This window comes from Humulus lupulus, chromosome 1 (genome assembly GCF_963169125.1).
Source record: "Humulus lupulus chromosome 1, drHumLupu1.1, whole genome shotgun sequence".
NCBI classification, from domain to species: Eukaryota; Viridiplantae; Streptophyta; class Magnoliopsida; order Rosales; family Cannabaceae; genus Humulus; species Humulus lupulus.
The window spans coordinates 91,979,554-92,051,642 of record NC_084793.1 but is presented as its reverse complement, the minus strand read 5'-3'; the positions used below and the strand labels follow the sequence as shown (position 1 = coordinate 92,051,642).

Sequence of the window (72,089 nt, the reverse complement as noted above, 5' to 3'; positions counted from 1 at the left end):
TCGGGGCTGATGATAAGCGCACTGGACGTAACTCGGCCAATGTGAGCCACGGTCAGCTAAATAATTAGAGGACTCGGCCTAAGCGAGCCAGGGTTAGTTAAATAATCAGAGGACTCGGCCTAAGCGAGCCGGGGTCAGCTGAATAAATATAGGGCTCGGCCTAAGGGCGCCGACATCTAATCACTTATATTACTGATTGAGATTATATGTTTGTCGTTGTTTAGTTTAATGCTTGTACTCTGTTGAATAATTGGACTGGTTGGGTCAAGGATGATTAAATGCTATTGTTGCTCTTTTATTGGGATTGTTGCCTATAATCTATTGTTTGTTGAATCTGGTGAATTATGTTTACTGTCTTTATACTATTACTAAGTTGTGCATGTTGTTTTAAGTTTTCTTGCTAGGCCTTGGCTCAAGGGTGCTACGTGGTGCAGGTAAGGGAGTTGATAGCTGAGCCAACCATGAATTGTAGAGCTTCAGAGGCGGTGTGTACATATGTGTTGACGGTAAGAACTCGTCAACGATTGATGGTTAGAAAACTTCAATCTCTATACTATAGGAAGCTTTGAATCAGATAGAAAGAACTCTAATCAACAGGAGAAAACTCAGGCAACCATGAAAACCAGAAACATATATTTCTTAAGTCCCATTCATACACTCAGTTTTCCAACCCCTTAGCCTGAGGGGTTGGGGCCTATTTATAGGGGGGCTCTATAGGCCCTGAATACAAATAAGTCTCAAACGACAGGGACGTACACAGGTACTCTGATAGTGTAGTGGCTCAGGGCGTAGTGGTGTCTACCCTGATGGTGTCAGAGTTGTGGCCTAGGACATAGTACTGTCGGTTCTGGCGTATGGTCGAGGGTGTCCAAGTGTTACCACCACTCTTCGTACAGGTCCGTACCGCCACTACTCCTTAGATGCAGATCACAGGGCCGTGCCTCTGTTCTTCACAACCGTACGCCCCGTGTCAGCGCACGTGTTCCGTACTCGGTCGTCCTCATCAATCCCCGTTCAATGCCCCATGTTCGTTTGGCATATCAATAAGGTTCCTCCAAGTGGTCCCCGTGCCTATGTCAAGGAGGCTTCAACCTATGCGTGTCCTGGGAAGCCAAGGCGCCAGGGGTCAGGGCCGACTTATGCAGGTCACATGGACACGAGGCTCGCAGCATGGGCGTCGTATCAAGGCCACACCCTCGCATAGCGAGGGTACCTCACGTAGCGAGGCTGGCCCTTTTCCCTCGGGTGTAGGCATGGCTCGGGGTACGGGCGCCGCAACAAGGCAGCACCCTCGCATAGCGAGGTTGTCTCTCCTCTCTCCGAGTGCAGACGTCGCGAGGCTAGGGGCACGGATGCCACAACAAAGCCTTACCCTCGCGTAGCGAGGCTGACCTTCTTCTCCCGAGTGCAGGCGAGGCTCGATGCCTGATGGAACGGGGCGCACGCGGACGACCAGCTGGGGACCCTCGCATAGTGAGGGTGACGTTTGGATTGGCAAGCGGCCGAAGGCCCTTGCCTAGTGAGGGTGACTCTCTTATCCCAACTCCCTCACCATCATGTGACGCCCTTTTAGGATGTCTCGTAGTATAGAGCTTCACCCGTGAATAGAATTCACAAGGAAAAATTTCCACATTTACAATATGCAGCCTGCTCGATCGCCATGGATGGGGTAGCTTGGGAGGAACTAGGGTTAAAACATGTTTTTGCCACATAGGACAGCTAAATTGTATCTGTTTATCTTTAACCAATCTACAAACTGATTTTTTTTGGGATCTCGTCTACGAGCTTAATATTTTAGTGAAAAATAATCATTTTGTTGACCAAATCTTTTATTACTTGACCTTGACTTAGTCTTTAATTACACATTTAAGTTCAAACAACTTGCTTAGCAGGTTAAGCACTATTTTGAACACACAGTGTAACGGTCTTGGTTATCCAGGCATTACATAAGGGCTCAACACTTGTATAAATTAACATGTTTCCTGATTTGTTCCTATTGGTGACCGAGCACCAGTTAAGAAGGTTCGAGCTTAAGCATTAAGCTCGAAAAGGGTGGATATTCTCCGAAGTATTTGAGGGCAATTCAAACCTTCATTGCAACCTCGAAAAGGTTGATCTCCGAGGGTTAAGCTCGATGATATTGCTGGCTAAGGGTGAGGCTAACCAGAATAACGAGCTCGTGATGTTGGCTGATCTCGAAAGTGTGTAAACTGTTTGTTTGAGGTCAATAACCCAATTGGGACGCAGTGGCTGTTAAGAAATCCCTATTCCTTGGGAATTTGTTGATATCTGATAATAAATCTTGATTATCATGGGATATTACATGATTAATATATTTAATTATATGTATTTCAAATTTGAATTGTAACTTCCCGAATTAAAATGGAAGATATTTTTTTAACCAATCTATAAATAAACTGGAGAATTTCATTTGTAGACACGCACAATTTGGTACTGAGAATACTTTCTGAAATTGCTTTGTAAAAGCTTAAAGAAAATACCACCACTCAATATTGACTCGTAGACTAGACAGATTTTAACTACTGAAAATCCCGATTGTTCTGATTTATTTTCTTAATTCTGTGTTTAGTACTCTTCAGATTTAAGTTGACGAAAAACAGCGTCAACAAAATTTATTTAATTAAATTATAAATAAAAATATAATAATAAAACGCCATTTTTTCTCATTTTTTACTCTACTTGTTTAATTTATGGCTATTAATTAATTAAGGGGAAAACCCAATCTATTTTCTCTTTTTTATTTTAACAATAATTATAATAATTTTCAATAAAAAAATATCTACATATAATAATAACAAAAGCACGGGTTCCAAATGTTAGTTTTTAACAATAAATGGCACAAACGGTTAATCAACCAAAATACATGTGGTTCAAATAATCTATCTATATATTCTTGTTTCTAACCTTTTGATAAAACACAAGGTCCACAAGTTAATTTCAAAAAATAAAGGGTCCAAGCGGGTAATCGACTAAAATACAATGTTCAAAATGGTGTGGACCCTTATAGAAAATATAAACTATATATATAATTTAATTTTTTTAAATAATTTTTAACCTTTTGAATATAAATACATGGTCCAAAGGTTAATTTTAAAAAATAAGGAATTGAAACGGGAACTCGGCCAAAATATAGTATTAAAATAACTGATCTATTTATTCCATTTTTAACTTCTTTACAAAACTTATGGTCCACAAGTTAATTATCAAAAATAAAGGGTCCCAATGGGTTATCAGCTAAAATAAAAGGTTCAAGATGATGTGAACCCTTACAGAAAACATAAATTATTTTAATATATATATAATTTACTTTTTATAAAGAATTTTAACATTTTGAATAAATACATAATCCCATGGCTAACCCTTACAGAAAATAATCTACTTATAATAATAATAATAAATAATATATTTATTTATATTTTAACATTTTGATAAAGCACGTGGTCCAAATGTTAATTTTTAACAATAAATGGCCCAAACGGGTAATCAACCAAAATACACGTGGTTCAAATAATCTATCTATATATTCTCATTTTTAACATTTTGACAAAACACAAGGTCCACAAGTTAATTTTAAAAAATAAAAGGTCCAAGTTGGTAATTAGCTAAAATATAATGTTCAAAATGGTGTGAATTCTTATAGAAAATATAACTATATAAATATATATAATTTACTTTTTTATAAATAATTTTCAATCTTTTGAATATAAATACATGGTCAAAAGGTTAATAATTAAAAATAAAAGATAGAAACGGGCAATCGGCCAAAATATACTGTTCAAAAAATTGATCTATATATTCCAATTTTTAACATTTTGACAAAACTTGTGGTCCACAAGTTAATTTTTTAAAATAAATGGTCTCAATGGGTAATCGGCTAAAATACAAGGTTCAAGATAGCGTGAATCCTTATAGAAAATATAAATTATTTTAATAAATATAATTGACTTTTTATAAAGAATTTTTAACATTTTGAATAAATACATAATCCAAAAGTTAATTTTTAAAAATAAAGGGGCAAAAGGAGTAATCAGCCAAAATACACTATTCAAATAATCGATTTATCTAATCTTATTTTTAACCTTTTAACAAAATACGAGGTCTAAAAGTTCATTTTTAAATATAAAGGATTCAAACAGGTAATCGGGCAAAATAACCCTTACACAAAACATAAATTTTCTTTTAGATCAATCCATGCCAAGAATTACATCAAATTGTCCCATAGGTAACACTATTAGATTTCCTGACAACTTATTCCCTTCAAACACAATACAAACTGATTTACAAATGGTTGATACTTCACTATGCCCTCTCATAGGTACACTCAACTTAAATCCAACATGCTAGCAAACATTAATGATATAAAAAGAATTTGATGCATATGTATCAAATAATACATGAGCCCAAGAGTGTGAGATAAGAACCATACCATCCACAACTCCTTGGCCTGTTCCCCCTTGCACATCATCACCACCAAGAGCATAGGCTTGATCAGAGGATTTTCCTTTTTCCTTGACCAGGATGGCTTGTGCTCACACCAGAACCTCCTCCCTAATTGAACCCTCTCTGACTCCCAACAGAAATAGGAGTTTGGAAACTTTGTGAGTACCCCTGGTTGAATCCTAAACCTTGGGGTCTGAACTAATGTTGATACTGGGATTGTTGCCCTGGTGCGGGTGTGAAACTGTAGGATGAAGACTAAGATGGGTTACTCCTAGGTTTTCCTGTGAAAGGAGTAGACCCAACATAACTCCCTGTGGGTCCTCCATGTGATGGTTCAAACCTCTATTGTCGTTGTGGGCAATCTTTCTTTTTATGACCTTGTTGGCCACAACTGAAACACTCATATGGCCCAAATCAAGTCTTTCGTGAAGAACTGACACTATTGCTACCCGCACTATGTTGTTGTCCTTGCCATAACCATCGCCCTTGGTTCTTATTCATTTTTCTATTATTTCCCCTTTCTCGGGCTAGATTCTTTTTCTCAATTCCTTCTTGGTGAGCCTCAGTCCGTAAGGCTGCTGTCACATAATCATTCAAATTTCCAAAGGTCATAAGGGCAAGTGGACCAAGTATTGAAGGATTTAAGCGATGCAAGAACTGCTTAATCAAAAGAGGCTGATCGACTATATTGGCATAAGCATAGGAAGAAAACTCTACAAACTTCATGTAGAATTCATTTACTATCATATCTCCCTGTCTTAAGCTATCAAATGACCCAATTAAAGTCCATCGATGAAATGGGCTAAAATATTGCTCCCAAAAGACCCTTTCAAAGTCTCCCCAAGTCATCCCTCCAGTGTCGATGGTCATACTCAAAGTCTCCTGCCAATCCACTATTGGGAATTGTGCCCCGAATGCATATGTAATAGACATTGTTTTAAAAAATAAATAAATAAATTGAATTTGTTATGCATATATATTTTATGGACTATATTATTTTGTGAAAATATTAAGTAAATATCGAAAAAATACCTAAGTTCATATATGTGATCTCAATCACGTATTGGTACGGGAGGATTGTATTTGAGATAAATGAACTTGAATAGTTCGCAGTAAAATAAAGTTATGAAATATTTTGATTAATTACTGCAAGTACGATCCACTAGTATTATGAATACATGTGATCTAGATCTGGATTACTAGTGTAGTAGGACACTTTAGTGGATGTGCTTTATATATTAGAGAATATATAGAACTGGACTAGATATGTTTATTAATACTTAGTTCAATTCCATTTCGAAGTATTAATTAAATATATCAACTGATGATCGTATACAAATAGATCTTAATCCCGAAGTTACTATGAGCTCTTGTTTATGTTATATGAATTCTTTTGATTCACTCGTTAGGGTTTGTAAGAATGATCTAGCTAGAAACTCATTAATGTAAATGGCTAGGGACATAGTATACAGATAAGGAATCTATACCTTCTCGTAAGAGATTGAATAATGGTTCTCTTAAGGGTTGACTTTTGGGACTAAAAGGTTATTGAGCTCAAATTCATAATTTGGTTATGAATTAACCTTCACTAGTAAAGTCGATGGTTAATTAAAATGGTAAAACAGTAATTTTATTCTCGGTTAATTATGAACCATTATTAGAGGATTAATTTGTATGTAATGATTATATCAATGGAGGCTTTATTATTATAAAGTACTTAGTAAATGAATGTCTATAATTACAAGAGTGCAGTCTCATATTTATAGTGCAGTAATCATGAGATTAATAAATTAAGGTTATTTAATTAAAGAGTTTAATTAATAATAACAAATTTATTGAAGCTTGGAATTATAGATCCATAGGTCCCCACGATAGCTCTATCCACAATATTCAATGCAAGAGTTGATATAAAGGGTAAAATGGTAAAAATACATATTTACGAAGAATTTTGATCTTTGGGCCAAATATGCAATTATGTGATAATATTGATTAATTAATTAAATAAAATTTAATTGTAATTATCAAAATTAATTAATAATTAATTATTGTGTAATTTTTTAAATTATATAAATAGTTAATTTATTATAATTTTCAAAATTATAATAAAAGAAATATTAAATTTTTGAAATTAATATTTAATTAAAATTGATTTTAATTAATTAGTAGAATTAATTAAATATCTTTATTTGAGTGGGAGATAATAATCTGACATGTTCAAATTGGATTTGAATTTAAAAGATTAATATTTATTCAAATAATTAATTATATGTGATAATTAAATAAAAAGATAATATATTCAAATTTGAATTAATTATGAAGTTGTTGGATTTTATCTGATAAGGTAGTTTGAATAAATAATTAAATAAATTGTGGAAAAAATCTTGGGCCCTATTTTGTAAGGAGCTACACGCACCAAGGAGTCCCAAGGACTCACTTGGGCGTGTAGCACAGTAAAGAATCAAGATTTGATTTTTCACTTCTATTTAATTTATTAATTAATTAATGGATAAGTCAAAAGCTAGTTTTGATGTTTACATTATTAAAATAATTAAATAATAGTTGAGAAAATAAATCCCCCTATTTTATGGGGTACTGCACGACATACACAGTCCCTGGACTGTGTGTGGCGTGCAGCTATAGTAATCAGGGAGTGGATTTTTCACTTTTATTTATTTAATTAATTAATTAATGAAAAATTCAAAAATATAGTTTTCATATTTTCATTAATAAGATAATTAATTAATTAAAAGATAAATTGTAATTGGTTACATATTTATTTTTTCAATTTAAATATTTTCTAAATAAGTTAGACTAATTAGAAAATAACAAGATACTCAATTATTCACTCTAAAAAAGGAACGATACGTCCCATCATTCCCTGAAAAAGATACAGAACCAATCTCAAGCCTATTCTCTTGATCTCATGTGTTGAGTACATCAAGTTGAATAAGAAATATACCATCCTTTATTCTCTAAGTGCCCACACACTTCTTGAGGTGTAGAGAATGATGTGAAAGATCTTGATGTGAGTACCTAGGAGCAGCTTGGATAGGAAGATTATTTATTTTACGAAAAGATAGCAATGACACTTGATAGGCATCAAGAGGTATGCTCTTTATTATTTTCTTGTTTATGATTAATGTATGTATATTAACGGATCCGCATATTTAAAAGTAGTTTAAATATGTTACAAATTTTTTGTTGTACACTGGGCCAACCTATCACACAATTTCGTTGTGTATTAGGAAACTCGTTCCAAACATCCACTTCACTACCCTCTAACTTGGATACAGCAAAAGTCACATGATACTCTTCAGATGTTCCCATGGTGTTGAAATTTTTCTTAATCTGCCTCAACCATCTTTCAGCAATCATAGGGTATTGTCTACCCTCAAACCCAGGTATTTGAATAATTCGGTGGAAGATCTAGAGGTGATGACTCTGTCGAGCAGCTGGATCCATCTGTTTGGCAGGTAGGCCTCTTAAAGCCTTAAGAATGGCATTCATTGGGAATGCAGTTGGCTGAGGGGGAACCTCAGCCTCGGGGACTTTAGCTGTAGGCCTTCTCCTTGTTTCCCTTCCTCTCAGAGCCATTGATGGACCCAAAACAGGTATGTTTTAAAAATTTATACTCGCAAGCGCACGAATCGTATATGGAATATAGTGTTCGTGTAAGCACGAGATCGAACCCAAAGGAGTTGTCTAAAATCGAAAAGGAAACTATTTTAAACCAAAATTAATAAATTCTAACCTAGCCCCAAAGATTGACGAGAGTTTGTGACAATAAAATAAAATAAAAGATAATAAAAAAGATATTAAAGACAATATATATAACTAAATTAAAAGTAGAAATTAAGATGGTAAAATAATATTATTAAGGATTAGAATCCACAAAATATAAGTTCAATAATATTTATAAGTATATTGATTCCCAAGTTTTAGTGATAGCTAAAATAAATCAAACTATCATTTTCCAAATAGATTTATAATTTTAAGCCCAAATTACTTATAAAAAGATAAGATTTTTCTTCACTTTTCAAAATTATAATTTCAAAGCATTTAGTGTAAATCAATCTAATGAAATAACAAATAAATCAATGAACATTATTTATAAGGCAAAACATAATATTTTTGTTCTAAGCATGGATGTATACAATTTAATGACACATCTTACACAAAGAATATTATGTTTTTGCACTAATGAAGAACAAAGTGTAAATATGTGCTAACAATCCAAAATACATAATATTTAAGATGAAAGAAGATATTTGAACAAGAAAAATCCATAAACTTTGTTGCACAAAATGGGAAATCAATATACAAAATAAACACTATCTAGTTACATATTGTTTCATCATCACCTTAATAATCTTAAAAAGATTAGAAAATCATAACTAGAATAGAAAATACACACTAAAAATTACAAACATAAATAGGAAAATTTGGAGGAGAAACCCCCAAATTTTTCCTCTAAAAATACATAGAAAAAAATAAAAAGAAGAAGAAGATGAAGAGAATAGAGAGGTTTTGAAATGTGTAGAATTTTTGGTATGGTAACCTCCTCTCAAATTATGGACACCAAACTCCCTTATTTATAGCCAAAAAATGAGAATTAAAATAATCAATTTAAATTAATTAAATTGATTAAATTAATTTAATTAATTATAATATGGAAAATAGGGGTAAATTATAGGGTGTAATAATGATGTTTTGGGGTAAAATGTGTAGAAAGTGGGGTAAAAATGTTGTATTTTTAACAAATGGGATAGAGGGACAAATTGCGTTGTTGGGCTCAAAAATAAAAATGGCAGCATTGTGGCTTTTGGTGGCTGGCAGATGATGCTGGGCGTGAAGCGTGGGAGGCAGGCAGGAGCTGCTGGGAGGAGTTAGTAGTCTTGGGGCTGCATTGTGTTGGAGAGTGAACGTGGCTGATGGCATAAGGCAATGGCTGGAGAGCTGATGGGCTTCCTTGGGCCTTGCTGAAGGTAGCTTGTTGAGAGATTGGGCCTTGTGCTGATGGTGTTTCAAAAATGCCATCTTTCACTTCTTTTTCAGTTTTTTATCATTTTTTCCAAACACAAAAATATAATAAAATCCCTACAAAATAAACATAAAATAAATCATAATAAAATATTTTCAACTATAAAATAAATCAAGCTCACTCTTTGAAAATATTAATTATAACTTAATTTATATTTAACACTTAAGCTCAATAATACAACATATTTTTACCACAAATTAAACTACAATAATTCAAATAATTAACTACAACATTTCACAACAAAATAACTATAAAAACACACAAAAATATATAAAATCAAAATAAATCCCATAAATTAAAAATTACTTTAAAATGTAATAAATCAATTAAAATCTCAAGAATTAAGCAACAATTAGCACACAAAAAGTGGTAAAATAACTCTATTTTGTAGAGTTATCAGCCATTATCTTAGGTCTGAGAATTGCAAGATAAATAGTTAGTGAGGAATAGATACTTTCTGCATACATATACCTTTATATATAAAAATATTTTACTTTAAAAATAAATTTATTCTATTTGGTGACACACTCCGAGGTATTTAAACCCCGTGCTCTGATACCATTTTTCTGTCACAACCCGAGCCTTAGGCTGTGGCAGATATGTAATATCCCTAACTTGGGTGGTCAATGGTCAAAATTTAACCCTTTTTCGAAAATAACCATTATAAATGATCCTTTAGTTTATTAAAAATAGTAGCATAATTATAAGTAAAAAATAATGGATTAACTCCTATAATTATATATAAAAATATTAGTAATAAAAGATGGATCATCTATCATTATACATAGAACAATATATATTCCCACAATTATGTAGTCACTTAATAGTTAAATTTAATAAGCCATAAAACACCAAAATAATAATTAGCATCCATCATTCCTTATTCCTAACTTTTAGATAGTTAATTTAGAGATACAGACCATAAGGTTCCAAATCAAATACATATATAATGTTCAAAAGATGGGACTATGACACTAAATAGAACTAGACTAAACACATTGGCTCCATCAATGTAATGACCCGCTAATCTAGACTATTTGGACCATTAACGAAACTATACATAAAACTTACAATTTTGCGGAAATACCATAATTTTATTGAGTAACTTGTAAAAATAAGAGTTACTTACAAAATAGAATACTAAGAAGGATATGGGATCCCATTGTCTTTAAAAACAAAAAACATGATTTAAATGAAAAAAATTACATAAGAAATGCGGAAAATACATATAAAACCATAAAGAGGTAAAATGAGACTACATCCTCGAATCGAATAACGCTCGGCCCCTTGACTCCATTCACCATCGATACACATCCTCTAAGCGTCACGAATCTTACCGCCTCTAAAGCTTATTTTCCTACACATAAAACAGAAAGGAATGAGCCTAATGCCCAGCAAGGAAAATCTAACACATAGTCATAAACATAAATTTCATAATAAACGTAAAGACATATCATAACACTTAATACATACACTTATTATAATGGCCATTATTACTTGGGGTCCCATAGACTAAACAAGCTTATGCCCATGAGATTAGTGGGGTCCTACTAGCTAAGTAGGCATATGCCCATAATCTTTTTGGGGTCTTGTTAGTCAAATAGGGCATAAGCCCAAGCCTACAAACATACACATTCATAACATATTCATAACATATCATTTTTCATAACATAACACATAAGATAACATAAGCAATACACATATAGATTCTATCCTATTTTCCTTACCAAAGTTACCGGGATATGATGGACTGAGTTGGGACTTTTGGAACACTCCTAAAACCATATGAGAAAGAGTGAGTCTTAAGAAGAAGAAATGAAAATGAATAGGAAGACTAAACCATTGGGAAATATGCTTACCACAACTTATGTGCTTAAGAACTTGGATTCCCTAACCAAAATAAGAATGAGGTTAGGGGACTGAGTAGAAGGCTTTGAGAAAGAAAATAACATGAAACAAATGAAATAGAGTTTCGGGTTTACCTCAAAGACTTGCAAGACCAATCTAACCACAACCGAAATACTAACGAACCTCACTTCCCAAAGTGTTTGATAAGCTTATGATGTTTAAGCTTATGACTTTCCCACCCAAGTGTTTAACTCTCACACTCTCCTAGCACTTGCAGCTTCTGAACTTAGAGTAAAAGGTGAATAAATGGCTGGGTACTAGGTCCTATTTATAGAGTTTGGGAATGAAAGTATCTTGATTTTACTTGAATAAAAATAATGGCTTTTTAGGTGAAAAATATTTGAATAATCGCTCAGCAGAGGCTGAAGACTCGTTCAAAAGATGCTGGACTTATGAAGGAGTTTGAATGGCTGAAAGGAAAAGAATTCAAAAGTGTTTGAATTTATGCTGGAGGAGGCGACCGTGCATCGATTCGTGTTTTCCGTATCTACGTGCTGCGATATATCGCCCCCTATAGCTGCGATATATCGGCACACGCTGAATATTTAAACACGAAATTACACATTTTTAGCTAAGTTTGAATGGAGTAAACAGCCTTGACTAAGCCCTCAACGTATTCAAAGCTGCTGACTGACCCTATAACATTCAAACTTTACTCCTTATTGAATTTAATCCTCAAAAATACTTAATCCTTAATCACCATTCATAACATGTGCTTAAAATCCTATTGGTTGATATCTAAACCTTATAGTATAATAAATATAATCCTTAATATCAGTCACATTAATCAAACCTTAGATTAAACTTAATATTCTTAACTATAGGTTAAACTTAGAAAATCTATAAATACTACTATGAGTGTCCAAATAATTCCCGGTCTGAACCAAAAATCCACAGTTACAAAGATAATACTATACATACTATAATACTACTAAATAATTAGCTAAGTAAAGTTCTTGGACTCTACAATCAATAATTCACCTTCCACATTCGCATCACTGGGTTCTTGGAATGGGAGAGATATAAGGGTTGAGCTTATGAAGCCCAGTAGGAAAGAAAGTAATATCATAGGACCCAAAAAGTTTAATAAAACCCGTACATGTATAGCTTTATAAACAAAACATACATCATCATGTATAAACAAAAATAGAGAAAAACCACAAATAATCACAAGAGTGTAGCTACATGTGCACATCACACCGTCCACTAAATCCCTAGTTCTTGCTACCCACTATAGAAAAATCGACATCCTAAACCGAGTAGCCGGACCTGATAACCACCACAAGTGGGAGGCTCAAAACACTTCTTGTATACAGATGCTAGGTGTTTACACCTACAGGTGAGTGGACACCTGATCTACCTATGATGATGCAGAGACTAGGTCATGAAACAACAACATGCACAAATCATGATCACTATGGCTCTCATCACTACACCAAACACCCATTACCGTAACACATCATTATATTAGTATTTAAAAAGAGTTATTGTATATGTGAAAAGTTTCAGGCGGCAAGGTAAAATAAAATACCGCCAAATGACTAAGTTTTTTCTACCTTTCCCGTGTACCCATTTCCTCTATACCCATTTCTTCAATCTTTCTTCAATCTTTCTCTTCCTGGTCTCTCTCGGTCTATCTCTCTCATAGACCTATCTCTCTCGGTCTTTCCCGTAGACCTATCTCTCTCGGTCTCTCACTCCCCTTCACGAAAGACAAATCCGGAGAAGGGCTACACCACATTCGAAGGCGATATACCCATTTCCCGTGTCTCCTATACGAAGACTTTGGTTTAAAATCAGGTAATGTTCTCGTCACCATCACCAAATGCTTTTCCCTTGCTCTCTCTCTAGCTCCCTTTCTTCTCTCTCTTCTTCATTCTCGTTTCTCCATTTTTGTGAAATGAGATTGACAAGTTTTAGATTCTAGTTCCTTGAATTTTATTCAAAACTATTTTATTTTTTTGGTACAGATTGCTCATCAGCCAAGCATATATGTACTGGACACTCCAAGTGTACTGGTTCCAAGTATCCCAGATATAGAGACAGGACTAAAGCTTGCTCTTGCAGGTCAGCCCTCTTCGATTAGTTCTTTTTTGTTTTGTTTTTGTTATTGCAGTGTGGGTTTTGTGTAGATTGTTGCTCTGCTTTATCGAACATTTGTGTAATATGCTTAAATTATATTCCAGGTAAGGGTTTCTTTGATTCAAGACGAAATTACTACAGTTGGATCTGATTTAGAAGCACTGAAGGTATTGAGCAAGACTCTTACTGATAGTTTTCTTGTTCTTGGTAATTATGAGAAGATTAAGAATTCTTTTCCGTATTTAAGACTTATTTTTTCTATATTTCTTCTGTTGAATCTCAACGTTTGAAATTTCTTGTTTCAATCCACGAAGAACAACGAAGGAGCTTTACGATACAGTCTCTGATTCTAATTATTCAATTAATTTTTCTCAAATTTGATTTTAATATTTATTAAAAAATCTACAATTTCTTTTGTGGATTGATCATGCAGAGATAAGTTTATAAGCCAGATGTTTGAGCTGAATGCAAAGATAAGGTTGCCTTTTTGTTAAGTTTTGTTTTGTGCACATGCTTAACAGTCATATAACTCGAATTTCTATGACAAAAATTGTATTGTGAGTTCAAATTTTCTGATACTTTGGTTTTCAATTAATGCAGGAAGTGCCAAGAGACATTTGCCAGAAATTTTCATAAAGAGGGCTCCCTTGGAACTGTTGCTGGTACTAGCTTGGTTTTACTATTCTACTTTCTACAACTGCTAAGTTTTTTGCTGTTTTCTTTGTAACTTCAGCATTTTTCTTGGACGGTAAATTATATAACACTTTAGAAAATTTGTTCATATATTATAGAAAAATAAAATGTATAGTTTGTATAGCTCAAGAATGAAATACCCTTTTCCAAACCAGATATTATATTTTGGGTTTAAAAGAAGCATAATTCCTCATATACGTACACTTTCACCTACTCCCGTTCCTGTTCTATGAGCTTCTTCTTTTTGTTTTAGGCTTACCATGTAGGCTGATAGAACAATTTTAGAGAATAGAATTTTTCTATCAACACAGTAACACCAAGAATGAAATCCCTCACAGAAAACCTCTTTATTACTATGGTGAGAAAAGAAATACAGTCTAGCTTTCGAGATGCTAGTATCTCCAATTACAACCTTTTGAGAGGGCTGCTCTCTCCAATTAAAATCTTACTTACAGTCTGTTAGTAAGATTTTGTATTTTCTTTTTCTTATCTGTGAATTGTATCCAGGTTTATTCGTAGAAGGCATGAGGCTGGAGTGATTTGATCTTTTTTGTCTTTTTAGATAAGTTTTAGATATGTGTTTCAATGATTCTATTATGTTGAGCCAGCAAGAACACTTCTTTTCGCTTTCCTTTAGGTGGTTTTTTCTTCTTTTTATCTTTTTCCCTTTTATTCATTTGAGGAAGTTGAAATTTAATGGTGCTATATTAGTCTTTAGTTTTTTCAACTGTTTTGGTACTGAAAACTAACATGTTTTATTGTTTGAGGTTTCAAATGCTCTGATTTGAATTTGAACAGAAATTACCATTAAAAGCTAAAAAAAAATAGGAACTGCAAATGGAGGAAAATGATAAGAACGTGTTTATGAAAAATAGGAAAACACTTCTGCTGTTAATTGTTGTTCTTGCAATGTTGTATTGGATCACAAATTGACGTCGAAGTCATTGAATTGTAAACCGTGAGACTAAGAATAATTATTGTTTTAATATGTGTTTTGAGTCATCCAATATGTCTAATTTTCTCTGGAGCAGTAGCAATTTCATATTGAATTTTACAATTAGTTAAGAAAGTTGGTTAGTGGTTATGCAGAAGGGTGTATAAATTGATTTTGAAGTCTTAATCTTTGCTCCAGCTGTAAATATTTTTTGTTAAAATTTTTCTCTATACATATTCTATTTAAGACTTTGATTTATGCAGTGTCTTAAATATTTAAACAAAACTCAAGTTTTGATATTTTCCCACTTTGAATTTGAACCCTTCTTGTGTTCTTTTTTGTGTGCATGAACTTGACAGTTCTGGCCCATTTCTAAATAGGTCCATTATTTCAATACATGAACTTGACAGAGTTGGTTAATTTTTCATTATAACTTTGGTCAATAAACTATACTTTTTTTAGTTATGTGGTTTGTTTATGCTTTATTCCAATTTTAGTTAAAGCCAAAATCTTTCAGGGTTGCTTGAGGAAGTACTAGCTATATTGTTTGTGGGCATTCTTGCTTGGGCATATCAAGCAATCTGACCTCCTCCCAATATAGTGCTAAGCATAAACTTGTCTTTGTCCCTGGATTTGATCGTTGCAAGCATGACACATTCTTGTGATCTTAAGCTCTCATCAACATCGGCATGGATAGGTACTTCTACAACTTCATTTTTTCCCTCTTCATCCATATTTTCCCCCAATTATAAACCTAATCCTCACTCTAAGTTTTTACTGTAATTTCATTTTTGGCTTTTTCATCATTGATTTAATTATTCATCAATCATATTTTCTCTTTGTTAATCAATTTATATATGTTAAACTCATATATATATATTCGTTTTTTGGTGTGTTTTCGGATAAGAAAAAATGTTTACATATAAGTTAAACTCATATATATATAGAAAGAGAGAGAAAGAGTGAATATAGGACTTATCTGGACTTGCTTGCTGTTTTAAAGTATATATTACTAAGCTTTAAATAATGCATTAAAGGTGTTTGACAGAATGCTTCAATGAGATATATGAATAATTGCTTGTAAATGAGTAAATGGGATACTTGGCCTTGAATCCTTTCTTAATTCGACTTTGTATGCTTCTTAATTTGGCATTGAATTGTGAGATATACGACACTTGTTTTTGTTAAAAATGATGTTTAAATACATGGTTAAGGACACTTGTTTCTTCCATGAAGGGTCTTCTAGTACTGTTATAGCCAACAAAACCCATGAAAATAACTAGTAGCTGCTCTGTCCATAAGTATAATGTCTCTGAATAACCCAACACTATATTTACAACACTGCTCTGTTTACTATTCCCTATGTCTTGTTTGGTCAGTAGATAAAAGGACCCCATATATTTCTTGTTTTGCAATGAAGAGAAGAAAAGTAATTTGTGTGCTGCGGTATGAGAAACTAGTACACAGATAATTACACATATACACACACATACACGCTTTAAGCAGGCATGTAAGTGAGTTTATTCCCCACAATAATTCTGGTGGATGAGTTGGCACATTGATTATAATATTTTCATTAACCTATAAACTATTTTTCTTTCAAGATAACAAATGAAAGTGGTGGCAATAACTTTTACTCTGTTATGGGATAGATTTAGTACCAAAACCAATATAAATGTATGCTTCTATGTTGGTTTTCTGCTAGCATGAACTGAAGTCTTTATAAAGCATATGCAGGGATTTGAATATGCAGGGATTTGACAATTGTTATTTAACATTTGAAATTGCAGACAACCTGCTGGCTGGGTTTGAATATGTAGGGATTTGACTATAATGTAAAGAAATATTGATGAATCTCACAGCCAAGTAAAGAAATTTGTATGGATTCTCAGTTTTCATATCCACCAGGACATCATTTTCTCTGCTCTTTTAACTGTTAACTGAAATATATTCAATAGGACCCTATTAATAATCACTATTCTCTGCTATGATTATTTGTGTGTGTGGTGCACAATGTTTTAGTACTGTTGTAAAAGCAGCCAAGAACAGATGACACTGCATCTGTTTTTGTTTCGTTTTGGCAAAGTTTGCTTAATCACTCTAAATGCATAATGAGTTTCTTAATGTTTGACAATTCAGCCCTTGAAAAAATCAAGTCCTTAAGTTCTATAAATAGTAGCAATTAGTTCCTTATTATTTATTTTTTCACAAATTTCATAATTTATTAAGAAAAAAATTATTTAATCCTAAACTTTAGAGATCATAAAAGACAAGGCTGATGGCTGCATATATAAGAATATATAATCATCTTTGTTATATTAGTTAATTAAGTCTCCTTAAAATGTTATTGGAATGAAAATAAGAAAATTCACTTGTACCATTTTCAATTACTTTGCAAAGTTGTCTGATATCAATGTTGGCTTTTGACTGGGTAAAATGTTTGACAATTATTAAGATGTGAACTTTCTTTCTAATTATGATTCAATGGATGAATAATAAATACCTCAGTAAAGTATTGTGATGCTTTTTGGGTGAAGATGTTAATAATACTTTATTTATTTAATGACTTGGTGCAAGATTTAAATAGATTTATTGATGAGAAGAGTGAAAGCAGAGGAGAAAAAATTTAGCAGGTATCCCTCTATTTTTTCTCTTATTTTTCTTTTCTCTTTATTTTTTCATTTTATCAAACAACTTATTTTCTTTCTGTTTATTTTTATGCATCGATTTCTTCAGTAATTTATCAACAAACAATGAGTACATTGACAGAATAGATTTTGAACTTGTAGTAACATAATCTTGAGAAATTTCTCTTGCCAAATTCCTATTTAAATAAAAATAAACCATTATGATTGATAATCTGAAATGATTGCTATTGAAACTGAAAGTTGAAACAACCTTAAATCATGTTGCCAATAGTAAAAACATAGGAGAAACTGTAATTGAAACCAGCTTTAATCATGTTGCCAACAGTAAAATCATAAAAGAAATCATATTAAACAGATTTAAAACTTGTTACACAACAGTGAACACTAAATTTGAACAACTGTGAAACTTGCCTGACACTAAATTTACTTCAGGCTTTCCTGAAAGAGTTCATAAATAAAATTAGCAAGTTAATTTGCTGAAAACAAGCATTCAGATTTAAAGTTTATAAATAATGTTTTATAAGTTTTTATAAAGCATTCTGTCAGCGAAGCTCTTCTTAGAAGGTACTAAAAACACAAAAGGCAAACCATCAAAGATAGAACAAGCCAGAATAACATAATATTCTACATTACCTTATCTCACTTCAAGCTAAATCTCAAAGACAAAAAACACAATCAAAGGCCAAAAACTGACCTTGAACATGCCAAATACTGCTTCAGTCCAACTTGTTCTAAGGAACTTCTGGTAGCTAAAAACTACCAACTAGTGTAGTGTTGGATAAGGAAAACAACAACTGCTTTAATGGACTCCTCTAGAATGTATTGGTATTGTGAATATTGAGATAAATCAATCTTTTAGTCTGTGATGGTGTTTACCACTGACCGTTTTGCCTGATTGCAATGTATCTCTAATTACAATATTTTAGGGCTAATAACTCATTATAATTAAGTATTATATATTTTAACTTCCAATGCCCACATGCTGTAGAAATTAAGATCAGTTAGGTTGTCCATTTATTTTTTGTATGGCTTAGTATTATAAAAAACTAAATAAAGTATGACTTAGTCTTCCTCTTCTCTCATTAGCATAGTAATAATATTATTTGTCCGTTTCAATCAACCAAATTAAAATATTTAAAAACACTAGAAGAGAGATAATCAACATCATCCACATGGACATAGACATGTATATGATATATATATATATATAGAAATACTTGTTGTATTGACAAAAAAGCTTGTCTTTTTTATTACTACTATTGCCAAATTCATCTTTGTCTCTTTGCTTGCATTATTCATTTTACTTTCATACCATGTTCCTTGAGAGTTTTTCTAGTAATGTCAATACAAACTGTGACTTTAATTTTCAATTAATGCATGTAAATAATAGAACAATTTGTTGGATCAATGATAGAACAATTTTAGAGAATAGAATTTTTCTATCAACACAGTAACACCAAGAATGAAATCCCTCAAAGAAAACCTCTTTATTAATGGTGAGAAAAATTACAATCTAGCTTTCGAGATGCTAGTATCTCCAATTACAACCATTTGAGAGGGCTGCTCTCTCCTAAGTCTAGATCTCTCTATCACAAGCTGCCTTGTAAATGAGACCCCTGCCTTATTTATAGGCTTTGGTCCTTTTACAATATAACAATCTAATGCCAGCTAGGAAAAATAAAGAACAATACAACAATTACAACTCAGCCCTAAAACAACCAACTAGATTAACTAATAAAACTAAATAAAACTAAATAAAACAGGGTACAATTAATCACCATAAAAACCTAATTATTTCCTGGCCTCCTAGTGTACACGGCCTGGATTGGAGGCTTATCATAGGCATGTACCAACTTCATGAAAACTTCTTTATGCACATTTTAACTTTTTTCTTTTTTTGTATTTTTTCGTTAAATATTATTATTATTACTTTTACTGCTACTACTATCTTAATGCGATTATTTTAAGTGTATGCTCCATGCACGTTTTGTTTTTTAGTACTCTCCACCAATCAACTTATGTATATATGTGACTCTCTATTGCTTTAGTTCTTGGACCGCACATGCACACTCAAAGTGTAAAAAATCTGTAGTCTGACATTAACTTCTTCTTCCTCAGCTACCTCTTCTCATCTCTTCAGAGCCAAATAATACATGCCTAAAGGAATCAAACTAAGGTGACCCTTTGTGTTGTATTTATTATGACCTGAACTAATAACTCGTTTTCAGCTTCTACTCTAACCAGTTTCATGTAAGAGACTGATTTGTTGGTATCATACATGTCTTTTTTGTAATCTCTGTTAGTTTATCATACATGCTTGTTTAATATCTATTGACAAATTTTAATTTTGTATTAATCTTTTAAGTATTGATTATATTCTTTAGGTTGGGGATCGAATTGGCAAGGAGGATTGCAAAGGTAATTTGCAAGAGGTACGGAATTTGTTCTTTTAACTCTTATTATTAATATCTTAAAAATGTTAGAGGAGTTTGAATATCTTAAATATTCATCCATAGAGAAGTAGGTTCTGAGATTAAAATTGTGTGCTGTGGTGATAACGGAAGGTTGAAAACTTGTGTGTATTAGAGAAGTAGGTTCTGGAAAAAAAATTTGTGTGCTGCGGTGATATAAGGAAGAAAACTTATTGTGTGTTGTTTGAATTTTTTGACTTGGTATTGATAGATGGTTAGGTAAGCTTTTATATGTATAGATTAGATTTTTCATTATATGTATAGATTAAAATTTTCATTTAGTCATACTGTTTTCATTATTTCCATAGGTATAGATTAGATTTAATTGCCACAACCCAAACTAAAATCTTGTCTTTGATCCAAACCCAATTAGTTAGTGGCTACCATTTTAGAATCTTATTTTTAAATTAAAAACAACACTAGAATCTCTTGAACTAGAGACTATTAAATGGATAGAAAATAAACCAGCAGAATTAACAAAAAATGGTGGTCAAGACTTGTGTTTAGATAAGCCTCCAATAAGATAACTAGGTAAGCATTTAGATAAGCTTCCAATAACTAGAGAAGCATTTAGACCAAGCTTTCGAGTCCTTAGTTATCTATCTCTGTGAAAGAAACTTTACTACAATTAGAAATTACCTAAACATTCACTACCCTAACAAAAGTACAACTTAGTAATAGCATATATTGTAGAAGATGAACAAGAGAAGTAGTTTACTTGTTTCAGACCAAATAATCAGGTCGTACATCCAAGGCAGCAGAGTCAACAAGGTCCCTATATAGTCATTCAATCAAACACCACACCTACCTCTCTTTAGTAAACATCTTCTAGACTAATGATCTAACCTGCAATAGACAATGCATACAACCAAGAAAGCAAAACTGACAGCACTTGTTCAAACCAGAAATTCGAACAATAAGTAACAAATATTAATTGAACTAAAGAATATTAGAACAATAATAGAATGTGAACACCAAGATATATATAGAGCTGGGTAGTACAAAACAATGGTGTCACCCTCTTCTATAATATTCTCACTTCCCTGTACAAAGAAATCCCAGAACTCACAACAATCTAATCTCTCTTGTCTTCACACACCACACTCCAAGTTTTCTTGCTTTTGATTACAAAATGATTTCAACAAGCTTCCTTCAAAGGAAAGAAAAAAAAAATACTTACTAAAGAGGTTGAGAAGAACTTTTTTGTTTTGTTTTTAGACTTAAAATACTATCAATTTGATTATAATAAAAATGCAAAAAATGTCATCAACCATGAAAAATACTAAGGTTTTTTCCACTCTAAATTAGATGGCTAATTGTATTGATGCAATTAAACCCTCCCAAAGAAAGCTACACTATATATAATATAACATGTTTTGTAAAACTGATACAGTATATATATCAGTAAAGATGACAGCACTTGTTCAAACCAGAAATGATAGTTAATTGCAGGCATTAATAACTACCAATAGTCATGTAGGAAATTTAGATTGAAGAACAAGCTAATCTCTTTTACGAACATGAAATAATAATCACTTTGTTAAACAACGATAATAGGGATATAAGTTCAACAACATTGCCAATTTAACTTTTATGTAATTGAAAAATACAATTCTCAAATTCAGTTCACTACTCTACCTTGTTATTAATCATTTCACAATAAACTAAACTTCAACAGTTGCTAACTATTTAAACCAATTTTAAATAAGATAGCAAAAACAAGATAAATAAAATAAAAATTCAGTACTTACAGTCTTTCAAGTTTGGTCCAACTCCCAATAAGTCCAGGTATGCTTCCTGATATTCTGTTCCTATCTATCCTACTGCAAACCATAAATAATGATGAGAAATATCTGTTCCCTTCTCAAGTTTATGAAGTGTTGCAATGTAATCGATGTAGTACAAATAGGGGCTTGTCTCCTTGTCATAACCAGCCATAAGAATGTTCACAGTGTAGGGATTCTGAAAGAAAATAAAATAAAATGCAGTTAAACGAGTTATCTATTGGTTTCACTGGCCAAATTCAAAATGCAGCTAGATGAAACCAATTAGCATATTAAGCTTCAATCTTGCTATTGAAGAGTTATCCCTTCCAATTTGGGTGGCTAGATGTTGAACTTATGATCCTATGACCATTAAAATCCAAGAATTTTATAAAAATAAAAAATTGATCGTTCTCTTTTACAGCTCAGCAAGCCAGAATATTCTCAGAAACAAACTTAATGAATCAATACACAGAACAAACTAAGAGCACCATAAGGCATTTAAACGAGCTCAAAAGAGGGTAAACTTGCTTAAAATTTCTTAGGGGTAATCAGGGAATCCGCATCTTAATAACTTCAGTATATTTTCCCTTCTTATATATATTTCCTTTTATTCTAGGTTGTATTTATCAAGAGAGGCCGCCTTATCAATAATCAAAACATAGCAAATGTAACTCTCTTATTTGGACAAGTTTCAAAGTTAGACTGAAACCAAATAAATTTAGGATGTTTATAACTAAGTTAGAGGTAACAAATAACACCACTAACTAGATGAATCAAATTCAAAGGCGAGTAGGGAAACAAGAGGCACAAGCCTCACTTCTTTTTTATAAACACATTACCGGTTGTATATGTTTTTTAATGCATTCACTTCTTTTACATTCTACAACATTTCCTTTAAGCACTACAATAGAGGCAATGCCACTTGACAAATTTTAAACAAACCCTAGGTGCCTAAACCAACACTAAGAAGAAACAGAAGAAAGGTTAGTCATAATATACCACAGATAGTACCTAGTCTCAATAGCACCATAAACTAGCAACCTGTCTTTCCAGACTTGTATAAGAATCCCAAAACACAACACTCAGCACAAACACTCAACATTTTGCTACTTTTCCGAGATCCCCATCCAACTAGGAATCTACTTTTCCAATTATTCCATTTGTCTTGATCATTGAGAAACAATTACATCAAGAGAAAATTGCATTAAGAAACAATTGCAATTGAGAAGTACTGTAAATTGATTGGTAAAAAATTCAAGACAAGGCACATAACAAACAGGTGTATTTTCGTGGTTCTTGTTTAAAGAACTAATAAAATATAGAGGATAACTCCAAAAAAATTATAATTTTAATCTCATATAATGGCATGGAAGCCAGCTACTAAATGAGCCACGTATAGCTTGCAATCAGTGCTGACATGATGAGTTTTCTGATTCTTTTAGCAATCAGTATTTAGCATACAATACTAGCTAACTTGACTTTATTTATTTGCTATAATTTTTCTTGAATATATTACACATTTTTATTTTTATATATAGGACTAAGTTAAATGTACTCGATTAAGATTTATAGAGGATTTTCAACTCAAAACTAATTCACAATAAACAGAGTAATATATAGTCTAACATTTATTTGATGTAAGACACTTTGTTTATAGTTTTATCTAGCATAAAGTTTTGTTGTATGCTTTGTTGATATTTTTCATTTGCATAAGCTTTAAAATTAATTATACCAACCACCCAATGAGGGATGAAAACTTTTGGGTGATAATCATGGACAAGTTTAAGATAGTTCACTCAAAGTGGAAGGAACTGTAGTGATATATTGATATGCATGATCTAATTTGAAGAGATTAAAAACAAAATCTCCTTGTTGTTTTCTAACAATTTCTCTTTCAACAATTCCACCCGAATAAACCTAGAAAGATGCACCAAAAATCAATTAGGGACAGAAAATATTTCTTACAAAAGCACCATTAAAAAAAAAAATACAAGGTTAACACTGTGAATCAAGTCCAATAGATAAAGCTTTAAACTTCAATAACCCAAATATACTGTAGTCTCTATTTTATAATCTCTATTGATGTATTGTGTAGAAGAAAGAAAATGAGGATGGTAAAATATCTAGAATCGATGCTTTTCGGAGAACCCATACCAAGAAGAATGGTGAACCTGTAAACCCAACGACATCTGATATTTTTGTGAGTATTAGTCATTTAATTTTTGTGAATTTTTACTTATTTTGCATAATGCATACATTAGTTATACTAATTTATATGCAGGGTTCATTGAATGAGATTCTCCTTGAAGACCCAAAATCTGGAACTATAGACAACGCTGATGAGGATGCCTTGACAAAATTGTTTGGTAACCCAAAATCTGGTCGTTTAATCGGACAAGGAAGAGGCGTAACAAGGTCAAAGCTAACTATTGTTAATATGTGTAATAGCAAGATCTCCAAGTTAGAAGAAGAGCAACATAATATGAAGCTCAAAATGACTGAAATGATGAATCTACTTAAAGAACACTTGGTGGTATTTCTATCTTGCACTTATAAATCTTAGTTTTCTTTTCTTCCAATGAAACTTATCTTGGTTTTATAGTTAGGTTGGTGGTAAAGTGACACCAAGCGAAGGACAGTCTCGCAATGTACCGCAGTCAAACAATATTCAGTCCCCTAAGGTAAATTATAAAAGTTGTTATTGTTTTAAATTTTCATTTTAGAAGAACAATTACAGAAACTAATATATTGTCTTTAAAATAAATTTGGTAGAGTATTGCACTAGAAAAAAGACATAACTTTATAGAAGGGAAGAATGCTTGCTACTTGCTTGATTGGGCAGATGCAATTTTTGCTGAAGGTCGTTGGGATTCTAGTGATCCAAAGATAACTGTACATGGAAAGCCTCTTGGACCAGACTTTATGCGAGTATGGGTTGATGTTGCTATTGTACCAGAATCTTACTTATTTCGTCCTAATCATGCGATGCTTACAATACAAGAAGCAGTTGGTTCCACAGTTGCATGGCCTTCTAAAAAAGTTATTCCAAGAGGTAGATTTTCATACTCAAAAAATAACTAATGTCTTATAATTTAGTGTTTGGTTTCTTTGTTTGCTTTGGTGTAGTTGTGAATCCATTATTTTGTATGTGGTGTCCTTTCTTGGATATAATTTCCATAGCATTTTTCTTGAAGTAATTTGTGATGCTAGATAATAACAATAAAATATTTCTTTGTTTATTTTGCAGATATGACAAGCGAAGTATGAAAGGATACTTAACACTCCTTGAAAGTAGTAACTTTGTTTATTTCTTTGTGTTGAAAGTAGTAACTTTTAGACTCCTTGAATACTTAAAGAATATTTTGTTGTTGATGGCAGTGTTGAATGTTTTAAACTAAATTGTGGATTGTTAATTCAATGTAGAATGTTCTTACTTTTTGTTATTTGAAAATCAAGTTCATTTGATGATGCTAGTATATATTAGAAAGCTAATTTTAATTATATAAAAAAAATTAAAATATAATAGAATAAATAAGTGTTATATAAATAAAATATATAATGAGAATTTAAATATATCTAAATATAACAATAATACAAAAATTGAGTTATAATATATATTACAATAACACTTTTTATGCAAAGAATTATGTTATGCAAACTTCATTATATAACACAAATAATGTGTTATACTAAAGTGTAGCATAACACAAAAAATGTGTTATACTAAAGTGTAGTATAACACAAAAAAAAAGTGTTATACTAAAGTGTAGTATAACACAAAAAAAGTGTTATATAATCGACTATTAATAACATAATTCAACACTTATCTATATATTAAAATAACACAGAAATTGTGTTATCGTTGACAGTACAATAACACATCTGTATAACACTGATAAAGTGTTATGTAAAGTACCTTGACCTACGATAACATAGTCGGTCTTAACACATCAGAAAGTGTTATCGTATGTTTTGATAACACATTTTCGGTGTTATTAAAAGCATTTTTTCTTGTAGTGCATCAATATAACCAAATGCAGGTAAACATGAAAAGTAAGAAACATATTATCTTTATATTTTAGAAAATTGGGCAGCATAATGACTGCATTTTAATAAATCCCAAAAATCATAACATGCATGAATAAGTTAACAAAAATATATTTGACACTCAGTGCCCTCACAACAAATCAGAAAACATGCAAATTAAGTTTTCAATATTTCAATCATTTTATAAATATCAAAATTGGAATATGTTAATGCAATTCAATACGAGTAAAATAAGTCAAATAGTCAAGTTGAGTCCCTACCTCCTTAGAATTGTCAATTCGAGTCCAAAGCAATCCTCCTAAGCTTAACGATGATCCTATAGTGATTTAGTCCAATTTTTATATCATACTTCTCCTATGTGAAACAAATGGGCAATTGATTATCATCATTGCATTCCTTATTCAAAATCGTGTCAAACGACATATAATATGACTATATTTAAAATTTCATGTTTCAAAACTCACCCGGGTCATGAATAGTGCCGACAGTGAGAGATGCATCGAAAATGTCAACGAAGGTAGGCATGGAATATATAAAAAGACCACATCAGAGAGTAGAACACGTTTCTGCCAACCATCGGTCAAAAAATTTCTCGGACTCACCGGATAGTGGCGAAGATACCCAAAATCTTGCCGGAGAAAAAGACGAGTTGAACGGAATGGTTTAGTGAGTTTTGTTCCCCTGTCCATGCTTGCTACAAAGGTACCAACCACTAGTCGAGAGGTAGTTGAAGTTGTCCAGAAAACGTAGTCAAAGTTGATGGACCAAAACTTTGGCTGGAGATTCTGAACAGTTGGCGGCGAGTTGTATGGCACCGCTTGGTGGTTGAGGTCATCGGAGCAAGGAAAATCCAATGAGCTGCCGCGTGTTGAAAACGAAGGATGTCGGTGGTTGGGTCTTTGTGGTGGTGTGTTGATGTGGAGAGAAGAGAAAGAAAGAGGGAAATAATAGAAAGAGAAAATGAAGAGAGAGAGAGAGAGAGAGAGAGAGAGAGAGAATAGTCAGGGGAAGGGACGAAGGAAAGAAAAATAGTCTTTAACTCTTTGACTTGGTCGGTCGCACCTATATTAATTAAAAATATTATTTAATTTATATAATAAAAACAAACAAGTCTTTACATTGTTCCCTCCTTAGAGAAATTTCATCCCGAAATTTTCGAAGTACATCCTCAAGCTGAAAATTAAACAAATGAGGATACTTCTCATACATCTCCAAATCTAACTCCCAAGTAGCCTTATCTTCTCTATGGTTGCACCATAAGACCTTGAATACTGGAATCTCTCTGTTGCTTAGCACCTTTATCTCTCTTGCTAGGATTTTGATAGGTTGTTCTTCATATGTCATGTCCTCTTGAAGAGGAATAGCCTCATACTCAATGATGTGTGATGGGTCTGGAGTATACTTCCTCAGAATCGACACATGGAACATATTGTGAATATGCCACAACCGTGTTGGTAAGTTCAATCGATAAGTGACCTCCCCAACCCTCTTGATAACCTCGAAAGGTCCAATATACCTCGGGGCTAACTTACCCTTCACTCCAAATCTCGTCACACCACACATAGGAGTAACCTTTAAGAAGACATAGTCACCAGCCTCAAACTCAACTTTTCGTCGATGGAGATCGGCTTAACTCTTCTGATGACTTTGAACAACCTTAAGTCTCTATTGGATGTCTTTGATCTTCCCAGTGGTATTAGCAATAATTTGGTGTCCAATAGTGACATGCTCATTCGGTTCTGCCAAACACAAAGGTTATCTGCATGGTCTCCCATAAAAGGCCTCATAAGGAGCCATGCCTATACTGGCTTGGTAACTATTGTTATAAGTGAATTCCACCAATGACAAGTGTTCTCCCCAGCTAATTCCAAAATCCAAAATATAAGAACAAAGCATGTCCTCCAAAGTTTGGATGGTCCTCTCAGATTTTCCGTCTATCTGAGGGTGGTGAGCAGTGCTCAAGTTTAGTTCAGTTCCAAAAGATTTTTGCAATGCTCGCCAAAACCTTGATGCAAATCGAGGATCTCTATCATAAAAAATGCTTGAAGGCAACCCATGCAGTCGAAGTATATTATCCACATAAAGTCGAGCTAGTCTAGACACCTTATAATCCTTCCTAATTGGAATGAAATGATAAGATTTTGTCAAACGATCAACAATCACCCAGAAAGTATCATGCTTTAATGGTGTTAATGGTAATCTCGTCACAAAGTCCATCGTGTTCTTGTCCCACTTCTATTCTGGTATAGGTAAAGGTTGAAGCAACCCTAAGGATCTCTTCATACCTTCCCACCAGTATTGTCTTTCAAGTTTTGGTACTTCTTTGTGCTTCCAGGATGTATAGAAAATTTAGACCTATGGGCATCGATCATAAAAGACTCTCTAAGATTAGGGATATTTGCAACGACCAATCTCCCTTATGGTATAAGAACCATTCGGCACTTACTGTCCATCCATCTAACTGCTCACCGTTTTGGATTCTATTCCAAATAAGTCTCAATTTCTCATCTTGCCACTGACATTTCTTAACTTGCTGAAGTAGCACTGGTGTAGCCACCACATTAGAAACACAGGCAATTTATTTTCGTTCATAGTACTCCAAATCATAATCACCCAACGTGGTCGTTCTTTTCCAATTCTCAAGAGCCAAACAAGCCAAAGTGCCATGAGGTTTTCTACTTAATGCATCAGCGACCGCATTTGCTTTTCCAGGATGTTATTGCATAGTGAAATCGTAATCTTCCATGTACTCGACCCATCTTCTTTACCTCGAATTCGAGTCTCTTTCAGTAAAAAGATACTTTAAACTCTTATGCTCAGAATATAATTCAAACTTTTCCCCATATAAGTAACATCTCCAAATTTTCAAGGCAAAAAACACTGCTTCAAGTTCCAAGTCATGTGTGGGGTAGTTCTTCTCATGTGGCTTCAATTGGCGTGAAGCATAGGAAACAATCTTGCCATTTTTCATGACAACTCCTCCTAAACCAGTACCAGAAGCATCAGTGAATACCACATGCAGTTCATCACTATTAGGCACAGTGAGAATAGGCGTCGTAGTCAATCTTTGCTTAACTTCTCCGAAAGCTTCTTCACAACTGTCATCCCACACGAACTTTAAATCATTTCTTGTTAGCTTTGTCAAAGGCATAGCAATTCGAGAATACTTATCCACAAACCAACAATAGTAACATGATAACCCAAGAAAACTTCAAAACTCAACAACAATCTTTGGTCTTTCCACTGCAAGATAGAATCTATCTTTGCAAGATCCACAATGATGCCTTCTTGAAATATTACATGCCCTAAGAATTTGACCTCGGTCATCCAGAAGTCACATTTTTCTTTCTTAGCATGTAATTGATGATCTCTCAAAGTTTTCAACACAATTTTTAAGTGTTTTGCATGGTCCTCAGGTATCATGGAATACACCAAAATGTCATCAATAAAAACAACCCCAATCTTATCCAGATGGGGTCTCAAGATCCTTTTCATAAGGTCCATAAATGTTGCAGGTGCATTCGTCAATCTAAATGGCATCAACAAAAACTCAAAGTGTCCATAACGCGTTCTGAAAGCAGTCTTAGGAATATCCTCTTCCATAATCCTCAATTGATGATAGCCTAACCTCAAGTCAATCTTGGAAAAATACTTTGAACCTCCCAACTGATCAAACAACTCATCTATCCTTGGCATCTAAATTGTGGCTTGTTCTAAATTGTCATCTAATTCAATTTCTTATAATCGACTCACAGTCGCAAGGATCCATCAGCTTTCTTGGCAAACAAAATTGGAGCTCCCCATGGGGAATAACTGTTCTTGATGTAACATTTATCCATTATTTCATCCAATTGGTTTTTCAATTTAGCCAACTCAGCAGGTGCCATGCAATAAGGTGCAGTAGAAACTGGTTGAGTCCCGGGAATCAAATCAATGAAAAACTTGATCTCTCTAGCAGGTGGTAGTCATGGTAAATCCTCAGGAAACGCATCTGGAAAACCACTAACCACTAATATCCAATGAAACTTTTCTAGAGGCCGAGTTGTCTGGTGCTGCTTGGTAGTTGAGGTCTCTGGAGCAAGGCGAATCCAATAAGTCGATGTGTGTCGAAAATGGAGGTCACCAGTGGTTGGGTCTTTCTGGTGGTGTGTTGCCATGGAGAGAAGAGAAAGTGAAAAGGAAGAGAGAGAGAAGAGTCTGGGGAAGGGAAGAAGAAAAGAAAAATAAAGTCTTTGACTCTTTGACTTGGTGGGTCCCACATATATTAATTAAAAATATTGTTTAATTTATATAATAAAAAAATAAGTATTTACAATAAATATATAAATAAAAACACGCGTACAACAAGTTGTTTGAACTTTATTTTCGAAAATTTAATTATTTGCTATACAATGCACCATCATAAAAAATTCTAAGGTCAAGATGCGCCCGCATGTCCATATAAGGAACATATTGTGCGGGTAGGGTTAAAATAACTTCCTACCACACATTCTCCCCCAAAAAATTTAAAAATATATATTTTTTAATCATTACAAAAAAAAATGGGCAAAGCACGGCTATGTTTTCAAGTCTATGATATAAATTAAAGACTTTTAGGGTGTGTTTGGAAAGCAATCTTGTAATTGGAATTGGATGTAATTGGGAGTAATTACTCAATTTTGCATGTTTGTCTGACCATGTAAATACAATAACTATGTAATTGGAGGTAATTGATTTGGTCTCAATTAAACTCTCAAATTCTCATAGCCTCCCATGATAATTGGGTGCAATTACACTATGTAATTACTTATTACTATTAATTTTAAAATATATTTATTACATAATATTATTTTTCTTTATAATTACTAACTGGTTTGCCAAACATGACAATAAGAATTCATAAGTAATTACCACTTGACATCCAAACACACCTTATATTTTAAAATACAATGTAATTACTAAGATATATAATTACTACCCTAGTAATTACACGGCCTAATAATTACATTTTCAAACACGCCCTTAGGGGTGTGCTTATCTTTTATTCTCTTTGTCAAATTAGTTTAAAATAATTTTATTTCTTTTAATTTTGTTATTGTAATTTATAATTATTTTAAGTAATTAAGGAACTTCTTTTCGGTTAAAAGATTTAGTCGTTTGTTTTTTTTTTATCTTATTTTGCATATATTTGTAATTCATTATTAATCACCATTTATAGGTCAATGAATAAATATATCGTTTATTTGGTGGGATTTTGTTTTTAAAGTTTTATTGGAAACGATACTACTAGCAACTTATGAATTGGTTTGCTTGCCTTTTGATTAGATAGTCAACTTTTTTTTAATGGAAGAAATTCTTCAAATTTTGTAACTTTTTCAATTATCAGTTTTTAATGGCATGCCATCTGTTACACCCAAAATTTTGTAGCAAACTCGTGATGTTGATCGATCTCAAAGGCATGTGAATTGAATGTTCAAAGTCGCGAGCTGAGTGTGAACATCTTTATTGTTATAAAATCCCTATGTTTGAGGGATTGGTTGTAATTTATTGTTAAATTCCAAATATTATGGGATTTATACCCGTACGTAGTAACTATATGCATTTAATTGTATTTATTTAATTGATTTGTATAATAACTCCCCGAAATATGAGGGGAGATATTCGATAAACCATTTTATAGAGTGGAACAATTCATTTGTAAGGGGAGAAAAACTTGTATTGGGAAGACTCTGTAAAATTGCTTCCAGAAAGCTTTGAGAGAATTCCAAAAAAGTGAATAACACTAACTTGTGAACTAGGAAGATTTTAACTGCTGAACAACGTAAAAATCGTGTCTATTATTGTTTGTTTCCTTTGGTATTTTGTTTAATTTCTCTACATTTCTAAGTTGACGAAAAACAACGTCAACACTTTGGTGCTTTCATTAAGAGCCATTAAACAAGACGTGAGCCTGTTTAATTAGAAAACCTCCTGAATCGCCAATGGCCGCTGCAAACAATCCCAGTACTCGGGGGCGACCATTGCCCTAGATACCCGAGGAACAGACTCCTCATACTGAGGAATATCCCCAACGACCTGGAAAGCAGCCCATGGTGGACCTGGATCCTGAGGAAAGTAGTGATTCATCCAATTCTCGTGGGCCACCTATTCCCAGGCCTGATGAGGATTTGTATTACAATCCTGAGAGGTATGTTCCTATCGTGGAACTTGAAAATCGTCAATTGCGCAAAAAAATTTCAGAGGCGACAAAACGCAATGAAGAATTAGCCAGACAGGCAGCTGCCACCCAGGCACCTCCCCAGAGGCCTAGAGGACGCCTCTGTGGGAGTACGACTGCTAGGAAGGCGGAACAAGCATCAAAGCCAAATCAGCCAAGGCCCCGAAGGAGTACCCGGGCTGAGGCCATTGCCAACCTAACTGCAGAATTGCCTACAAGAACGGGAAATAATCGAGCCCCTCCAGTGCCTCTGAACCTGAATCTTGATACTGCAAGAAACAACCCAGAGCATGTCCGAGCAAACTTTGGGCCATCCAGGCCTGACAATGGGAGACAACCCCCGTCACACATAAGGCATCCACCATCTCCAATAAGGCACCCTTTTCCAATCCGAGAGGTCCCACTAACTGCACCATAGAGGCCATCTCGCAGTGGCAGTCGAGATGAAAACCGACAGGCTTGGCCTGGACAGGCTAGGGGGACCCGCCTCTTAATCACCGAGCCACACATCCAGAGAGGGCTACAAGTTACATAAGTGAAAGCTCAGACTACACTCGGTCTGTAAGCATTTATAACACCGAGCCAAGGCATACAGGGAATCGAGGGAATCACCCCAATTTGCAGGATCATCTAAACCATAGTCGAGGGCGAGATAATCCCCCAAACGCTGATCTGCGCGACCATCTGAATGGTCGAAAATAGCCAACATATAACCCTATACCAAGATAGGGAACTAGAGCTTTTATTAAAGATAACCAGCCCCCTCAGGTCCAGGCTCGCCCCCCAATGGATTTAGTCCAGGAAAGGATTGACCAATTAGAAAAAGCATTTAGGCTCCTGCAAGACGAGCGTAATGAGAACAAAGCTGAAGAGTTCGATGAGGAACTCGACCCATTTTCTCTGCATATCTCTAGCACTCTGTTTGCTCAGGAATTCAGAACACCCCATGTCCCACCGTTTGATGGAAACTCAGACCCGTATAGTCATCTGAGTACCTTCAACACCATCATGCGAGCCAGCAATGTTGGCTATGAGCTCAGATGTATGTTGTTCCCAGCCACACTTACAGGACCAACAAAAGATTGGTTTGAGAAGTTCAGAAGACATTCGATCTAGTCCTTAGATCAATTATCTAGAGACTTTAAGAAGCAGTTTAAGGCTATGATTGGCACTAGGCCCTCGGCCTCGGCCTTAACCAATGTCCGACAACAACAAAATGAGTCATTAAAGAGTTACCTCACGAGGTTTAACCTACAAGTGACCCGAGTTTGGGTTGTCAATGATAGCGGTCACCTGATGGCCATTATCATGGGTATTCTGCCAGGAAGTCCCCTTTGGGAAGATTTACAAAGGAAACCTAGCAGGTCGCTAACCGAGTTCAATCGAAGGGCCCAGAGATTTGTCAATGTAGAAGAGGCGAGGTTAGCATTGAACATGACCTCTCATCCCATAACTACAATGACAAATGTGAACTCTGTCTCGACCTCAGTGGCCCCATCAACTTCAAAACCCTCTGGGGATAACCCTTCTAAAAGGAAGAAGAAAGAACGGAATAACCCCGAGGTTGATGGAGGTAGAAAGAAAAAAGGGGATAAATACTTCTCTGTATACAAGGTGTATACCGAGCTCAAGGAGTCTCAAGAGAATATTTACCTGGCCAATGAAAACCAAGTCCTGTTTAGACGACCTGATCCCATGAGAAATCAAAAGGTAAAAAGAGACTCAAGTAAATACTGTAGATTCCATAGAGATATCGGACACACAACTGATGAGTGTCGACAATTGAAAGACGAGATCGAAGGTTTGATCTCGAGGGGATATTTCGGAGAGTACGTCAAAAATCAAAATCCCAATCAAGCGTCAACAAATTAGAGGGCAGCAGCCGCGCAACCTGCCCAACACAATAACTCCCAAGCTTGGGAGGACGAGAGACCCCTTCCAATTGATGGAGAGGATGTAGTAACCATCTCAGGGGGACCTCATATCGCAGGTTCGGGCAGGAATGCCCAGAAAATATACGCAAACGACCTCAAGACCAGAGACGGTTCTCCTTACGAACCTGAGCCACGAGCTTCAAAACAATAGAGGGTTAAGACTCAATCCATAACATTTACAGAAGAGGATGCGTCACATGTCCAACTTCCTCATAACGACCCCCTGGTCATTACTCTCCAGCTCGCGAACAAGAGGGTATGCCGAGTCCTTATTGATAATGGGTGCTCGGTGAATATCCTCTACAAAGCCACTCTAGAAAAGATGGGACTCGCGCTTCATGATTTGAAAGCATGTGCAACAACATTGTATGATTTTTTAGGAGAAGGGATTGCCTATATGGGATCCATCGAACTCCTCGTAACCTTGGGAGACTGTCCAGTCTCGATAACCAAGATGATGGAGTTCATCGTGGTGGACCTCCCATCAGCCTACAATGTACTACTCGAGAGACCAGCCCTAATTGGGCAGGGGGCAGTGTCGTCTGTTAGGCACTTGGCCATCAAGTTCCCGATCTCTAGTGGCATCGGGACATTGAAGGGAGACCAGCTCGCAGGAAGGGAGTTCTATAACATTTACATAAGAGGAAAAATTCAGACAAGTGCGCAAGCTCTAGTGATTATCAAAGAGATAAATGGGTCAGTCTTCGAGGTAGATGAAGAGATCGACCCCAGAATAGAAGAAAGGGCTGACCTCGAACCTTTAGAAGAGCTCGAGGAGGTCGGGCTCAACAAAGTAGATGTTACAAAGGTGGTGAAGGTGGGAAAGAATCTTTCTAAAGATGCGAGATAACAATTAATCTACTTCTTAAAATAAAACCACGATGTGTTCGCATGGTCACACTCAGACAAGGTTGGAATCAGTCCGAATGTCATAAGCCACGCACTTAATATTGACAAAAGCTTCCCCCCGAAGCAACAAAAGCGAAGACTCCTGGACAATGGTAGAAAGAAGGCTCTCAAGGAGGAGGTCAACAGGTTAAAGGCAAATCGATTCATACGAGATGCCTTTTATCCAGATTGGATTACCAATCGAGTGTTGGTCTCGAAACCCAACGGCAAATGGAAAACCTGTATCGACTATTCAGACCTTAAGAAGGCATGCCCTAAAGATTGTTTCCCATTACCTCGGATAGATCAGCTCGAAGATGCCACTGCGGGTCATGGCATCATGTCATTCATGGACGCTTATTCTGGATATAACCAGATTCCCATGCATGCACCAGATCAGGAACATATGAGCTTCGTAACCGATAAAGAGTTGTATTGCTACAATGTCATGCCTTTCGGGCTCAAAAATGCTGGGGCCACGTACCAAAGGCTCGTGAATAGGATGGTTGCCGAGCAGATTGGAAATAACATGGAAGTTTATGTTTACGATATGTTAGTTAAATCAAAACATAACAATAACCATGTTGATGATCTCGCAGAATGCTTTACTGTACTACAAAAGTATAACATGAAACTTAACCCACAAAAGTGCTCATTCAAAGTGTCTTCGGGAAAGTTTCTTGGGTTTATAGTAAATGCATGAGGGATAGAGGTTAATCCGGACAAGATTAAGGCGTTGATAGACATGCCCTCACCGTGGAAGCACAAGGATGTCCAGAGCTGAACTGGATGGATGGCGACATTGAGTAGGTTTATCTCGAAATCCACAGACTGTTGTCTTCCTTTCTTCAACCTTTTGAGAGGGGGCAAAAAGTTCGAGTGATCAGAGGAGTGCAAGCTCACATTTTAGAACCTTAAGAAGCACCTCTCCAAACCACCAATCTTGTCAAAACCTATCACGGGAGAGGTTTTGTATTTATACCTTGCTACAACCGAGCACGCCATCAGTTCAGTGCTCGTCCGAGAAGAGAAAAAAGTACAAAAGCATGTGTACTATGTCAGCAAAAGGTTACTTGGGGGCAGAATCAAGATACCCGATAATGGAAAAACTGGCTCTTCGCCTGATACATTCATCTCGAAAACTCCGACCCTACTTCCAAGCACATCATATTCATGTGCTAACTGACCAACCACTACGAAAATTTTTGTCCAAACCAGAGGCATCCGTAAGATTGTTGAAGTGGGCTGTCAAACTCGGACAATTCAAGTTCACATACCACCCGAGAATGAACATCAACGGACAAGCCATGGCGGATTTCATTGTCGAATGTACTAGAATGTCAAATGATGAAGTTGTAACCCCAGCCCACAGGCTGTGGAAACTTTATGTCGACGGATCCTCCAATGAAAATGTATCGGGGGCAGGTATTATATTGATTACCTCAACATGAAATCGATTCCACTCAGCCTTAAGGTTCAACTTCGAGGCATCGAATAACGAGGCTGAGTACGAAGCATTACTAGCAGGACTTCAAATAGCCAAGGAACTAAAAGCAAAGGCCATACACTGCTATATTGACTCACAGCTGGTAGTCAACCAAATTTTGGGGGAATATCAAGCTCGGGGTATAAAAATGGGCGCATACCTAGAGAAAGAAAAAATAGTGCTCGGACAGTTTGAATTCTACGCTATAGAGCAAGTCCCCCGAGAACAAAATTCAAATGCAGATGCGTTGGCTAGGCTCGCTACAACCCGTGAGGCCGATACATTGAACGTGGTCTCGATAGAGTTTCTATCGACCCTGAGTATCAGCGAGCCTGACAAAGAGGACGTATGCATTGTCAATTCAAAACCTACCTAGATGACCCCAATAATCGACTACCTCGAAACCGGAAGTCTCCCAACAGAATGGAACGAGGCTCGGAAACTAATGTATCAGATCCTAAGGTATACTATTGTGGAAGGAAGGTTGTATCGAAGAGGGTATTCAATGCCATTACTCTTATGTGTAACTCCACCTGAGGCAAAGAAAATTTTGGAAGAAATTCATGAAGGATTTTGTGGAGATCACACTGGGGGGCATAGTCTATCCAAAAAGGTGATAAGACATGGGTATTTCTAGCCCACAGTCAAGGCAGACATGTTTGAGTATGTCAAGCGATGTGATAAATGCCAGTGATTTTCTTCAATTTCATAAGCTCCACCTACCGAGCTTACCATGTTGACCTCCCCAAGGCCGTTTGCAGTGTGGGGGATCGACCTTATAGGCTCGTTACCAACTGGCAAAGGTGGAGTAAGGTACGGAGTGGTCACGGTCGATTCTTTCACGAAATGGACCAAGGCTGAATCCTTGGCCCCTATTACCTCGAAATTTTTTTTAGACTTTGTGGTAAAAAATATCATCTGCCGATATGGCATGCCCAGACAGATAGTGTCGGACAATGGTACCCAGTTCGACAATGACCTATTTACCCATTTCTGCGAAAAAAATGGGATAATAAAAAGCTTCTCCTTTGTCGCCCATCCCTAGTCAAATGGTCAGGTTGAAGCAGTCAACAAGACCCTAAAAAGATCCATTAAGAAAAGATTAGAAGAGACTAAGGGAAGGTGGCCTGAGGAGTTACCTCAAGTCTTGTGGCCATATCAAAAAACAACACAAACTTCAACAGGGAATACTCCCTTCTCCCTAGTATATGGGTGCGAGGCCATGTTGCCTATTGAAGTCGAAATACCTACAATACAGAGCTATGCGTACAATCAGGCCTCGAACCAATCCCAGCTCGAAGAAAGTCTAGGCCTCATTGAAGAAAGACGAGATGAAGCTCAATTGAGAAATGATGCATACCAACAACAAGACTAGGTATTTCAATAAGAGGGTTCGAGATAGAAAATTCAGATTAGGAGACCTGGTCCTACGATGTGTGTTTCTGGCTACACGAGACTCGTTTGCTGGGGTGCTCGGACCTAACTGGGAAGGATCTTACCAGATCGAGTCTATCATCTGGCCTGGGGTGTATAAATTGGTGAGATTAAACAAAGAGTTGGTACCGTGAGCATGGAATGGCGAACATCTACGACCTTATTATAAATAATGTAGGAAGGGTGTTTTGTTGTAACCAAGCTTTTTTATTTTTCAGACTTCTGTTAATAAAATGTTAAATTTTGCTCAAAAGTTGTTTTCTTTATTAAATGTTGTATTTTTTGCAAACTCTCTTAATTCAATAACCTATGGTCACACTCATAGGATATTAAGGGAGCATCAGTGGTATACAATCATACCATAAGTTTGAAAAAATAAATAATATAGAATAAAAATATCTTGATCATTAACCTGACATGAAAGTTTTAAGTATACACGTAAACTAATAGAAATGTCCGAATCATTAACCCGACATAGAAGTTATAAGTGTATACGCGAGCTAAAGATGGTCTGGACATAACTAGGCTAAAAGCTATAAGTGTTAGGAAAATATGTATTTTACCTCAATGGAAATAATAATAAATTACAACTCTATGAAATATATTACAAATAAATAATTATTGATTAAAAAGAGTTACAACTCTATAACTGAAAATTACAAATAGAAAAAGAAAAAGAAGAAGAAGAAGAGAATAGTAAAATACAACTCTAAGCAAAAGATTACAAATAAAGTAAAGTATTTGAAACAAAAGAAAAGAAAAGATTAAAACTCTTGAACAAGAAATACAAGTAAATAGAGAAGAACAATATAAAGATGAAAAGCAATAGAATGAAAGAAAGGAACAAGAAACAAAAGATAAACAACTCTCACTCACACTACCAAAGTGAAGAGTGTTGGGGATCACCAACTTGAACAAGGTTTGAAACCTTTGTCCAAAAGCTTATTTCCCCTAACTCAAGCACTAAGGGATCTCTCACAGATTATAGGAATGCTTTATGGAATTATCAAGCCTCAAGGTGTTTCTTGCCAAGTGCTCTAATGGATAGAAATGTTGTGTCTTACAAGTGAGCATTAGGCTCCTATTTATAGAGTTTTGAGACACCCTTTGAATTTCAAATTCCACCAACCCCCATGGCTGTTACCAATGATTAATTGGATGTTTTATGGAATTAAAATAGAGATTTGGGAGTTACTTGGCTGTTGGAAACGTTCAAAATTGGATAAAAACTGAATTTGCATGAAGCTGTCAGCCACTAGGGCCGCGGCGCTTGTTTCGGCGCCTTGGTCATTTTCAGCAACCAATTTTTTTTTCAAAACATTCCAATTTATTCCCACTTGATTTTTTAACTTCCATACACAATATGAGAGTTAAAATCACATCTCTATCAGCCATTTCTCATATGGTTTTAAGAAATTCATCTCAATATTGTGTAACAACAAATCTACACAATAATGGGTGATATTTAGGAGTTACAAATTTGTGATGAATTTGTAACACCAAATATGTTACATGTTTGGATATTTCACATATATCCAAATAATATAACTCTCTATTATATGTTACAATATGTGATACTCTATGTCACATTTATTTAATCTAAAACATTATATTATAAAATAATATACTATTACATTATATTATAAAATAATATAACATTCCCCCACTAGATTAAATAGTCATCTATTGTAACACTTATTTTATAAATCATTATATTTAAAAATATAATATATCCCCCACTTGATTAAATAAGAACTCTCTCTTATAGGAGCCATTGCATTGATGCATAAAGTAAAGTGTTTTTCAACTTGAACTTTACTATAGTGTAAATTTTCACAAAATTTGTCGAAAATTTGGTTGCACTAGGCATTGAACCATCTTTTCATGATGAAAAATCGGTGATAATACACACACCTTTGCGATGTTCACTTGAGACCTCTATGTCTCGCTTTGCACCATTAATGACCATGTGCACTTTCCATTCATGGACGTTCTTGAGCATACTCCCAATTCTCATGAGAGGCGGCACCACCCCTAGGTCCATATAGGTAGAATTCTTACAGTATTTTGTTACCCAAAATACTTGCCTTTACAAGACTGAATTCTATTAAAAAACCTTTCGGTTTTAACCCTCTACTTGGTAACACACAAGTACTCAATATCTCATATGGGACGTGTTTTGAGTATAACTAATATTCACTTGATTGACTTGTTATTACCTATTGAACCTAACACTGGTTGAATAACCAGTGTTAAGATAGGTTACCATCAATCGTGAATCTCTTTAGGGAGTTTAAGTCCCATCCCTCGAGATGATGCAGCCACTAAATCCCTCGTTAGTGGCTTAGTGAAAGGATCCGCCAGATTTTCACTTGTTCTCACATAGGATATTGAGATGACTCCTCTTTGAATCAATTCTCTTACATATCCATGTCTTAGACTAATGTGTCTAGACTTCCCATTATACACTCCGATGTATGCTCTAGCCAATGTCGCTTGGCTATCACAATGTATCGATATAGTAGATACATTCTCTTTGATTAGGGGAATCTCTATCAATAGATCCCTTAACCATTCGGCCTCTTTGCCGGTAGCAGCTAGAGCTATGAACTCTGCTTCCATAGTGGAATGAGATATACAGGTTTGTTTCTCGGAACCCCAAGAAATTGCGCCTCCACCAAGTGTAAATACCCAACCAGTTGTGGACAAGTTGTCCCCAAGATTGGATATCCAACTTGCATATGTATATCCTTCTAATATCGAAAGAAATTTGGAGTAGTGAAGGCTTAGTCCTTTGGTTTTCTTGAGATAATCTAGGACTCTTCCAATTGCCTTCCAGTGATCCACACTTGGATTACTTGTAAACCTACTAAGTTTACTTACCGCAAAATGCTATATCAGGTCTAGTACACTGGGCAGCGTACATTAGACTCCCTATAGCACTAGCATACTCTAATTGAGCCACTTCTCTTCCTTCATTCTTCTCTAGTTTTACACTATGATCGAATGGAGTATTGACATCTTTGTAACGACCTGGTTACCCCAAAACAGTTACGGTGATCGGTGAACCAGAAATTTTACTCGCTACCCAAGTCCTTTGGTTAAAAACGTGCTCTAACTATAATTAACAGGTTAAGGTGGAAAACTAATAGAAAGGAATGGATATTTTCATTACAAACTGCTCTGCAGAGCTAATCAAAACATTTACAAGTTGTTCTCAATACAAAATGGTCGTTACTGTTTCAAATTTACAATCCCACCCACCTAAGCGGGAAAAGTAGGGTAAACCACCTAGTTCCTCTGAGAACGCCTTGGCCGTGGTGGTCAAGCGGCCGCATATGTACACATCACCACCTAAGCTCTCCACTCAAGGATGGGTGAGCTTTTCTTTCCCTTTACCTGCACCACATAGCACCCATGAGCCAAGGCCCAGCAAGAAAAGCATAATAAAACATGATATAATATCAACAATGATCATAATAATCATTTAGGACCAACAGTCCAAACAAATAGGTGACAGTCGCAAAAGTCACAAAAGTGGGTACAGCCCCCTCTAGCCATGTGACGATAGGATTACTCGGGCTTAACTGATAAGTGAACCTTTCATAAGTTTGAGCAGGATAGGTGTATGGTGAATGGTCACCAACATAACCTTCCTCATGATCTTAGAGTCATAACCCTGGAACATCGTTCCCTAGCCATGTGACAAACAATCACCGGGGCCATATGCCCTGACTCTGAATAACTAGTCTCAGACTAGCCAAGCGCTTATAAGTTCATCGACCTTAGGGTCGGTCCAGTGTTAATGCCTTAGAGCCATTCAACACTGATATCGATTAGATCTAATCTTCATTTGGCTCGGCGTTCATGACGCTATGCCCTTTCTGACTCTTAGGTCAGTGTCCCTGACTAGTCAGTGCCATATACAAGTAATCAACATTCACCAGCATTTAATATGAAATCCATGTCCACATTTATCAATCAACATGCCTCAATAGCCAACACGCATGTCATATATACACAGGGTGCCATTTTCTTACCTCAGGTTCGAGCGAGAAGTATAATAAGGACGACCCCTGAGAACGATCGATCTTTTTATTCCTTAGTGGTTACCTAATCACAACCAATTATAACCTCCATTAATGAGAATCAACATGAATAGGGTCTTAACCCAAGCACCACTCTTGGGACCTCGAAACATGCCCACACAGTGAGTAGATTCGATCCCGGGCTTAAAAAATTGAAACCCCAAGTAAAAAACCCTTAAAAACATTCAAAACGGGACTTTGAAGGAACAGGGTAGCGCTACAGCGCTCAACCCCTAGCGCCCCAGCGCTATACTCAGAACCCCCAACATGCCTAAAAGCCTCCTGAGGAGCACTGTAGCGCCCTAGGGTGGGCGCTTTAGTGCTACCTCTAGACCAAAACTCCCCTGAACCGACCTTTTTCATCTCCTTCGATTCCAACCTGATTTCCAAGCTTCCAAATCCCATTCTTAATGCAAAATGAACCCAAAAACCATCCTAACACACCCCAAACATTACAAGCATAGGAACCCTAGCCAAAACTCCCAACAAAACCAAGTATTCACCCTAGAAATCAGAGCTGTAAAACAAAACCAAAACAGGGCAAACCAGAGAATTCTATTGTTAGAAACTAACCTGAAGCTCAGCTTATGATGCTCTTCAATGGCGGAACACACTCCTAAACTACCAAGGCTTGCTTCCCAAGCTTGAATCCTCAAGAATGGTTCAAAAAGCACAAAGAAAGGTGAAGAGAAGAAGTACGGGAGACACTTTGATACTCGCTCTGTTTTTGCTCTCTTCTTCACCCAACAATGGTTTTATCTATCTTAGGGGTGAAATGTCCATTTTACCCCTAGGTCAATTTAAAGTTTCTAAAGGCTCCCAAGGGAAAAATTGGTATTTTCCTCCTATCTCGTTAATCATAATTAACGCTCTCCAATTCCCGTGATTCTCAATAATCTCAAACACCAATAATTCACATCCGTTTACCCTCTAATACCCGGTAACGCTCTAATCATTAAAATCACCCCGAGACTCAACCCGAGCCTCGCACTTAAACCTGTTGTGACTAACCCGCTAATCAATATTCCAAGATCGTCTCATGCCAAATAGCTCGAAAAAACCCACATTATAATGTGGTCTCAACACATATCATCGACATGCATACAAATATACAATTATACCCTCAACGGGCAAAATTACCATCACACCCCTGTAATTAAAATGTGGACCCACATGCATGCATTTAACATCATATCTTAATATAATTCACATATGCATGCATAATATCATTTAATGGTTTAATTAAGCAAGTATGGCCCTCCCGGCCTACTAATCCCGCCACTAAACCACATCGGAGAATTCAGGGCATTACAACTATCCCCTCCTTACAGAAATTTCATCCTCGAAATTTACCTGAACAGCTCAGGATACTGATTCTGCATATCTGACTCCAGCTCCCAGGTCACTTCCTCGACCTTGTTGTTCCTCCACAATACCTTAACAAAAGGTATCGTCTTGTTTCTGAGGACCTTATCTTTTATGTCGAGTATCTGGACAGGCTGTTCCTCATAGGATAGATCTGCCTCAAGCTCCAGATCTTTATAGCTCAGAATATGATTAACATCAGGCACATACCTTTGAAGAGCTGAAATATGAAATACATTATGCATGACCGATAATTCCGGAGGCAAAGCCAACCGGTAAGCCACCTGACCAATCCTTTCCAGGATCTCAAATGGACCTACATATCTGGGGCTCAGCTTGCCTTTCTTCCCAAATCTTCTCACCCCTTTCCATGGTGAGACTCTAAGGAAGACATAGTCTCCTACTTGGAACTCCACGTTCCTGCGTTTGGGATCTGCATAGCTCTTCTATCTACTCTGAGAAGTAAGCATTCTAGCTCTAATCTTCTCAATGGCTTCATTGGTCCTCTGAACTGCCTTAGGACCTAAGTATCTCCTTTCACCTGTCTCATCCCAATGAATGGGAGATGTGCATTTCCTACCATACAACATCTCATAAGGTGCAACCCCAATGGTAGACTGATAACTGTTGTTATAGGAGAATTCTATCAAAGGCAAATACTTACTCCAAGATCCACCAAAGTCCAGCACACACGCTCTCAGCATGTCTTCTAATATCTGGATCGTCCTCTCCGATTTCCCATCTGTCTGAGGATGATAAGCAGTACTGAACTTCAATTGTGTCCCCATGGCTTTCTGCAAAATCCCCCAAAACGTGGAAGTAAAAGTAAGGTCCCAATCTGACATGATCGACCTAGGCGTACCATGGAGCCGCACGATCTCTCTCACATAGAGATCTACATATTGGTCAACTGTATAGGTAGTCCTCACTGGCAGAAAGTGAGCTGACTTGGTGTAGCGATCCACTATCACCCAAATAGAATCATGCTGACCAACAGTCCTGGGTAAACCCACCACGAAATCCATCGTGATGTCTTCCCACCTCAACTCTGGGATATCCAGAGGCTGCAATAACCTTGCCGGCCTCTGATGCTCAGCACTGACCTGTTGACATGTCAAGCACTTAGCCACATACTCTACTACATCTCTCTTCATCCCCGGCCACCAATACAACAATCTCACATCCTGATACATCTTTATGGTGCCTAGATGCAAAGAGTAAGGTGTAGTATGGGATTCATCCAGAATCTCTCGTCTCAAAGAAGTTTCTAACGGAACACATATCTGCCCCTTGTATCTCAACAAGCCTAACTCAGACACTGAATAATCTCTGGACACTCCAACCAGAACATCCTCTCTGATCTTGATCAGTTGTGGATCACTCAGCTGACCCTCCTTAATTCTCTCTAACAGCATAGACTGTAACGTAATGTTAGCCAACTAGCCCACCAACAACTCTATACCATCTCTGGTCATATCATCAGCTAATTCTTTGGCTATCAGCCTCATACCATGAATTTGTTCTGGACCCTTCCGGCTTAAAGCATCAGCTACCACGTTGGCTTTTCCTGGATGATACAGAATCTCACAATCATAATCTTTTACTAACTCCAGCCAATGCCTTTGCCTCATATTTAAATCTTTCTGGGTGAAGAAGTATTTCAGGCTCTTGTGGTCTGTATAAATCTCACACTTCTCTCCATAGAGATAGTGCCTCCATATCTTCAAAGCAAAGACCACAGCTGCTAACTCTAAATCATGAGTATGATATCTCTTTTCATACTCCTTCAACTGACGAGAAGCATAAGCAATTACCTTCTCTGATTGCATCAAAACACAGCCCAATCCCTGATGAGAAGCATCACAGTAAATCACAAACTTCTCCTGACCTGTTGGAAGACTCAGGATCGGAGCTGAAATCAACCTCTGCTTCAGTTCCTGGAAGCTGTTCTCACACTTATCTGACCACACAAACTTCTGGCTCTTGCGTGTCAGCTCAGTCAAAGCACTGGCTATCTTTGAGAACCCTTCCACGAAAGGCCTGTAATAACCTGCCAATCCAATGAAACTTCTAACCTCAGAAGCATTCTTTGGCCTTGGCCAATCTCTGACCGCTTCGATCTTTGCTGGATCTCCTTTAATCCCCTCCTTACTGACAATGTGCCCAAGAAAGGACACTTGAGACAACCAGAACTCACATTTCTTGAACTTAGCAAACAATCTGTGTTATCTCAGTCTCTGTAGAACCAACCTGAGATGCTGTTCATGTTCTGACTCAGTCTAAGAATACACCAGAATATCATCGATGAAGACGATCACAAACTGATCCAAATAATCCTTGAACACTCTGTTCATCAAATCCATAAAAGCAGCAAGGGCATTAGTCAATCCAAATGACATAACTAGAAACTCATAATGCCCATACCTGGTACGAAAAGCAGTCTTAGGTATATCTCCCTCCTTGACCCTCAACTGATGATAACCAGAACGAAGGTCGATCTTTGAGAATACCTTCTTGCCTTGCAACTGATCGAACAGATCATCTATCCTTGGCAAAGGATACTTAGTCTTAATTTTCAGTTTATTCAGTTCCGTGTAATCAATACACATTCTCAGAGAACCATCCTTCTTCTTTACAAACAGAACTGGCGCACCCCAAGGTGAAAAGCTAGGTCTGATAAAACCCAAATCTAATAGTTCTTGCAACTGCACTTTTAATTCTTTCAACTCAGCTGGGGCCATTCTGTAAGGCGCTCTAGACACTGGCTCCGTCCCTGGTGCCAGTTCTATAACGAACTTAATTTCTCTATGCGGTGGCAACCTTGGAAAATCTTCTGGAAACACATCCAGAAACTCACAAACTAACCTGGTATCTTCTAGTCTCACTGGCACGACTTGGGTGGTATCAACCACACTGGCTAAGAATCCAATGCAACGTCCTTGCAATAAATCCCTAGCCCTCAATCCAGAAATCATAGGAATGCGAGGTCCATGCGCAGCACCAACAAACACAAAAGGATCCTCACCTTCAGGCTCAAAGGTGACCATCTTCCTTCTGCAATCGATGGTTGCCCCATGCTTTGCCAAACAATCCATACCCAGTATCATATCAAAGTCAGTCATAACCAACTCTATTAAATCCACTGACAACTCTCTGCCCTCTACTGTCACTGGCAAAGATCTGACCCACCTCTTGGATACCACTAACTCTCTAGTGGGTAACAAAGTACCAAACCCCACAACATAAAAATCACAAGGTCTACACAATCTATCAATAACACTACTAGCAACAAAAGAATGTGTAGCACCGGAATCAATCAACACATTATAAGGGGTTCCATCACTAAGAAGCTGACCTGTAACAACTGAGGGAGAGTCCTCAGCTTCTGCTTGAGTCAACGCGAACACTCGACTTGGGGCCGAGCTGTCCGCCTTTCTGGGTTCTTCTTTTCTTGCCTTAGGGCAATCCTTTTTAAGATGACCCACTACTCCACAAGAGAAGCAGGCCATTTCCCTACACTCTCCCGAGTGATGCCTCTTGCATCTAGAACACTCAGGATATGACTTCCAGGCTTCACCACCACCTGGACGACCCATAGAAATACCATGGGGCTGCCTATCAGGACCTGGAACTGGGAAGGTGTCAGGAACCTTCCTCTTCTGATCACTGGGGCCAACACCCCTACCTGAACCCACAAAATGGACGACCTGGCCTCTTGAAATCCTTTCTGGCTGCACTGTCACGCCAGATCTTGATCTCTGCACTCTCAGCTATGAGTGCCTTCTCAACCACCTGTGCATAGGTAGTAACCCCTGCCACAGTGGTGATACGTACATCTCGGGCTAATCTGGGCTGTAGCCCCTGCAAGAATCTCTCTCCCATTGGTCCCATCATTGGGCACCAACTCCTTGGCAAAATTTGCCAAATGATCGAATTTCAAGGCATACTCAGTAACTGATAAGTTCCCCTGAAGTAGCCTAATGAACTCCTCGGCCTTCGCCGCCCTGATCGCATCATTATAATATTTTTCATTGAATAGAGTCTGAAACTCTTCCCAAGTCAAAGCATTCATATTCTTGGTCTGGGTAATCACTTTCCACCAAATCCGGGCATCCTCCCGAAACATATAAGTGGCACAGGCCACCCTCTCATTACCAGATACCCTCATAAAGTCAAGGATAGTGGTAATCATGCTCATCCATTGTTCAGCCTTGGCAGGATCTGCACTGCCCTTAAATATAGGAGGTTGTTGCTTCCTGAACCTTTCATAAAGAGGCTCCCATTTATTCCCAGCCCCAGGCAGCTGCCCAGCTACTGGCACCGACACAGGAGGTGCTTCTGATCCACTGGCCACTGTAGGCCCTTGCTGTTGTTTCAGGAGACGTAACTCTTCTCCCTGTTTTAATATAGTAGCCTGCAGATCACTGACTAGCTGCTGCCAGTTTACAGGAGCTGGCTGTGGAATCTGAGACTGGTCATTTTCCTGACCCTGGCTATTATTATTATTCTGGCCCTAATCACTCTAGCCAGCAGAAATGTCTGTCTGCCCTGGATTCATAATTCTGTCACTAATACCTTGCTGAAATAATGGTCAATACAGCCAGTCAGGTAGTAATAACTAAACCTCTTGCCGCCTTACGGTCCAAGAACAAATAGACAATTATCACATTCCACAGCCATGCATATATACAAGCATATACATGTCTTATAGCATTTAGCACTCAGCATGTATCGCATAATAGTTCATGATCAATCATACTTATAAGTATGTTTAAGTAATTCCCAGTACTAATAAGCACACAGTTGTTGAGGATATAATATTTCAGGGTACAGGTTTAACATAGTGCTTCATGCATACAGGTAAAGCATATATGATGTATTTAAGCAGTCATACACATAACTACATAAATACTTACCAAACCATGAGTCGAGCTTGACTTCAGTGATGTGTGTACATGCCCAGCCAGTCTACAGGAACCTTAACCTTGGCATTGCTCTGATACCAAGTTGTAATGCCCTAGTTACCCCAGAACAGTTACGGTGATCAGTGAACCGGAAATTTGACCCGCTACCCAAGTCCTTTGGTTAAAAACGTGCTCTAAGTGTAATTAACAGGTTAAGGTGGAAAACTAATAGAAAGGAATGGATATTTTCATTACAAACTGCTCTGTAGAACTAATCAAAACATTTACAAGTTGTTCTCATTACAAAATGGTCATTACTGTTTCAAATTTACAATCCCGCCGACCTAAGCGGAAAAAGTAGGGTAAACCACCTAGTTCCTCTGAGAACGCCTTGGCCTTGGTGGTTAAGCGGTCGCATATGTACACATCACCACCTAAGCTCTCCACTCAAGGATGGGTGAGATTTTCTTTCCCTTTACCGGCACAACATAGCACCCATGAGCCAAGGCCCAGCAAGAAAAGCATAATAAAACATGATATAATATCAACAATGATCATAATAATCATTTAGGACCAACAGTCCAAACAAATAGGTGACAGTCGCAAAGTCACAAAAGTGGGTACAGCCCCCTCTAGCCATGTGACGATAGGATTACTCAGGCTTAACTGATAAGTGAACCTTTCACAAGTTTGAGCAGGATAGGTGTATGGTGAATGGTCACCAACATACCCTTCCTCATGACCTTAGAGTCATAACCCTGGAACAGCGTTCCCTAGCCATGTGACAAACAGTCACCGGGGCCATATGCCCTGGCTCTGAATAACTAGTCTCAGACTAGCCAAGCGCTTATAAGTTCATCGACCTTAGGGTCAGTCCAGTGTTAATGCCTTAGAGCCATTCAACACTAATATCGATTAGATCTAATCTTCATTTGGCTCGGCGTTCATGACGCTATGCCATTTCTGACTCTTAGGTCAGTGTCCCTGACTAGTCAGTGCCATATACAAGTAATCAACATTCACCAGCATTTAATATGCAATCCATGTCCACATTTATCAATCAACATGCCTCAATAGCCAACACACATGTCATATATACACAGGGTGCAGTTTTCTTACCTCAGGTTCGAGCGAGAAGTATAATAAGGACGACCCTTGAGAACGATCGATCTTTTTATTCCTTAGCGGTTACCTAATCACAACTAATTATAACCTCCATTAATGAGAATCAACATGAATAGGGTCTTAACCCAAGAACCACTCTTGGGACCTCGAAACATGCCCACACGGTGAGTAGATTCGATCCCGGGCCTTAAGGATTGAAACCCCAAGTCAAAAACCCTTAAAACGGGACTTTGAAGGAACAGGGTAGCACTACAGTGCTCAACCCCTAGCGCCCCAGCGCTATACTCAGAACCCCCAACATGCCTAAAAGCCTCCTGAGGAGCACTGTAGCGCCCTAGGGTGGACGGTATAGCGCTACCTCCAGACCAAAACTCCCCTGAACCGACCTTCTTCATCTCCTTCGATTCCAACCTGATTTCCAAGCTTCCAAATCCCATTCTTAATGCCAAATGAACCCAAAAACCATCCTAACACACCCCAAACATTACAAGCATAGGAACCCTAGCCAAAACTCCCAACAAATCCAAGTATTCACCCTAGAAATCAGAGCTGTAAAACAAAACCAAAACAGGGCAAACCAGAGAATTCTATGGTTAGAAATTTACCCAAATCTCAGCTTATGATGCTCTTCGATGGAGGAACACACTCCTAAACTCCCAAGGCTTCCTCCCAAGCTTGAATCCTCAAGAATGGTTCAAAAATCACAAAGAAAGGTGAAGAGAAGAAGGTACGGGAGTCACTTTGATACTTGCTCTGTTTTTGCTCTCTTCTTCACCCAACAATGGTTTTATCTATCCTAGGGGTGAAATGTCCATTTTACCCCTAGGTCAATTTAAAGTTTCTAAAGGCTCCCAAGGGCAAAATTGGTATTTTCCTCCTATCTCGTTAATCATAATTAACACTCTCCCATTCCCGCTATTCTCAATAATCTCAAACAACAATAATTCACATCCCGTTACCCTCTAATACCCGATAACGCTCTAATCATTAAAATCACCCCGAGACTCAACCCAAGCCCCGCACTTAAACCTGTTGTGACTAAACCGCTAATCAATATTCCAAGATCGTCTCATGCCGAATAGCTCGAACAAACCCACATTATAATGTGGTCTCAACACATATCATCAATATGCGTACAAATATACAATTATACCCTCAACGGGCCAAATTACCATCACACCCCTGTAATTAAAATGTGGACCCACATGCATGCATTTAACATCATATCTTAATATAATTCACATATGCATGCATAATATCATTTAATGGCTTAATTAAGCAAGTATGGCCCTCCCGGCCTACTAATCCCGCCATTAAACCACATCGGAGAATTCGGGGCATTACAATCTTTAACCTTGAGATGGTAAAATTTGTTCAATACTTTCTCAACATAGTGGGCTTGCCCTAACGCAAAACCCCCACTATGTTTCCTTACTTTGATAGTGAGTATGGTATCAACTTCTCCAAGATCTTTAATCTTGAAGGTTGATGATAGAAACCTCTTCGTTTCATCTATCACTTTCATGCTATTACTTAGAATAAGCATGTCATCCACATATAAGCAAACCATGATCACATATCCCTTACAAGTTTTGGAATACAAACACTTGTCTCCATTGTTATGTCTAAACCCATTAGACATGATGGCTTGATCAAATTTCTCATGCCATTGCTTAGGAGCTTGTTTCAATCCATATAAGGATTTTACAAGTCTACAAACTTTATGTTCATATTTTGGTAGGACAAACCCTTCGGGTTGTTCCATATAGACCTCCTCATTGAGGTCACCATTAAGGAATGTCGTTTTAACATCCATTTGATGAACATACTGTTATATTATTTCATATAATATAATATTAGATTAAATAATGTGACAAAATGTGATTTTTCACACAAATGTGATTTGTCACACCTTGTAACATATTATTGAGAGTCACAAAATTGGATACATGTGTGTACCCAAATGTGACATATTTTGGAGTTACAAAAACAGTTACAAATTTGTAACTCCCAAATATTACCCAATAATGTGTATATTATATGTTACACATTTGAGATTGGATTTCATAAAGCCATTATGAAATATGGTTGTTGGAGATATGATTTTAACCCCAATAATGTGTTTTGGGAGTTACAAAATCATTTGGGAGGGTTGGAACCGTTTGGAAAAACAATACATTTTCAAGTGCTGAAAATGGGATGTGGCCGCGGCCACTATATGATGGTGGCCACGGCCTGGGGGACAGAGAGAAGTGGCCGCGGCCACTGATGTCCTTGGCCGCGGCCGCAGGTGCATTTCAGGCCAAATTTTCAGTTTTTTCCAAATGTGTTGAACGGTTCTAAAAACCCAAATAACTCCCAAATCTCAATGTTAATTCCATATTAATCCAATTAAACATTGGTAACAGCCATGGGGGTTGGTGGAATTTGAAATCCAAAGGGTATCTCAAACTCTATAAATAGGAGCCTAATGCTCACTTGTATGATACACCATTTTTCATCCACAAAGCACTTGGCTGAAAAATTCACCAAAAGGCTTGATAATTCCAGAGAGCTATTTCCTAGAGAGATCCCTTAGTGCTTAGAGAATAGGGAAAATAAGCTTTTGGACAAAGGTCTTGAACCTTGTTCAAGTTGGTGATCCCCACTACTCTACACTTTGGTTGTGTGAGAGTTTGTTTGTGTTTTCATTCTTTTGTTCCTCTTGTTCTTCTTATTTACTTGTATTATTATAGTATTGAGTTTGTAATCTTCTTCTTCTACATCTTTCTAGTTACTTGTATTTTGAGCAATTGAGTTGTAATGTTTATTTAATCAATATTATCTTGTCCATTGTATTTTTGCATAGAGTTGTATTTTTTGGTTTTTCCACTTTTCCATTGAGCAATAAAATTCTTATAGAAGTTGTTCTTGCAACAGGCGCATAGGTATCGAAATAATCGATACACTCTTTCGCCTAAACCATTTAGCTACTAATCTAGCTTTAAAGGTTTGGATAGTGCCGTCAGTGTGGTATTTTCTCCTAAATACCCACTTACACCCAATTGGCTTAGACCTCGGTGGGAGGTCTACCAATTCCCAGTGTTATTGGAAAGAATGGAATCCATCTCATCATTGATGGCTTCTTTCCAAAATGCACTATCTCTCGATTGCATAGCTTCTCTATAAGTCTTAGGATCATCCTCAACGAGAAGTACAATAGGAATTTTCCTAATGACTTCCTCTCTATTTTCTTCTACCATGTAGAATGAAATTCGTTGAGAATCTATCTCATCCACTACTAGACTTTTATGATTTTTAAGCCTTTGCTTCTTCTAGGTTCAAAGGGTTGCTTTACATCCTTTTGAGAATTCTCCTCTTTAGAATCAACTTTGGATGTAGAAGCTTGAGAATTGTTCTCATATAACAAATTCTCCTTTAGAGATGTTGAGGCTTGAGAATTGTTGTCACATAACATGTTCTCAAAAAATTCAACTTCTCTAGATTTAATCACAATATTAGACTCAAAGTCTAATAGCCTATAAGCTTTACTATTGTTGGCATAACCAACAAAAGCACATTTTATGGCTCTTGAACCTAACTTTGTTCTATTAGGTTCATTTTTCTTGCAATATGCAAGACACCCCCACACTTTGAAGTACCCTATGTTGGGTTTTCTTCCTTTCCATAACTCATATGGAGATATCTCATTTTTCTTCATCGGTATTCGATTAAGAATGTGACAAGCGGTTAAAAGCGCTCCACCCCATAAGTTGAAGTTCAACTTAGAAAACACCAACATAGAATTTATCATTTCTAGATAAGTCCTATTTTTCCTTTCGGCAACACCATTGTGTTGTGGTGTATAAGGTTCAGTGCACTCATGAATTATACCATTTTCTTCACAAAATGTATTGAATTCATTAGAGAAGTACTCTGCTCCTCTATCACTTCTTAGCACCTTAATCTTTTTATTTAGTTGATTTCAACTTCTAATTTATACAATTTAAAAGCATCAAAAGTTTCATCTTTATGCTTTAAAAGAAACACATAGGTATATCAACTAAAATCATCTATAAAAGTAAGAAAATACCTTTTACCACCTCTAGTTAAAACACCATTTAATTCACAAAGATCACTATGGATTAAATCTAGTAAATTAGATGATCTTTCTACACTAGGAAATAGTTTCTTAATCATTTTTGCCTTAACACATGTTTCACATTTACCATATATTTCAATATTGCATGCAATCATACCACATTTTACTACTCTTTTCATGGTTGAAAAACCTATATGCGATAGTCTAAGATGCCACAAAAATAAAGAATCATACTCAACAATATAGGCGGAATTAGCATTTTTATTGATAACATTGAAAGTTACATCATTGGTGCACAATTTAACCATTCCCTCACAAGAGTACCCTTTTCCCAAGAATACATTTGATTTGGTAAGTATAAGTTTACCGGACTCAAAAACGGCTTTAATGCCGGGCTTTCCAAGCAAATCACCACTTACCAAGTTTCTACTCATTTCGGGAACATGAAGTACATTCACTAATGTAACTTTCTTGCCGGAGGTGAAGTAGACTTCAATAGTACCTTTGCCAAGTACCTTGGATTTGCCCTCATTGCCCATTTATATCTCATGGTTTCCCTTTGACTCTTCAAAGGTCTTGAACAATGATTTGTCATAGGTGACATGGACGGTGGCACATGTATCATACCACCACCCTTTCACCTTGCCTTGGACCGCATTCACCTCACTAAGGGTAGCAACTATGTTTTCCTCTTGAGTTGCGTTCACCTTAGGTCCTTGTTGGTCTTTTCCATGCCTACACTCTCTAGCATAGTGACCCTTTTTCCCACACACAAAGCAAGGACCTTTCTCGCCCTTAAACTTGTTTGAGTTGGTTTTTGGACCCAAAGGTTTCTTGTTACCCTTTTTCCCTTTGTTTTTGGGATGTTTTGGTTGTGACACCGCATTTGCTTTGGAAGACTCTCCATTAGATCCCTCCACAAGTTTATCTCTACATATCGATTCCTCTTCGATTCGAATATGTTTTTGGATTTCCTCCGAAGAATAATGCACATTTTTATGAAGGATTCTTTTCCTATAGCTCTTCCAAGTTGGCGGTAATTTAGCCACTATAGCACCAACTTAAAAGGCCTCGGAAAGCTCAATCTTTAAAACTTTCAGCTTGTTAACAATTATTTGCAATTCATGAATTTGAGGAAGAATAGGTTTATCACCAAAAAATTTGAAATCGAAGTATTGAGATATCAAAAACTTTTTGGTACCTTCCTCTTCCGCCTTCAACTTTTTCTCAAGTGCATCCCATATCTCCTTGGCCAATTTGGTCTCAGTGTAGAGGTCATAGAGCCTATCGAACAGGGCATTGAGGATATGACCCCTACAAAGGAGATTGTCCTCCTCCCTCTTCCTTCTTCTCTTCACCTCCTCGGGAGTGTCTTTGTCGGATGGCTCGGCTAGAGGTGCCAAGGATGACTCAAGGATGTAGGCTATCTTGAGTGTTGTCAAAAGGAATTTCACCTTGTCTTGCCACCTAGTGAAATTGGATCCATCAAACCTATCCAACCTCACTAGGTCTTGGTTCATGATCTTGATGGTCTCACCTTCCATTGAAACAAACAAGGGTTAAGCTTTTGAATGTTAGGAAAATATGTATTTTGCCTCAATGGAAATAATAATAAATTACAACTCTATGCAATATATTACAAATAAATAATGATTGATTAAAAAGAGTTACAACTCTATAATTTAAAATTACAAATAGACAAAGAAAAAGAAGAAGATGATGAAGAAGAAGAAGAGAATAGTAAAATACAACTCTAAGCAAAAGGTTACAAATAAAGTAAAGTGTTTGAAACAAAAGAAAAGAAAAGATTACAACTCTTGAACAAGAAATACAAGTAAATAGAGAAGAACAATATAAAGATGAAAAGCAATAGAATGAAAGAAAGGAACAAGAAACAAAAGATAAACAACTCTCACTCACACTACCAAAGTGAAGAGTGTTGGGGATCACCAACTTGAACAAGGTTTGAAACCTTTGTCCAAAAGCTTATTTCCCCCTAACTCAAGCACTACGGGATCTCTCATAGATAATAGGAAATGCTTTCTAGAATTATCAAGCCTCAAGGTGTTTCTAGCCAAGTGCTCTAATGGATAGAAATGTTGTGTCTTACAAATGAGCATTAGACTCCTATTTATAGAGTTTTGAGACACCCTTTGAATTTCAAATTCCACCAACCCCCATGGCTGTTACCAATGATTAATTTGATGTTTTATGGAATTAAAATAGAGATTTGGGAGTTACTTGTCTGTTGAAAACGTTCAAAATTGGATAAAAACCGAATTTGTATGAAGTTGTCAGCCACTAGGGCCGCAGCGCTTGTTTCAAGCGCCGCGGCCCTTGGTCATTTTCAGCAACCAATTTTTTTAGTTTTTTTCAAAATGTTCCAATTTATTCCCACTTGATTTTGCAACTTCCATACACAATATGGGAGTTAAAATCACATCTATATCAGCCATTTCTCATATGGCTTTAAGAAATTCATCTCAATATTGTGTAACAACAAATCTACACAATGATAGGTGATATTTAGGAGTTACAAATTTGTGATGAATTTGTAACACTAAATATGTTACATGTTTGGATATTTCATATATATCCAAATAATGTAACTCTCTATTATATGTTACAATATGTGACACTATATGTCACATTTATTTAATCTAAAACATTATATTATAAAATAATATAATATTACATTATATTATAAAATAATATAACAATAAGTGTATGGATTAATAACCAAACACGCAAGCTAAGATGGTTTGGACATAACCAGGCTAAAAGCTATAAGTGTATGGATTAATAACCAAACATGCGAGCTAAGATTGTCTGGACATAACCAAGCTAAAAGCTATAAGTGTATGGATTAATAACCAAACACGCGAGCTAAGATTGTCTGGACGTAACCAGATTATAAAAATTACAAGTGTATGGATTACCAACCAGACACGAGCTAAATAAGTTTGGAACAAACCAGCTAAAACTAATCGATAGAAAGTTGGAGTGTAAATAAACAACTACGAATTAAGTTGAGTCCGAGCCTGGAAAATTCTGTAAAAATAAATTTCGATCTCACAACCTCGAGGACCTACCCAAGGATGAGAAAAAATGACTAGAAAAGAAAAATATAACTAAACTACTAAGATTACACACCTTATAAGTACTTTCGAGTACATGGTAATATTGGGGTTTTATGCCCTAATTAAAACCCAATTTCTTTGTAATCTCATTTTATTATCAATAAAAGAATAGAAATCATTTTTTGACTTGGTCAATCACTTTGCTAGCATGTTTTATTTTCATGATTATTTGTTTAATATAAACTTCTATTAATATGATTATAGCTAATCGTATTTATAGTGACGTAATCACAGTAGAATATAAATATGATTATATGTTCAAAATAAGTTAAACCTAAGATTTGTCAGTGCACAGGATTTACACTGACTTGCCAATCTACGATATGATCTACTTACACATTGTGGTGTTATGTTCTTTCTAGAACATTAGCAAAGTAGATAAGATCGGATGTATTTGTTACATTGGACTGGACTGATATTGACAGTTGATAGGATAAGTAAACATACCATTATTATCTATTCTAGTCATATCATATACTTGACCATAGGTCAATTCATTCGCAATTCTAAGTGGTTAGTATTCTAGTTGATTGTATTATTTGAGTTCTTTGACTTGTTCGTTACCAGCTTACCCTACGGACTAGCCCATACTTGCATCTTGGGAACTCAGTAGTAGAATTGAGTGGGAGTGTTAATCATAGATATGAACATCTATAGCTTCTGATGAAGAAGTGAAATGATGGTTTCCTTTTAGTTTGGTTCAAGGTGTTAAATGATAGAGATCTCATTTCAGTAATTAAATTAGTTTACTGAAATATCATTTACAAGGAACTAAGTGTTTTAAGGATAAAATACAATGAGGGGTAAAACAGTATTTTAGTCCCATCTCATTGTAGACCGTCTATAGAGGATTGAGTGATAATTATGGTTATAACAATGGATAATTAATAGTGTATCTATATCTGTTATTGTGCATTCTATGAATTCAAGAGTGCAATTCCGAGTCTTTAGTAGAGTCACGAGGAATTAATAACTTAGTTAATTTATTTGTTAGATTGATGATAACTTATTGGAGCTTGAATTCATAGTGTTGACCCTTGATTTGCCCAACGACATGGAGTCAAAATAACGACAAAGATCAAAAAGGAAATCAAGAAGAGAATCAAATGGAAAGAAAGTGACACGAGCAATTTATAGTGGTTCAGCCCCAACTAGGTGGTAATGACCTACGCCCACTTAGTGTTCTTATTGATATTGAATCCCAATACTGTGATCAAAGAACTAGGGTTCTTGAGTTTCACCAGTCTTAGGAGAATTACAATTTCAGTGGATAGTCACACTATGCTTTTCTCTCTGAATACAAAGATTAAAAGTTCAAAAGTCAAAAAAATCCCATTTTCCTTGAGCCCTCTCATTCTTATGTATAGGCTCAAGGAGGTTACATGAGCCGATGGACCTTTATTCCCATTAAGATCAGCGTATCAAGGTAATAAAAAGAAAGATAATGAATGTAATTATTACAAGATTGTGTATTCAATAGGAAGTAAATTGAAGTATGCGGCCAGACTGGTCGCACCTAAACGCGAGACTTGATGAAGCAATAACTATCTGGTCGATGACCGAACAGAATCCCTTTGCTCAGAACTGTCACGTGCCAGCCACACGTAAGAAATTCTTGCCACGTCATCAGGAACCATTTTTGGGTAATTCAAATAGCTGGACAAACACACCTTGGATCAAGCAAGTTTTTCTGAGTCTGCTTTGCTTTGTTCTTCAGAGTTCTTGAGGAAAAGAAGATTGGTAATAAGTGAAAAGTAAAAAGAATGGACCTAGAAATGTAGAGAAAAAATATTAAAGCAAAAGTTGAATGTAAAATCAAATTCAGAAGGTTTTCGGGCAAGAAAATCATGTGCATAAAGATTAAAATTAATGTCTAAATAATAATGAAATTGCTCTAAAGTGAGCTATGTATTGTCTTTGCCCCAAGAGCATATATATAAAATGAGTTTCAAAAAATAATGGGGCACAACCCATGATTCCACACTTATGGAGCATGCACCTTTTCCCCAGCCGCTTATGATGCTCCAACAGTCTCCTCAGCCTCGAGCCTGGCGTCTTCCTCATCAAGGCGAGCTTGCCATCTATCGACAAACTCGGCTTCCAAGGTGTCTAGGAAGCTTGTATCAAGCTCGGGGTTGTTCACCCAAATTCGATACATTGCCATATCAACGACATAATCCTTCTTGGCCTTGAACTCCTCCAAGAGGCGAGCCTTCTCACCTTCGATGATGTCGAAAATGGCTGCCTTTTCTCCTTCCATCTTGGCATTCAGCTCTTGAAGGTCTTTGCTTCTGGAGTCCTTCTCCTTGATGTCAGAGTCCTTGGCCTCCAGCTTTGATTCGAGTTCAGATATCTTCGACATCGCAGCCTTGAGCTTGGCTACGAGCTTTAACTGGAGCTTCTTCACCTCCTGAGCGTAGGCCTAGCTCGAGTAAACTTCATTGTTCAATTTGAAGTTAAGCTGAGCAAACGCAGCGAAAACCTGTACACATAAACAAAAATAGGTTATTAACCATACAAGATAAGTCCGTATAAGCAACGTTACAAAGTAAAAGGACTTACCGAGGTGAAGAGCTCGCTGCCCTTGTCAAAGAGGGTGTTGTTGTCGCAGCAGGAGGTGAAGAACTGCCATTGAGGAGTGCCAAGGTTACCGAAACTTTGGTCGACTCGAGATAATACATCCGAGCCTAGACTGACTCCATGTGTCCCCGCAGCATTATCGATCACATAGTCAGGGACGTGGGTCGAGACCGACAATAAACGTTCCCGTGTAGGAATCTGTTTCCTTGGGGATGGAGTAGTTTGTTGGGAAACCTGGACTTTAGGAGGAGGCGGACGTGTGAGACCTTTGCAGATACCCTAACCTTGGGGTCTGCAGTAGCAGCTTGGCTCGGGCCTTGTGCGTTTGGGGCTGGAGGAGTCACCTCGGCTCTCTTTGGGATCTTCGAGGAGCGCCCTCCTTTCTTTGACGCCCTCTGACGCTTACTTGCCTTGGCCCCCGTGGGATGACTCAGTATGTTGTCCAAGTCGGACTCCATGTCACCTGCAAATACAAAATTTACACATTATTGATCAAGCCTAAACTACAAAAGAAGCAAGACTAAGGTCAAAAGAAACCTATGTGGTACTCTCTACCAAGCTTGTGCTCGGCGAACAAGAAATTCCCTTATCTTCAGAGGAAGTTGGGGGAGTCCCTTCTCTATATGTTGGAGACAGCCTCGAAATGTCTCTATAAACGTTGGTCCCGTATTGAACGGCGACCCCATCCCAAACCTCGTTTAAACTATACATGGTTTGGTACTAACCTAACTAGCTATCAAACCTACGTACCCTCTCATATACCCAGGACCAAATGTGAATGTTATCCTTAGGATCCGGAAAGAGGATCAGTGTGTCGGGCTTGTGCTTAAGAAAAGAAGGGGACCACATATTGGATCTAAGTATTATTTTACCTTTGACACCCGAGCTCGAGGCCTCGTCCTGGGCCTCATTTCCTGAGGCAGACCGATCATGATGACGAGCCGCATGGGGATTGGTCTGTGAGTTCCAAGACCTCCGTCTCGGAGGAAGTCTCTCAGCGAGAAGTGGCACGTGCTCCCACTTGAAGTACTTGCGGTAGGCAGAGTCGTCCGTAGACTGGTCTTGCTCCAAGAGGCCACAGGTTCGGAGCCCCTCCTCATGGAGAAGATAAGATAAAGACCACCGACCATAGGGCAGCTGGAATAGAGTTTCCTTATGTTCCACCATCGACTCTAAGGGGTTGGGATGGTGATAGTTGGCTGAAGAGATGGTTACATGGTATTATTCCGAGCATAATCATTAAACAAAAAGGAAAGGAATAAGTGTGAGTACTTACGGATGTGTTGGAATGAATAGAATCTAGAAGGAGCGAGGCCATCCATCCAGAAGAACGCGAGCTTAAAGTTCGGGGGGTGGTTTGGTATATCCTTGAACAGTTTCTTCTCCTTTGGATAGCTCGACAAATAGTCGAAGCCATCCCCTCCCCGAGCTCGGGAAGGGTTGCTTTTGAGATAGAAGAAGTATAGAATCTCTTGGGGTGAAAGTCCCTTCCACTTCAGCTCGTGGTACAGGGACCTGAGGGCATAAAGTACCCTATATGAATTGGTCTTGAGTTGGAAGGGAGCGAGCCCAACAAAGTCCATAAAATCCTTAAAATAGGATTTCAGGGGTAGCAGAACCCCTTCTCTCATGTGCTTGAGACTCTAGGCTGCGAGCTTAATCTTGTTGTCGGGATTGCCATCTCCCAGGGCGAAGAAGCTCCGCTCATTCGGAGTCGCAGGTCAACACATCAGTGCGCCGGAAAGTTTCAGGCCGTGGCAAGCTAATAGCTCATAAATTTGGCCCATTGAGGTGACTGAGCTCTAGTTATTCTCAGCCTTGAAAAAACCCTCTTCCAGGGTTGGAATGGATGCAGCTCGAGAAGTGGAAGGACGGTTTGAAGGGTCTTCCATCAGCGAGAAGAAAAGTGCACCAGGCTCGTAAGCAACGGTGACTTTGAGTTTGGGATCAAGTGGGATAGGTCTGGGTCCGGATCTAGATAAATCGCGACTCGGAGTATTTTCCTTTTTCCTTCCATGACCTCGTCAATCTGACATCGAAAACAATCTCGGATGCTCCCTTGTTCACACCTCTCGTGTTGCTCGCGTATCAAGTGCTAGTTACGAGTGAAGGGAGATTCCAGACTGGGAGTTGATGGAGAGTAAGGAATTGCAAGCACTGACACCCACCGAATCTCAAAGTTCTGCGACATCTAACAATATAGAAAAGGGTGAGGGCCAAGCATGCAAGAAATCATAGAGTACAGTTTTGATGATTCGAGCTCGAAAGCACGAGATCACAGAGTAAATACAATCGAGACTAAGGTCTCAAAAGGATAAATCAAATTCGAAAAGGAACCCCGAACTATTGTAAAGTTTGAGCTTCGAGCGTGTGCTTAACACGAGAGTGGGGAAGTTTGGATTCATTTTAAGGATCCTGGATTTTTAGGGATACAGCTAACGGTTACCCAAAAAGGTGATAATTTTGGGATTTGTGCAGTTAAAAACCCTAATTCAGAACCCCCCATTTCTTGGCTTACACGATATGTTATTATTTGAAAATCCTACCTTTGCACCGAATCTGGGTTTGAAACCCATGGTTAAAGAATTTTGAGTCCTAATTTTATGTAGTATCAGCTAAACAGTATTGTTAAGGCTACTAACTAGTGCATATATTAATACAGAAAGAAAGTACGTAAAAATGCATGAAGAAATAAAGATTGAGAAATCAAGGAAAGGAACTTACACACAGAAGCTTGCATATATAGCGACGTTGTCGACTGAAGGATCGGTTTCAAGAATGACTTCACGAAGTCGAAAGCGTTGGAATTATTTTGTTTCCGTGGCTCGGAGAACCTGCAAAGAGTCTCTGGTTTTTCTTTTCTCTTTCTCTAATGCGAAATTTTAAAGAGAGTGAAAGTGAAATGAAGAAGATGGAGTAGACATATTTGTAGACCCCGGAGGTTGTCAAGGGTCGGACTAATCTGGGTCGTTAGTTTGATTTGGAGTCTGATCTAACGGTTGGGGTGTAAATATGGCAATGGCGGCAAAAAGTTGAAACACGAAAAGACGTGGGCGTGTCAAAAAAGTACTCAAGTACTCTGACTGTGCAATCTGTAGCTGACACGTATCCACACTCGAGTGTGGTTGGTGACTCGATTTTTGAAAGAGACAATTCAAAAGTTTCCTTCTCATAGGATTCGAACTGATACTTTTGAGCGGGAAAAATGTTACACCCAAATTTCGAGAATAGAAATTTTGATCTCAAAAGTCAGGCTCATATGTTGCTAGCTCGAAATAAGCAGGTTCGTCATAATCAACTTTAATGAAAATCTCAAGAACAGTCTCGTTGTGTAGTAAGTGCGACAACATCGAAATTGGTGAGCACGGAAACTATGTGGTCTCGGAGATGTTCCGAGGTTATAAGTCAAGCTCGAAGCTACAATGACAGTGGTTCAACTCTTGTATAAATTTCCTGATCCCTTTCCTGTCATCAGACAAGACGGTTTGAGCTCGGGCATTGTGAGCTCGAAAAGGATGATCTGAACAATGATACTTGTTTAAAGTCGAGGCGAACTGAGGTAGCGAACTCGTGATGGTTGATCGATCTCAAAGGCGTGTGAATTCAATGTTCAAGGTCGCGAGCTGAGTGTGAACATCTTTATTGTTATAAAATCCTTATGTTTGAGGGATTCGTTGTAATTTGTTGTTAAATCCCAAATATTATGAGATTTATACGCGTACATAGTAATTATATGCATTTAATTGTATTTATTTGTATAATAACTCCCTGAAATATGAGGGGAGATATTCGGTAAATCACTTTATAAATAGAGTGGAACAATTCATTTGTAAGGGGAGAAAAACTTGTATTTGGATGACTCTGTAAAATTTCTTCCAGAAAGCTTTGAGAGAATTCCAAAAAAGTGAATAACACTGACTCGTGGGCTAGACAGTTTTTAACTGCTGAACCACGTAAAAATCGTATCTATTATTATTTGTTTCCTCTGGTATTTTGTTTAATTTCTCTACATTTCTAAGTTGACGAAAAACGACGTCAACACAATCCCTTTTCAAAAATAATAATAATAATAATAAGTAACAATGAAAGTATCCTATAGTTTAAAATATACATAAATGTACGCACGCACACACATACTTTATGTTGATTTCGTAAGTAATTTAATGAAGTTCCAACTTTAATGTAAATATATATATATTAGAGACACCAGGGTTTATGTATGTCTATAACTTAATCTCTTCGACTATATTATTCTATATATGTCCGAACCCAAAACAATAAGACAGTAGTACATATATAAACAGTTTGCATGAATAAAAAACCTAGTTGATTATAATTTAAGTGTGATCTAATGAGAGTAATTGAATAATGAGTTCTGACGTAAGAATAAGTACAGCCACTATTCGTGGGGCTCAGCCATATGATCTATCTTAGTTTTAATGCCTAATATATTTATACAGACCTAGTAAGGGATATATATATATGTATATATATATATATAAATATATATACATACATATAATCAGAATATATTATTACTACAAGTGTTACAGAATAGTACTAGAAATATACATTTTCTATCCGGTGGATCTTTATCGCTAACCCTAATTCACTTTTAAGCATTAGTGGCAGCCAGATCGATCGTATACATGTTCTACCAATATTTATAGTATTATTATTTATATACATATATTTATATGCCCCCTTTTCTAATAAAAATAATCTGATACGTCCATATATATATATATATACATATATATTTATAGAGGATTGCAATCCCAACAACATTAAACAATCTTGTTTCAAAAATATAAAAAATTAATCATAGAAAACACTTCTACAACCCTTCATAGAAGTTTAAAATAATGTTTCTCGTTTGGTTAATCAAGTAAACAAGTAATGTAATATGACCGAGTTTACAACCATACACAAATGCACTCTTGATAGAATGACGTATCTGGCCCTCGGTTTTTAATTTGTGCTTTTTACGTACTATTATTTTTATTTCTGAACATATTGTGAAAAAGGTTGTTTTATCTTAGCATGTGTTCCTATACTTGTGATTCTTTTTTTTTTTGGAAGAAAGGCACTCGTCGATTAAAAATATTGATATGGCATAGTTAAGTTTAGGTTTTTGGTTAAAATTGTATACATTGAAACGAATTCTACTCGTGTTGTTGCTGGAACTTCTTAATAGAATTGATGACCTAATTGACTTAATAATACGTTACAAACTTTATTTATTGCTCTTGAGATAATGTATGGTGTCATAGTGTCTTATTATTTCATTAGGTAGGGTTTTTATCTATAGGGCATAATAATAACTAGTCGGGTTTTAATTATAATGAGGCACACACAACGATTTTTTTTTATTGTTGATTATTTGTCTCCATGTTGGGGGTGTTTATTCTGTTGTGCCTTTTGGGGATATTCTTTGGATATTTAGTATTTTCTATATTTAATATAATAAATAGCTTCCTTCAAGATTGGTTGGCATGAGATGATGATCAGGGTGGCAATATATTTGAATTATATAAATACATAATTTAGATATATGATTTTAGTCTTCTTTGAAACCCCATGCCATAAATTTATTTTTCTTGCTAATTAAAAAAATTGTAGAAAATACGTGCATACAAACTGGAAGAAGGTTTCTCCACATGGAATACAAGTTGCCAAAATAGTTGACAATTCAGGAAATACTTGTTTGAAAGTTCTCTCATCATATATACATTTGCTCTTGAAATTAATTTTTTGCATAATCTTGAAGATTTTTTTGTTAAGCCAGTATAGTCTCTAGTTATTATAATTGATGACATATATATGAGTATATACTCAATTGCTGATTCTTTTAATTAATACTTTATCATTACTCTTTAAAAATTTAAGATCTACAAACATCCATCAATCTTAAATAAGTTCGGCAAAATAATTTTCTTTTTTAGTTATTTTGAATAAAAAAAATAGGTAATTAGCGGATAAAGTCTCTTTTATTTTATAAGTGTAGCATATTTAAGTCCCTTATATTTTGTTTTTACTCGTAAAAGTCTCTAACGTTACACAATAATTATTGTATATTTTTCTCAAACCGTTATCCGTTCGTTAAAATGGGGATTACACAAGAATGTTAGGAACTATTACTGCTAGAAAAGAAAACACCAGGGACTTAAATGCTTCAATTTTTAAAGAATGAGAACTTTAGCTGTCAATTTCTCTATATTTTTTTTTCAAGAAATCAAATACTTTATACTTAACGTATAAAAAAATTATTTAATTAGATTTTTTAAGGGTCTATTGACTCCCATATCACTACAAGAAAGTAAGTCTTTGCCAGGGCAATTCAAAATTAAGCCGGTAAAAGAAACATTTACTCGCGCAATTCGCGAAAGGCACCGGCGAAAACACAAGCTCTTGACGGCGTTAATTTGCGCTGGTATAGGTCTTGAATAAGGTCCTGCACCGGCGAAAGTCGAGCCCGAAAACCCTAATAAAAAATGACACTGTTTAAATAACTGAGGCTTTTCCCAGCGTAGTGTAGACTTTTTCCGGCGCAACAAAACACGCCGGCAAAAGTCTACCCACCAACCTTACTTAAAATGTGCACATACAATAATATAAAATGTTGACTTTTGCCGGCGCGTACAGAGCAGTAACCACCATGGAGTGGGATGAGTTCAGGACCTTATTCAATGAGAAATACTACAATGACGAAGTTAAATCTGCGAAGGTTGAAGAGTTCAACAGGTTACTTCAGGGTAACATGACAATGACTGATTACGCCCTGAAGTTCGACAGGTTGGCAAAGTTTGCCAGAGATCTGCTGCCCATTGATGGGACCAGAAGAGAGAGGTTTCTTCAGGGGCTATAGCCTATGATAGCCCAGGACGTTCGTATTACTACTGTGCCATGAGTGACTACCTATGCACAGGCTGTGAAGAAGGCGCTTACAGCTGAGAGCGCAGAGAATAAGATCTGGCATGACAATGCAGCCAGAAGGGATTTTAGGATGTCGGGACCTTCACTTATAGGTTTTGGTAGGGGTGGAGGCCCCAGTGATTAGAAGAGTAATACTTTGGACACAACTTCAGCTCCAGGGCCAAATAGGACGTCACGGGGCATACAGATGGGCCGCCAGAGTGGCGGTGAGACATGGAAGGCATTCCCAGAGTGTGCTAGGTGCAGGAGGCGCCATATTGGGGAATGTCGGGCGAAGGCCTATTTTGTTTGTGGTAGTACGGGGCATTTGAAGAAAGACTACCCAAGAGCCAGAGAGGAGAAGCCGAAGAAGGTGGATAGCCTGACGCCAGCTCGGGTGTTCACCTTGACCCAGGCAGAGGTCGAGGCTAGTCCCTCGGTAGTTACAGGTCAGCTTTCTAGTGCTGGAATCTTCTATACTGATTTAATTGATTCGGGTGCTACGCATTCTTTTGTTGCTAGTAGGATCATAGATGGATTGTGTAGACCATGAGACTTCTATCTTGTGGGGTTTCGTACAGTGTTTCCTACTAGGGAGTTAGTGGTTTCCAGAAGATGGGTTAGATCACTACCAGTTACAGTGGATGACAGGGTGTTATCAATTGACTTGGTAGAGCTGGAGATGATTGAGTTTGACATAATTTTGGGTATGGATTGGCTAGAGAAGTATGGGGAAACGATAGACTACAAGAAAAACATAGTAACCTTTGAAGGGGAGGGTGAGGACCCCTTTGTCTATGCATGGACCTCGTATACCTATTATATCTGTACTTAGAGCTAGAGACCTATTCCAGGAGGGTTCTTAGCTAGCGTGATGGATACCACCCAGGTCGTGCCAGTGGGACCAGAACAGACCCGATTAGTCTGTGAGTTTCTGGACGTGTTTGCAGAGGATCTGCCAGGGTTACCTCCACGCAGGGAGATTGAGTTTGTAATTGAATTGGCGCCAGGGACAGAGCCAGTGTCTAGGGCACCTTACAGGATGGCTCTAGCTGAGATGAATTAACTAAAGGTTCAACTACAGGAGTTACTGGACTTGAGTTTTATTAGGCCCAGTTTCTCGCCATGGGGCGCACCAGTCCTCTTTGTGAAGAAAAATGATGGTTCTCTGAGGATGTGTACCGATTATAAAGAACTGAATAAGTTGACTATCAAGAATAGATATCCTCTACCAAGGATTGATGATTTGTTTGATCAGTTGCAGGGTAGAACGGTGTTCCCTAAGATAGATCTTCAATCTGGTTATCACCAGCTGAGGATCAAAGAGGAGGATATACCAAAGACAGCTTTTCGCACCAGGTATGGACATTATGAGTTTTTAGTGATGTCATTTGGGTTGACTAATGCCCCGACAATATTTATGGATTTGATGAACAGGGTGTTCAAAGACTACCTGGACTAGTTTGTGATCGTCTTTATTGACGATATATTGATATACTCTCGGACAGAGACAGAACCCGAGCAGCACCTCAGATTGGTACTACAGAGGTTGAGAGAACACAGGCTGTATGCGAAGTTCAAGAAATGCGAGTTTTGGTTGCCACAGGTGAGTTTCTTGGGTCGCATAGTTAGTAAGGATGGAATTAAGGTTGATCCAGCAAAGATTGAAGTGGTCAGAGATTGGCCAAGACCGAAGAATGCTTCAGAGATCAGGAATTTCTTGGGATTAGCAGTGTACTACATACACTTTATGGAAGGGTTCTCCAAGATTGCGTCATCATTGACAGAGTTAACACGCAAGAATTAGAAGTTTGTATGGTCAGACAAGTGTGAAGACAGCTTCCAAAAGTTGAGGAAGAGTTTGATCACTGCTCCAGTTCTGAGTGTTCCTACAGATCAGGACAAGTTTGTGGTTTATTGTGACGCCTTGAGGCAGGGCCTAGGTTGTGTCCTTGTGTAGACAGGGAAGGTGATTGCCTATGCATCATGTCAGTTGAAGGATATGAGCAAAGATGCCCTACACATGACTTAGAGCTTGTAGTAGTAGTCTTTGCACTGAAGGTGTGGCAGCACTACTTGTGTAGTGAGAAGTGTGAGATATACACTGACCACCACGGTGTGCTTTGTGGTGCAGGTAAGGGAAAGGGAAAGCTTAACCATCCATGATTTGGAGGGCTTCGGCGGCGGTGTGTACATATGCAGTTGCTCGACCACCACGGCCGGGGTTATCTCAAAGGAACTAGGGTTGTAGGCTTGTTTTTGCTGCTAAGGCCAGCTGAATGTAACTTTTGATGTATATTCACCTTATTAAAAGTTTTTTGGTAATATTTTGGGATCCCATAAATGTTTGAATCTTTTAAAATAAAAGTCAACGGTTCTCTGACCAAATTTTTTAACCCTAACCCTTAACATTAACCATAGTTACACTTTTTAAACCAAATGACTTGGTTAGCAAGTTGAACACTATCTAAAGTACACAGTGTAACGGTCCTGGATTAGGGGGACGTTACAGTTACAGTGTTTTCCTATTCAAGTTTAGATTGTTCAATACAAGTAGAATTAAAGTGGAATCCAATTTAACGAGCGTATATGTCAAGGAAGAATGTTATAAAGATGATCATTTCGTTCTCGCATCTCAAACGAAGTTGGTGTATTATCTTTGAGATGTGAAAAATGGGGATGATTGGAGGCTCGTTAATGAATACATTCCAAGGAATGTACGGGATTTCTCAAATTCTGATGCTGATGATAATGAGACCATAAATGATATACCAATATTGCAAGAAGTTAATTCTTCTTCATTTCAGTTGTGGGTAGAACTTCCAATTTTTGATAATCTTCAGTATGATCGGGTTGATGTCAATCCCACTGAAGTGTACAACATTGATGATTTGGTTGGCAAAGGTTCAGATGAATTTTTTGTCGATGATGAAGTTGAATTAGAAGACAACACGTTGGCCGAGTATGAAGACGATGAGGATGACGTAATGTTCTAGTCGATAGTGATGGTGATAGTGGTGTTCGTAATGATGTTGTAGTTAGTGATGATGAGGATAGTGATATGTAATTTGAACAAATATTTGTAACTTTTTATTTAATTCAATGAAAACTTTATTTATATTCATTAATTAATGATAGTATCAGATATACGTACACATGCACCTGGTGGATGCATTGGGGATAGCCAATGTATTCATGTAATGGTACTCATTTTTTCAAGATATTTGATGAAATATCTTCAAAAAAATGAGTATTATAACATGTATGCTTACTATCTCAAAGGGATCCACTAAGTCAGAATAGGGTAGGTTGGGAAAAACAATAAGTAATAAAATGTTAAGTTTATATATATATATATATAAAGAAATAGACATGCACCTAGTGGATGCCTTGGGGATAGCCAATGTATTCATGTTCTGCTCCTCATTTTTTCAAGATATTTGATGAAATATCTTGAAAAAATGAGTATTAAAACATGTCTGCTTACTATCTCCAAGGGATCCACTAAGTCAAAATAGGGTAGGTTGGGAAAGAAAATAAGTAATAAAATGTTAATTTTATATATATATAAAAAAAGCAATAGACATGCACCTAGTGGATTCCTTGGGGATAGCCAATGTATTCATGTACTACTACTCAAATAAGTATTGTTAACCGAGATTTTTGACAACTCTATTAATGAACAATATTCGCTGGTAATAATAATAATGAGAGTAGAAGATCGACACAGGGTTTTTACGTGGTTGGGGCGTTAACTAGCCTTAGTCCACGAGTCTATATATTAGAGCTAGAAGAAGCTTATACAATGGAGTTTTTTAGCTGTATCTTAACAGAGTTTCTGCCTTCCTTCCTTTTTCTCTTCTTTTTTCTTTACATTGTTCTACAACTTATATTTATAAGCTGAGGGGAATATCGGGTCTGGGCCGGATCCGACCCGGGCCCATCAGAGAAATGAGTGCGAGGGGCCTTTCTAGTGGAGGCCCAATACAAAGAGATATACAATACACGAAATTCAAACCAGCTAAGGCCCAATTGGTTGACCTGAGATACAAGCTTCGCCCAACAAAATGACACTTTGGCTCTGACCACTTCGAGTCACGAGGCTGATTCAGGAGACAAGACCGGTTAGGGTACTTGGCTGCGCAGTCCTAACACATCAGTGAGCAATCCCGAGGCGACCCTTTCTGCAGGCGAAAAATGGGGGACAATGCCCACGCGAAATGAGGCGGCTTCAGGATCCTGGACGCTTAGCCCTTCACCCAGGGAGGGGATGATCCAGGTCCGTTTACCTTTGGCCCGCTCCGTTTACCATAGGCCCGGACCACACCAGGGTCCGGGACAGGAATGCGTAGGCCACGACGGTCCAGGGCTCTGGCCATCGCCGGGACCGTTCTTGCTGAGGACGAACCTGGAGGGACGTCCCGGAACCCTCCAATGGGCCCAGTCTGGAGTCCCTGGTCCGGACCAGTCCCCTTGGGCAATACTCAAACCCAGGGACCCTGGTCCAAACCGATCTGGTCCTCTGACCGTGGGTCAGGGCAAAGGCCCAAATCCCCTGCAGGAAATGGGGATAACATTTACCCCCCAAGCCTTCACCCGGGCTTGCCGGGAGGAGGGTTGCATCACCCTCGCGGCGCTCGCCAAGTCGTCTCCCCAGTTCCTGCCCGAGCTAGGAGGCTCGGTCGAAAGGCTGTGGCATTGGCAGGTTGCTTAGCCCGGATCGTTTACCGTGATCCAGGGACGTTTACCTTTGGCCTACTTTAAGAAAACGACACACATGTCGCCATGTGATTGCTGCAAGGGCCTTGAAGATTCGCCTAGGCCTCCCAAGGGCCGCTAGGCCTAAACTAGGGTGTCAATGCGTGTCACGAGGCGTCACATCCGCACGGGGGGAGTCATCATTAATGTCCCTGGAACGAGGTGGACCGTAGGATGGGGCGTCTTTTGGCATCTGCCACTCCTGGGCCATCGGATTTGAGATGTCGAGGATCCAGACCACAAGGACTCATAAATGCCCCCTGCGCGATCTTTGATCGTCAGATGAAGAGGCACCTGACCGTTGGATCGTGGGCCAGAATTTAGGGGCTGGTATAAATACCCCTAGAGAACAACATTCGGCACTTTTCCATCTTCGAACCAGCTTAAGAAAAACCCGAACGCTTGTTGAAGCTTTGCATGTCCGACCTCGCCAACGAAATACTTCGCCGCCTGCTAGTTCTGCGCCGTCGCCTGTTTCCCAGGGTCCCGACCTTTGCTCTTCAACCTGACGGCGCTTCTCGGGTTTGTCCCATCGACGAACTACTGCACCGGCTGTGCTACTTCAAGAACGAGGTTCTGCCATCCTTACGGTCGAACAACCACCAGCCTCAACGATCGACACCACACAGTAAGTCTTTTTTACCTCTGCTACCAACTTTGTGAACTTATGCTCTCTAGATGTATGCGTTTAGGCTCTGTGCGTTAGGATTCGCTAGGAAGGCTGCCTGGGTTGGGTTGCACCGTGCTTGGATGCTTCCCGGACAATGGGCAGACCTTAGTAGCCTTCTCTCCCGATCAGGGTCCCGTGGCTTTTCGGGGTCCCGGGCCTAATCCGACGGGACTCCAAGCAGTCCTTAGGAGACTCCCTGTACCTTGACCGACTTTTTTGGGTTTAGGTACTGACTGCTTGGTCTTTCTTTCTTTGTTCCCAGATCATCAGTTATGGCCACGGGCGTTACACTACATCCTAAAGAAGAGGTCAATAGGGCCCCTGTAGTCGTTCCCGGAACCAAGATGCCCACAGGCAACAGGTGGGAAATGGACGTAACGGCCAACTCGTTCCGGAACTACCGGATGATGCTGCTCCTGGAGACGCGACTGGGCATCGAATCAACTCCGGGCCTCTTCCACAATTGCATGGCCA

General features: G+C 37.4%; 1 long non-coding RNA gene across 1 annotated transcript; it reads left to right on the top strand.

The window, feature by feature from the left end:
* Nucleotides 1–24,306: 24,306 nt before the first annotated feature.
* On the top strand, nucleotides 24,307–24,838 carry LOC133814481 (uncharacterized). Its single transcript, XR_009884788.1, has 3 exons — nucleotides 24,307–24,534; nucleotides 24,611–24,685; nucleotides 24,777–24,838. It is a non-coding gene; the product is annotated as an uncharacterized LOC133814481 (long non-coding RNA).
* Nucleotides 24,839–72,089: the final 47,251 nt, after the last annotated feature.